The sequence below is a fragment of the Carcharodon carcharias genome, chromosome 23 (genome assembly GCF_017639515.1).
Source record: "Carcharodon carcharias isolate sCarCar2 chromosome 23, sCarCar2.pri, whole genome shotgun sequence".
Lineage (NCBI taxonomy): Eukaryota > Metazoa > Chordata > Chondrichthyes > Lamniformes > Lamnidae > Carcharodon > Carcharodon carcharias.
In genome coordinates this window covers 45,554,584-45,626,672 of record NC_054489.1, presented here as the reverse complement: position 1 = coordinate 45,626,672, position 72,089 = coordinate 45,554,584, and positions in this window count along the sequence as shown.

Sequence of the window (72,089 nt, the reverse complement as noted above, 5' to 3'; positions counted from 1 at the left end):
CTGCACCCTTTCAGCCAGTGCGCCCCACATTACTCTGTCCAAAAGCCCCTCAGCACCTCAGCTGTGACCCTCATGACACTCAACTTAGATAAATGTCACCATGTTACTCATCCCTGTGCCAAGGGGAAATGTTACCACATGCCCACCCGGTCTATGCCCCTCCTTATGGAATGAAGTTCAATAATGTGACCTCTCAATCTCCTGTGATCCACGGCAAATGTCACAACTGTTTGTGATGTTTCCTCAGCCCCACAACTATCCAGGCCACAATGCATCCAGGTCAGGTACCTCTGCACTCTCCCCACTCCTATGGTTCATAACAAGCCATGTGGCATTCCTGAGGCCATCTGACCAGCCTGTCTGCATGTGCAGTTAATGGTTGGGGCCCATCTTGACTCATTTTCACCTCACCAATGTTCACCTCCATATGAGGCTGGGGGGGAAAGGGATGAACGATTGAAGTGAATGAACGCTAACTGATGCACTGTCCTTGTTGTTAACTTCAGCATCACCACCAGAGCGACCCACACTAACACCGCAGCACCCCCCTCCCCACCTGAGGGGCAACATGTGCAACTTGTGACACATCATTTCAGCCAGCCAGGCACCAGCTCAGACACACACCTCGGTGGGGACTTTACCGTCAGCTAGAGTCCCGGGTCACAGTGGAGAGTGTACTTCACAATCACTGGAGGAGATGGTAGGGACAGAGAGTGCCGATGGTGCCAGCAGCCAGAGGGCTGCAGGGTATGAGGCACATGCTGAGTCCAGCACTGATGACGTGCCTCTGGAGTTGTCACTAATGCAGCAGCTGCAGGACAAGCGGCAGGAAGTGTGTTTGCATCTGGCAGGGTTGCATGAGGGAGTGGTTCAGTTGCTCTCTGCGACGGAGGAGTCCAGGCAGAGTGCATGTGAAGGTTTGACCCTCAGGGCAGAGCTTCAGGCTTCCTCCAATGAGAGACTGGTAACTCTTAGAGGGGGTTCAATCCAATGGAACATCTTCTGATTGGGTTACTCTCTGACCTGCAAGCCCTCACAGCGGTACTGGCCACGGGTATGCATTCCCAATGTGGGAGATGTTGTGGGCACCAAGCGCGGCGCTCGGTGCCTATACATCTGCGGTGAGCAAGGAGGTCAAAAGGGAACTCACGTCGGTACAGCAGCTGCGTGTTGTCGCTGTGAGCTCCTCTCAGGGCGCTCCAGATGAGGGTAGCAGCTCCTCCGCCCCTCTGCCAGTCAACGTTTCTTCCGTTGAGTCTGCGACAACTGGGGGAGGTGCCAGTTCTGGAACTGGCCACTCCCTCCCAGGTGGAGCCATCACAGGCTTCAAGGGCCAGAGGACGCCCACCAAGGTCAGAGGCCAACAGGACAGCAGAGTCAGCAGGCTGTCTCACAAACCACTCCAAGCGATGAGGCAGCACCTAGATGTAGCACCCGCAAACGTAAGCATAAGGCATCTTAGGAACTCCCTGGGTATGTCACTGGTGATTGTGTTGGCCCTAGAATAGGGACCCAAATTGTTGTTATTGCAATGGAGAATTGTTTGCTTTTCTTTTGGACATAATAATGTCCACTATTGTTACCATGGCTGAGGGTGTTTTGTTTGTGGTGCCTTTTTCTTTTTCACAGACATATCATGAGTGTTTGAGTGGACATTGATGATTCTGTACTAAGCCCTTAGTTACAGCTGAACAAGTGCCACATTTGGAAGCACCAGGCAATGCTATTCAGCTAGCTCTACACACATGGATCAACAGGAAGATTCTTTGGATTAAATTGTCCCAGGTGTCCCTGCCTCCCTGGTGTAGTAGCGGGTCAGTGTGCTGCCCCTCATCATCGCCCTGTGCTTCCTCATCCTCTGAGCCACTGCTGGATTCATCATGTGCAGCCTCATCCAGGGCGCCAAGGTTCTCATCATCAACTGCATCCCCCCTTTCCAGCGCAAGACTGTGCAGAGCACAGCATCAGACCACTATCACAGAAACGTGATCGGAGGGGTACTGGAGTGCGCCCCGAGCAGTCCAGGCAAAGGAAGTGCATCTTGATAAGATCGATGGTTCTTTCCACCACAGCCCTTGTGGAGCCATGGCTCCTACTGTACCGCAGCTCAGCTTCTGTTCTTGGATGGCGGAGAGGCGTCAAGAGCAGCTTTCTGAGGGGATAGCCCTTATCACCCACCAGCCAATCATCCAGCCGAGCCAGAGCACTGAAGAGGCCCGGCACCTGGGAGTGTCTGAGGATGTCGGCGTTGTGGTAGCTGCCTGGGTACCTTGCACAGACTTGTAGAATCTGCATCCTGTGATCACACACTATCTGCACATTCATGGAGTGGAAGCCCTTCCTGTTGATGAAGGCACTGGGCTCACCTGCTGGCGCCTTGATGGCCACATGTGTACAGTCTATAGCACCCTGGACACGGGGGAAGCCAGCAATGGCCACGAAGCCTCTGGCTCACTGTGCCTGACTTGACCGGTCACAGAAGTGGATGAAGGAGGATACCTGTCTGAACAGAGAGGCTGTGACCTACTTGACACAAGTGTGGACAGCTGATTGGGAGACACCACAAAGATCACCCACTGAGCCCTGGAAGGAGCTAGAGGCATAGAATTGAAGGGCAACTGACCTTCAGAGCTGCTGGCAATGGGATGTCCACCCACACAGGTGGGGGAGACCTCAGGACCAATTATCTGACAGATATAGTTGACTGTCTCCCTTGAGCATCGGAGGCTCCTTCGGCACTGTACCTCAGACATATTGAGGTAGCTGCTTTACTGCCTGTAAACCCTGGCAGCAGGATAGTGGCATCTTCTGCGGCCCCTTGCACAACCCCTTGGCCCTGCGCCTGGACACCCAAAGTTGGCTCCCCTAGAGGCTGATTGTCTACTCCTGGCCTCCTCCTTATTCTATCCCTCCCTTCCTCCTCAGAGGAGCTGCCTCCAGTGGAGGGGTCAGAACCCATACCCAGGCTAAATGGAGGCCTCTGGTAAGCTGCAGGCCCGAGAAAGATAACTGTCTGCAGATTGGTTTCAAAGTACACAAGAAGCTCTTGGAAATTGATGCGAACTGTTAACAATCACACAGGCAACTTTAAAACACTTTCTGCAATTTTAGCTTCATGTAAAGCATGAACAACTCCTCTGAGTCCGTATATCCCGACACTGCATGAGTTTTATTAAAAAAATCTCCTACCCGCCTGCCCGTTGGGCCCATGCGCTGACCCGAAGGTCACACGGGCCCCTCAAAATACAGGACAATTGGCAAGTTAAGGGCCTTAACGAGGCCTTTAATTAATGGCGGGCAAACGCCCTGCTATTGAACACGCTATTGAAATATCGCAACGCTGCGCGCTGACATCAGCACGCTCACTCGACATTTTAAGCGCTGATGTATAGGCTCTGCCACCTGCATGTCAGATGGAAAATTCTGGCCAATGTCCCAGACTCCACCATCCCTGGCTATGTCCTGTCCTACTGGCAGGACAGGCCCAGCAGGGGTGGCAGCACAGTATATACAGTCAGGAGGGAGTTGCCCCGAGAGTCAACTTCAACTCCGGACCCCATGAAGTCTCATGGCATCAGGTCAAACATGGGCAAGGAAACCTCCTGCTGGTTACCACGTTCTGCCCTACCACATACCACCCTCCCTCAGCTGGTGAATCAGTGCTCCTCCATGCTGAACACCACTTGGAAGAAGCTCTGAGGGTGGCAAGGGCACAGAATGTACTCTGGTTGGGGGACTTCAATGTCCATCCCAAGAGTGGTTTGGCAGCACCCACTGACTGAGCCCTAAATGACACAGCTGCTAGACTGAGTCTGCTGCAGGTGGTGAGGGAACCAAGGAGGGAAAAACAGTTGACCTCATCCTCACCAACCTGCCTGCTGCAGATGCTCCTCTCCATGACAGTATCAGTCGGAGTGACCACTGGAAGGGGTCATAAACAGTGCTATCAAGTGGCACTTGCTTAGCATAACCTGCTCACTGATGTCCAGTCTGGGTTCCACCAGGGCCGGGCTACTCAGCTCCTGACCTCAGTACAGCCTTGGTTCAAACATGGACAAAAGAGCTGAGCCGACTGTCACTGCCCTTGGCATCAAGGCCGCACTTGACCTAATGTGGTCAAGGAGCCTTAGCAAAACTGGAATCAATGGGAACCAGGGGGAAAACTGTCCACTGGCTGGAGTCAGACCTCGCACAATGGAAGATGGTTGTTGTTACTGGAGGTCAATCACCTTAGTTCCAGGACATCACTGCAGGAGTTCCTCAGGGTAGTGTCCTTAACCCAGCCATCTTCAGCTGCTTCATCAATGACCTTCCCTCCATCAAAACATCGGAAGTGGGGATGTTCGCTGATAATTGCACAATGTTTTGCATCATTCATGATTCCTCAGATACTGATACAGTCCATGTCCAAATGCAGCAATATCTGGACAATATCCAGGCTTGGGCTGACAAATGGCAAATAACATTCACACAACACGTCAGGCAACAACCATCTCCAACAAGAGAGAATCCATCGCCCATTGATGTTCAATGGTATTACCATCACCAAATCCTCCACTATCAACAACCTGGGGGTTTCCATTGAACAGAAATTGAACTCGACTAACCATATAAACACTGTGGCTACAAGTGCAGGTCAGAGACTGGGAAATCTGCGAGAGTAACTCGCCTCCTGTCTCCTCAAAGCCTGTCCACCATCTACAAGGCACAAGTCAGGAGTGTGATGGAATACTCTCCACTTGCCTGGATGAGTGCAGCTCCCACAACACTCAGGAAACTTTACATCATCCAGGACAATGCAGCCCACTTGATTGGCACAACATCCAAACATTCACTTCCTCCACCACCGATGCACAGTAGCAGTGTATACCACGTACAAGATGTACTGCAGGATTTCACCAAGGCTCCTTAGACAGCACTTTCCAAACCCACAACTACCACACCATCGAGAAGAAGGGCACCAGATAGATGGGAACACCACCACCTGGATGTACCCCTCCAGTCACTCATCATTCTGACTTGGAAATATATCGCCGTTCCTTCACTGTCACTGGGTCAAAATCCAGGAACTCCCTTCCCAATGGGACTGTGGACTGCAGCAGTTCACAGGGACAAACTGAATAGAGTTAATGTTTCAAGTCTGTATGATTTACGATCCGAGGTGCCCTCATCACACACCAACCTGAGCTGCAATTCCTGAGCTGGAGGACAGGAGAAAGGGACATGGTAATTGTAGCAAACATTAAGTACAAATGTACACTAAGTCTGACTTATGGAGGGAAGACCTCCAAGCAGTGCCATTTCTTTCTCCCCCCTCACCCTCACCAAAGCAATTGAGCCTAGGGTGCAAGATAAAATGCACTCAGTGTTATCACCATGTTCAGTCAGATTGGCACAGGACATGGGGAAATAAAGTGGGCATCAAGATATCTTTTATGAGCGTATGGGTGAAGACAGGCCGACAGTACTGGAGCAGGTAAAGCACAAGGCACCAACGTGATAGCTACGTACTTCCATAAGTGAGGGTGGCTGGTTTGGTTGGTGTCAAATTCACTAAGTGTTCCAATCTCACTGGTTACAAATTTGGGGAAACATTGGTGTCTTGCCCAAAATTAAAATATCACAGCCAGCAAGGATGGTGGGGTGGGGGGGGAGGCGGGGGGCGGGGGGTGGAAGAGGAGGTCACGTTTGCATAGGATTAAGGGAGCATCTCTGGTGGTTACAGAAGACAAAGCTAAAGGCAATGAATCCATGGACTGGGAAAGATTGGGAACTAACTCTTACAGGCAGAGTATGGGAACTAAGGAGGGAGTGAAATTATGTTGGGACAGGTGGAAGAAGGAGCAAGTAGCATGTGTGCGCCAGAATGTAAATGTCAGAAGAGGGGCGGCTATCACTGGATCCAGAGTTTAGACTCATGTGGTCCCAGATCCTCCAAATACACAGTCAAAGGTACCAAACTGGGAGCGCAAGAAAGGAAATCCCTACCAATTGCCCCAAAGACCCAGGATAAGGAGGTCAAGAGCTCCATAACAACACCAGGGCCTAGGAATGGGCTGGTGTTGATTCCAACTCAGGTGTCAGACCGTGATCTGCATTATGAGGTAGTATCAGTCACCCTCAGCTTAACAGAGGGACGGGAGCCCCGATGCTACCCAGCAGCAACAAGAAATTGTATAAGAAACTTCAAGGAAATGTTACCACAATTCCATGAGCTGAATTATGGGGATGAACGTCAGGAGGATTTCTCTCCACTCGCTGACGTCACACCGGTTTTGGGGAGCAGGTGGGGGTTGTGGAATATGGATAAAAAGGGGATTGATCAATGACGTGGCTATGGTGTTTAATACAGGGATGTCACTGATCTTGATGCCCAGCTGCAAATGTAGATCATTACCTTACAGAAACGCTGGAGAATATTGGGGAAGGGTAATGAGATTGAGGGACAAGAAGTACAGGAAGATCAAGTAATGACTATTCACCTAAAAAGAAATAGCTGAGCTGGAAACTCATGCCCAGACCATAGGCAATTTCATAGAGGACCAGGACCACTTCAGGCCAGGCCACCCATAATGGTGTGTGTGCTATGTACGGTGCCCAGAGTGTAGTAATTTAGAGAATTTGTTGCAAGGTTGCATACCATCATGGATTGACAACAGACACCTAAAGGCTAGAAGTATTTATGCCAATCTCATGGACCCATGCCAGCTGCAGTTGCCATGTAAAGCATACCCAGTCCCAAATAGTTTCTTATACTGACTACAGTCTATGATGGGAATAGTGCTCAGGATACCGGTGATGGATCAATCACAATGACCAGTGACAGTATACTGGGTGGAAGATATCAGTGTCATTCTAGATGGTTTGTGTGTGGCTATCATGGATTAGGGGAACTCCATGACCAGCATTGATCTGAAGGACTGTGTAAGGAGGGGATGCACATGTAGTGTTGTGCCCGTATCACCTGAACGTGTTCAATCGACATGTGGGATTGACTCAAAGCGCACAACATATCAACCATAACCTGGAGGTGATGGCTCAGAGTCATGTCCCGTCCCAAGTTGCATATACAAGGGCAATGGAACCACTAGCGTGAGCCAACATAGGGTACACAATGTCACCTGGGGCCCAGTTCATGATTTGACCTTCTGCTTTAGAAGCCAGATAAAGGTTCAAGTAGCACAGACAGACTCTAGGGGGCAGTGACCATTGTATCACAAGGTGCACATTAATCATGGAAAAGGACAGTGAACAATCCAGAACAGGAATAAATGGGGGAAAGCCAACTTCAACCGGATGAGGATGCATCCGAGTCGAGCAAGTTGAAATCAAATATTGGCAGAAAAGAGACAGTGGTTGAGCAATGGCCACCTTCAAAGGAAAAGTATTGCAGGAAATGTCAAGATATATTCTCTTGAAGGGGAAAAGGTAGGACAAATAAATCCAGAAAGCCCTGGATGTTGAGAGATAGGAGATAGAGATAAAAAGGGAGAAGTGTGTGTACGCCAGATGGCAGGTAGAAAAACACAATGGAAAACCAGGGTGAATTTAGAAGGACCAGAGGTGAAGTGAAGAAACTAAATCAGAAAAGCAAGGAGAGACCATGAAAAGAGGCTTGCAGCAAACATAAAAAGGGAATCCCAAGGTCTTCTGCAAACACATAAATAAGAATTGGTAAGTGAGAGTAGGGCCAATTAGAGACATAAAAGGGGACTTGCATGTGGAGGCTGGAGCAATTGCGGAGTTGTGGAATGAATACCTTGCATCTGTTTTGTAGAAAGGTACCTAGGCTGGGGTGAGAGGTGGTAACTGCTACATCAGAAGAACGTTCAATTGAGGAAGGTGGTGTTGGAAAGGCCATCTTTACTTAAAATAGATAAGGCACCAGGGCCTTAGACAAGTGCAGGATAATTAAGGAAGCCAGCATGGATTCTTTAAAGGAAACTCTTGTTTAAATAACTTGATGTTTTTGAGGTGATAACAGAAGGTTGATGAGGGAAACACATTGATGTGGTATGTATGGATTTGGCATTGATACAGTGCCACACAGACTTACGCAAAATTCTAGCTCATGCAATTAAAGGGAAAGTAGGAACTTGGATAGAAATTGGCTAAGGGACAGGCAACAGTAGTGGGTAAATGCATGTTTTTCAGATTGACCCCTGGGGAATTCCATTACAAACTTTCCTCCAGTGTTGGGAATTTTGCTCTTCCTGATTATATATATTAATGACTTAGACTGTGGTGTGCAGGGCATGATTTCAAAATTTGCAAATGATACAAGATTGGAAATGTTGTCAATTGTGATGAGACTAGTCTTGAACTTCAAAAGGAAATAAGACATGTTTGTGGATTGGGCAGGCAAATGAAGTTCAATGCAGAGAAGTGGGAGGTGATTCATTTTGGCAGGAAAAATATGGAGACACAGTATATTTTATAAAGGGACAGCTTCTAAAGGAGATGCAGGAACAGAGGGACCACTGTGTATATGTACATAGGTCACTGAAGATGGTAGAGCATGTTGAGAGAATAGTTAACAAAGCATATAGAATCTTAGCCTTTAATAATAGGAACTTGTGTAAGACACTTTGGCTGCATCTGGAGTAATGTGTCCAGTTCTGAGCGCCATGCTTCAGGAAGGATGTGAAGGCATTGTGAAATTACAGAGGATATTCACAAAAATGATTCCAGGATACACCACTACAACTAGGAGGGTAGGTTGGAGAGGTTGTGATTGTTTTCCTTGGAGAAAAGGCAGCTGAGAGGAGACTTGTTAGAGATATTCAAGATCCTGAGGATAATGAAACAGGGTTCATAGGTTAGAAAGAGTTCCCATACAAGAGATGAACTAGAGGGCACAGATTGAAAATAATTGGCAAAAGGAGTAAACGTGGTGTGAGGAAAATGTTTTTTAACTGAGGGTGGTTGGGGTCTGGAACCAGCTTCTTGAAAGCGTGGTGTAGGCAGGTTCAATCAAGGCATTCAAAAGAGAATTGATTTCTACCTAAGAAAGAGAATGTGCAAGGTTATGGGCAGAAGGCAGGGGAGTGGGACTAGGTGGAATGCTCTCAGTTGGTGGGAGTAACTATGACTGATGGTGCCGGCTTCGCTAGTGAGTCCGTCTGGTTAGTAGTTACGTGACCTGTGGTGGTTTGGTGTTCTCGCCATCCACAGCGTCGGTCTTGCCTCCTCGTGGCTCCTGCTGGTAACAACGTCACCATTATCAGGGTTGGCACAGATAGAAAAGGTTTCGTTGGCTAAAAGACATTTGAAAGAGCACAGAGTGGATTATGGTCTGAGGAGACAAGCATTATCGTATAAAAATAGTTGACTGTCGTTGGTCAGAGCGGCCTGGGTGGGAAGCGACCCAGAGAGAAAACGTCCCCACAATTGTGCCTTTTGTAACAGGCAATGGCACAAGTTGCAAATGCTACACAGGTGCTAGCTCTGAGCTCAACCGACTAGAGAAATAGTCCACCTCAACACAAACTGCTGAGGTGGATTCAAGACCATTTAGACGCTATTACCTTCCCTACAGGGAACCGGCGAAACAAGCCAGGCTGGAACATCCGGAACCCTTAATAGTGAAAGACAAATAACATGAGGAGATGTCAGAGTCAAGTCCTCTAAGCGAAATGGGTGACACGAGAGCCATCAACGTGCTGACCTTTGATAACAGGAAGTTCAGAGGAACAGGAATTTTGGACAATAGCGGGGTTGAGGAGCCCCAAGACCAGACAGATATTCCACCAACCTACATCGAGCCTGTGGAGCTGCCACCCAGGGACGACAGAACCATACAGAGTGAAGTGGAGATCCAATACCCCGTTGATGGGCTGCTCTGCCATCTGCTACTCCCCGGGGTGGGTGAGTTCTGCAAACACATGGCCGAGAAACATCAGATTAAACACGTTCACACAATTTGCTCCAAATGCAGAAAAACTGATGATTACGATTCGGTTGCTGGTCATTTTCGCAAAAATAAAGGGGTAAGGCCACCTCTCACCGGTACCATCTATGTATGTGAACACTGAAATGCAGTTCACATGGCAAATTGGACTCAGCCAGCACGAGCGTTATAGACACACCGAAGTACGTAACGTGAAAAGATTAGCAGCACACCTACCACAAGCAAAGCCTGGCCAGAGAGATTATAAATGGACTAAAGAGGAAACCGACCTCCTCAGAGAATTAATGAAGTGGTAGGAAGGCTGTACAGACATCAACAAACAGATAGCAGCCCATCTCACATCTAAAACCAGCAGGCAGATTGCTTCCAAGAGAAGATCGCTCCTGTGAGCAGAGCAGAGATCAACGAGCGTATCATCACCACAAAGCAGCCAGACAGAAGGTGCTTGGGAAACAAACTCCACAAGAGGGGGGATGACGCAGAGGTAGTGAGGGGAAAACAGTCCCCAAAGGGTGAGGAATGTGCGACCCCCGGCCAGTATCCCTAGACACATGGATCTGGATGATCAGCTGAACTCAGCTGAAGAACTAATGGTGGTACGGAACGACCCAGAAACAAGAGCCATGGCCATCGGCCTCATTGAAAGGATCACAGATGTTATATTAACTGAAGGAAAGGAAGAGGAAACTGGCAGGAGGTCCAGGAAGACACAAGCTCACCCCAAGGAGAGGCCGAAACACAAAAATCCAAGAATAAGTGGGCTGCTAAAAAAGCAAATTTCAAAGCAACTCAGTTGGCTTACAAAACAGACAGGAGAAAGATAGCACGGTAAATCCTGGATGCACTGTCCACCCTACAATGTCCACTCAGTGAAGCTGATCTCGAAGAGTGTTTTACCAAGAAACTCTCAAAACCTAATAAAGCAAACCCCCAAAAGTATATATTATATAACGGAAGGAGAGATTACGACTCTTTGAAAGAACCCATACAGAATGAAGAGGTTGAGCATGCAGCAATTAAAGACATGAAGTTGGAAGACATCATGGACGTCCAGGCAGAGTATGAAGACAGGCTTCCATGTCTCTTCTCCCTCTGGCTCAAGTCAACTTACATCCCAAGGGTCATGAAAATGAGCCACACAGTTCTCATTGCTAAGACAGATGACACTGAGAAACTAAAAAGCATAGACAACTAGTGACCAATAACAATCAGCCCAATTTTATTCCAAATCTTCGCTAAAATTATCACCAAACGCTTAAGTGACACGATCCAGATCAACCTCAGGCAGAAAGGATGAATGGGTCTTTTTCTGGATGACAAGCTGTAACAAAGGGGGCGCCACAGGTTTCAGTCCTGAGGCACCAACTATTTACTGTTTATATTAATGATTTGGATTCAGGGATAGAAGGTACTATAGCTAAATTTGCAGATGACGCCAAAATAGTTAGGAAAATAAGTTGCAAGGAAGAAATAAGAAATTTACAAATGGATAATGTACAGGTTAGGTGAATGGGCCAAAATTTGGCAGATGGAGTTTAACGTGGATAAGTGTGAGGTTATGCCTTTTGGTCGGAAGAATAAAAGGCGATTATTTAAATGGAGAGAAACTTCAGAATGCTTCAGTGCAGAGGGATCTGGGTGTCCTGGTGCATGAACTGCTGATAGCTAAAATGCAGGTACAACAGGTAATATAGAAGGCAAATGAATTTTGGCATTTATTGCTAAATGAATAGAATAAAAATAGGGAACTGTTGCTGCAGCTGTACAAGGCATTGTGAGACCAAACCTGGAGTACTGTGCAGATTTTTGGTCCCCTTACTTGAGGAAGGTTGTAGTTGCACTGGAGGCGGTTCAGAGAAGGTTCACTTGTCTTATGAGGGGTTGAGCAATTTAGGCCTATACTCCCTAGAGTTTAAGGATGAGAGGAGCTCTAATTGAGGTATAATATGCATTCCAGAATGATAGGCCATAGTTTTAGGCTAAGGGGTGGTAGATTTAAATCAGAGATGAGCAGGAATGACTTTTCTCAAAGGGTCATGAATCTGTGGAAGTCACTACCTCAGAGCTGCAGATGCTGGGATGCTGAATAAATTTGAGGAGAAAAATAAAGATTTGAGGCCAAAATGAGATCAGCCATGATCGTAATGAATGGTGGGGCAGGTTCAAGGGGCTGAATTGCCTTCTCCTGTTCCTAGTTATTATGTTCTTATGAAAAGAGTTTCTGGTGGCGACTCCTGGTTGTAATGAGAACATCACAGTTATAAGTAACATCATGAAAGGGGTCAAACGCAAAAGGAAAAAGTTGGCCGTTGTCTTTATGGAGTTGGCTAAGGCATTTGATTCCTTTAGGCATAAAATGCTCATCGTGGTGCTTCAAAGAGAGTGGGGCTGCCAAAAAGATTCATAACAACCATCACAGATCTGTCCTCACAAACTAACACATGTATTGACTGTAAAGACAGTCAAATCGAACCTATCAATATCATGAGGGGGGTCAAGGTGACCCGTTATCACCAATCCTGTTCAACATTGCGATGGACCCTCTAATCTGTTCCCTACAGGAGGCACAGCTGGGCATCCACTTGCCTTCCAGGGAACACAGGTTAGTTGCTCAGCTCTGGCATTCACTGATGACATTGCTTTACTCAGTGACTCCTATTCAGGCATGACCAAGAACTTAGCCATTGTACAGGAATTCTGCCAGAACACAGGGTTGGAGATGAATGCCAGGAAGACCAAGGGATTCCCCTTCATCAACAAGAGGAATACGTTTCAGTATAACAGTATGGCGAACTAGCAGTTATGAGGAGATCCAATCTCATACATAACTCCAGGAGACACAAGTATGTGGGAGCCAGATTCGAACCCTGGGCAGAGGTAAGTGAGGAGCAATGGGGATCCAAAATCGATGGATGGATAGCGAATTTGAAGGAGGCAGCACTTCAACCTATCCAAAGGATCGAAGCCCTTAAAACCCATTACTCTGAGGATCTATTTTCACTTAATCCTCAGAGGTATCACAAAACATGTTGGTGAAACTCGATCAATCCATTAAAAACACAAAAGAAATCCTCCACCTTCCACTGCACATAACAGATGGAATTCTCTACAGCAGTAACCGCAATGGTGGTCTAGCCATGCCGAGACTTGAAGTCTAAATTCCTTTGGCCATTATTCAGAAATTAGGGGCTTTGGGGAGCTCACCAGACATGGTGATTCAGGCCTTGTTTGAATTCCATGGTATCAAGAACAAAGACAATCAAATCTGAGGAATTTTAAAGTGATCATGGAAATAAAATATTCCCTCAAAGAGAAGGGTGGTCCAAGAGGGACACATGAAGGAAATGGCAATGATGAAATTATCAATTTATAATGGATGGATATCGCCCAAACGTCCAGACCAAAACCTGTCAGACATGCAGCTTGGAGGTAGGTTAAATATTTAAAGTGGACAGAACTCCAATGCCAAGGATCGGGCATCAAGTTCTCCGGCAACGACTATACTTCAAATTCCTGGCTCAGAACTTGCTTTAACCTCAAAGAATCCTGATTCAGGCTCATGAACAGTATTTGATTATAGGGTAATCTTTATCCAACGAGATCCACCACAAACAGGGGAAGACACCATGCAAACGAGTCCTGCAGACGATGAGGCCCTTTTCAAATCACTGGCTCACATCTCCGGTAACTATCCGTTCGTTAAAAACAGCCGGATCAAAAAACCCTGGACTACTTGCAACAGTTTATCTCGAAGTGCGGCAGGGCATCCGAATTGGAACCGAGGGTTTTGGAAAAGACGGGACCCTCTGGAAGCCAGACCTGATAGTATTCGTCAAGGATGGAGTAGTAGCGGTTGTCAATGTCAATGTGGTTTGAAGACAATAACAATTTGTTGGAGAAAGCTTGGGCAGAGAAAGAAGAGAAGTATGAACACCTAAAGGACGAAACACGGGAGCTGACCGGGGGCGTGTCAGTTACCTTCTACAGATTCGTCACGGGAGCAAGAGGAAAGTGGCTCGATTTGAACAAAAGCTTCATGCGATTCCTGAAGATCCAGAAATAGAGGTCCTTCACCCAACTTCGAGACTGATGATCTCTCTGACCTTGGAACTTCTGCAAATATTTGGAGTCCAGTAATCAGAGCCGTTTAACAGAGCTCATTTGGTTCGATATCACAAGCCCCAAGATGAAGGACGGGAAGGTGCGACAAGACAGGAATTGTAAATCGACAGTGAGAAGTCCAGATCCTGATCCCTGGTGGACGGGTAGAGTGAGTAAGTTGGTAATATATTTGCGGTGATCATGTTAGTCTAACAATCGTTTTGGCGGTTACCTTGGTCATGATTTGAGGTGGTGGGTGCATGATATTAATTATAAATGTTAACTAAAGCACCTTTCCTACGTTAATGTAGTTAAAGATAGCAACACAATCAGATGTGATTCAGGGTAGGTCTTCGGACCACCACCTATCTGATCGGCAACCTAATATCAGTACCTATGTGACGAATACTCATGCTTGTCCGACAGAGGATCATGGTCAGTTATTCCCGTGCTCCGCTTTCACCTGAGTCACTTCCCTTGGTTATGGTCACTCCTGGAGTTAAGTCACAACGTGGACGAGCCACGTAAATACTTGGAATGGGCGCTGCATTAATTTGTGCGTATTAAATGAGTCAGTACAGTCTCGATGGACAAGTAGCCTCCTCCTGCAATGTAAAGAGTCAGTGAAATGATAATCCTATCTTGGATCACTCCCCAATAAACCTGAGCAATAATTTCCAGGATTACGTCTCCCAATTTGGGTCTGATATTCCACCATTACCCAAACATTTGACAGAACTGGTAAAGGATGCAGAGCTTTCCCAAAAACATTAGGGGAAAAGCAGGGGCAGAATTTTACCCTCAGAGGGGGTGCTCGGCAGGGCTGGTCAGGGAACTGACTGCCACTGGTGATTGGCAGCTCACCGTGATTTTACGAAGATGGGCCAATTGAGGCCCCCTCAGTGTAAAACACAGCCAATGAGTGAGGGCGATGGGGCGGGGTCTTGTCCGTTGGGTCCAATGACATCCCAGCAGCCAATTCAAATGCAGCCTCGGCAGCCCCTAGAAGGCTTCCACTAAAGGATGTGAATCTCCTGTGAATGGAGACCATAGCGGGTGGACACAGCAGGCAGGAGGGCAGGTCAGCAGGGCAGTCAGCCCCACGTTTCTCAGATGAGAGCCTCACTGCCCTCCTGGAGGTGACAGCAAGGGGAGAAACACTTGTCGCCAGGGACTGGAAGCAGCCACCACCACCTCCACCTCATCAAAAGAGGCCTGGGAGGAGGTGGCATCCAGGGTCAGCAGCCACAACATGGTGAGGCGCACATGGGTGCAGTGCCGAAAGCACTTGAATGATCTCCTGCAATCGGGAAGGGTGAGTACCCTGTTGGCATGGGTCACTTTGCTGAACAGTTGAGCTGGACATCCCACTGGATCTCAAATGTTAGAGTGAGTGTAGCGGCGCCAGAGGGAGGTAAGATTGCAGTGCACTGAGGTGTGAATGTGGTTTTTGCAACCATTGCAGTGTAGACTGTATATTGCTGAGCACGCACCAGCATCACCCTCTGTTGAGCAGGCACCAGCGCAGATACCAGCACCTCAGTGGGCATAAGATCACCATCTATTATCTCAGTGCACGTTGGTGAGTCCATTTCACACTTGCTTGATGTGCAGGTGGAGGCAGAGTGGGGCTGCCAAAAAGATTCATAACAATGAGGTGGTATTGCAGTGCACCCCAAGTGGTCCAGGCATTGGAAGCACATTAAGACCGATTGTTCTCTCTACCACCGCCCTTGTGCAGGGGTGGCTCTTGTACCACTGCTCAACCCCTGTTCTTGGGTGGCAGAGACACATCATGAGACACCTTTTGAGCTGATTGCCCTCGTCACGCAGTCACCATCCATCCAATTGAGCTGGAGCACTGAAGAGCCCCGGTGCCTGGGTGTGAGTGTCTCAGGATATAAGCATCATGGGAGCTGCCAGGGTACCTTGCAGAGATGTGCAGAAGCTGCATCCTGTGGTCTCACCCGCGCACACACTGATATCAACTAGTTTTATTTCATGTTCGGGCATTGCCTGCGTGCCGAGGGTAAAATTCTGCCTAGGGAAACAAGAGATCAAGGAAATAAATACTCCAGCTTGATGGGATATAGCTCTAAATATTAGGATTCATCCTGGAATTCAACCTGCAGCCCATATAAATAAATTGTACAATTGATTACGCTATTATATCTGTTACCATGCAAGCAAAAACAAAAAACGGGAAAAACCTGGAAAATTTCAATGGGGATTTGGGACGATGGAACCAAATTAATTAACTGAATAAACAAGTGTACAATTTGGCTGAAACCAGCCATGTGCTCACCGTCACAAGAATCAACGGAGGAAATATCTCTACTGTAAAAGAAATATTAAAAGGTGGGGTGGAGTGGTGGAGAACTGAAGGACATGAGCCGAGCTGTGAGAATATAAAATAGCTAAACCACACTGTACAGACACTAAGGGTTAACTAACCCAAGAGCGGTGAGCGAAATCAAAATTCTGGCTCCAGAGACTGAGAGCCTTTATCATGGGCAAAGGTGCAGGGCAACTGCCATCACATAGCACAATTATTTCCTGCCAGGGATTAAAGAAACATTCACACATCAGTCAACAGATGGAAGGAAGTTCACAAACACATGGTTCGGGGTTTGGGAGAAAGAAGCCAAGCACTTGGAAAAGCATTTCAATATTGAGCATTCTGTAATCATTCAGCATCAGTTCCATCGACATGGGGGTTGAAGGGTTCTCAAAAATCCCACATTTTTCATATCAACAAGGATATGACTTTTGGACTTTTATGGCAGAGGACTCAACTGCTGAGTTAAGTGTAGAACCCTGCAGACAGGAGGCTAGGCCCATGAAGGCCTGGGACTGGACATCCCGGGCTTGTTGAGAGCAGTGTGGATTGTTGCTGGAAACCAGACAACGAGAGGAGGCAGAATACGCATTCTTCCTTTTAAAACAATCAACCCAGAGAAAGACTTCATCTTACACGAAAAGAAAGCCCATCAAAATCTTGCATAAATAATTGCAACCGACTACTAAGGCAGGAAGGTCACAATGAATGCAATTATGCAAACCTATCAATACTCCACAAATACAATGGCTTTCAGTTCGAGACTAGTTATGGAGGCAGGAAGACAAGGATAAACATCATGCAAGCCCATTAAAAATGAGACAACAATCACCTGAAGAAGCCCACCAAAATCAGACAAAGAACTAACCTTGATTTGAATTCAGATAAGAAATTCTAAAAAACAGTATAGCTGGGCCACCAGTGATGAAGGGGTGAGCAGTTTTGGAGTGGTTGAAGCAGAGTTTAAGCAGGGAGAGGTAGCTGAGCCAAGTGAGGAAGGAGATCTGGAGGTTTGCAGGCCCACAGGCAACATCACAGTGAGGGGCACGGGGTGGCAGGCTCAGAAGCTGACAACAAGGCTGCAACCACAGCCCTCCATGAAGATTGACCACCCACAACCATACCCTCCACCCAGCTGAAGAACCTTCACAGATTCCACAGACCAGGACCACGTGGGGATAGCAGGCCCCAGAGGACACAAAGAACATACCCCAGAACTGTAACCGGCTTACCTGGCTGGATTTCGAACTGTCAAGGATCCCTGGTTGGTGAGCATGATCCCTGACCTCTCCTAGTTCAAGTTAGTTAGGTTTTGGGGGTTGGACAAGGATAAGGGGATTAGTAGCATCATTTCCCCTCCTTATGCCTTGCGTTCCCCATTCATAACTAAGTACTTTGTAGGTCTGTATAATCTCAGTGTAATCCTAATGTTATACATTCATTTGTGACTTCAATAAACCCAGGTTTTTTTCCTTGCACCAAAACCAGTTGTCTGCTGCACTTTGTCACAACCCCAAATATGTCCAAGGTCTAGAACCCAGGGAGTGGGAGCAATTCAGACTGCTCAGAAGTGAAGCTGACACACTACCATCCCCTACAGGGGGGGTGGGTGGAAGACAGATAAAATGGGATTGATCAATGATATGTCTACAGTGTTTAATACAGGGATGTCACTGGTCTTGACCTGCATGTACTTCTAGGTATCAATAACTGACAAACACTCGAGAACATTGGGGAAGAGTAATGAGATTGAGGGACACGAGTTACAGGAAGACCAAGTAATGACTATTTACCTAAAAAGAACTATCTGAGCTGGAAACTCATGCCCAGACCATAGGCAATTTCATAAAGGACCAGGACACTTCAGGCCAGACCGCCCAAAATAATGTGCGTTTTATGTACAGTGCCCAGAGTAGTAATTTAGGGAATTTGTTACAAGGTTACATAGCATCATGGATTGACAACAGACATCTAAATGCTAGGAGTACTTATGCCAATCTCATGGACCCATGCCAGCTGCAGTTGCCATGCAAAGCATACCCATTCCCAAATATTACCCTGACTACAGTCTATGATGGGAATAGTTCTCAGGATACCGGTGATGGATCAGTAACAATGAGCAATGCCGGAAAACTGTGTGGAAGATATCAGTGTCATTCTAGATGGTGTACGTGTGGGCATCGTGGAGTAGGGGAATTCAATGACCAGACCTGATCTGAAGGGGTGTCAGGAGGGGATGCACATGTAGTGTTGTGCCCACATCACCTGAATGTGTTCAGCCAACATGTGGGTTTGACTCAAAACGCACAACATATCAACCATAACCTGGAGGTGATGGCTCAGAGTCATGTCCCGTCCCAAGTTGCATATACAAGGGCAATGGAACCAATAGCATGAGCCAATATAGGGTACACAATGTCACCTGGGGCCCAGTTCATGATTTGACCTTCTGCTTTAGAAGCCAGATAAAGGTTCAAGTAGCACAGACAGGCTCTAGGGGGCAGTGACTATTGTATCGCAAGGTGCACATTAATCATGGAAAAGGTCAGCGAGCAATCCAGAACAGGAACTGGGGGAAAGCCAACTTCAACGGGATGAGGATGCATCCGAGACGAGTGAGTTGAAATCAAATATTAGCAGAAAAGAGACAGTGGCTGAGCAATGGCCACCTTCAAAGGAAAAGTATTGCAGGAAATGTCAAGATATATTCCCTTGAAGGGGAAAAGGTAGGACAAATAAATCCAGAAAGCCCTGGATATTGAGAGATATGAGGTACAGATAAAAAAGGAGAAGTGTGTGTACGCCAGATGTCAGGTAGAAAAACACTATGGAGAACCAGGGTGAATTTAGAAGGACCAGAGGAGAAGTGAAGAAACTAATGAGAAAAGCAAAGAGAGAGCATGAAGAGGCTGGCAGCAAACATAAAAAGGGAATCCCAAGGTCTTCTGTAAACACATAAATAAGAATTGGTAAGTGAGAGTAGGGCCGATTAGAGACATAAAAGAGGACTTGCATGTGGAGGCTGGAGCAATTGTAGAGGTGTGGAATGAATACTTTGCATCAGTTTTGTAGAAAGGTACCTAGGCTGGGGTGAGAGGTGGTAACTGCTACATTAGAAGAACATTCAATTGAGGAAGGTGGTGTTGGAAAGGCCATCCTTACTTAAAATCATAAAGGTACCAAGAGCTTAGACAAGTGCAGGATAATTAAGGAAAACAGCATGGATTCATTAAAGGAAACTCACGTTTAAATAACTTGATGTTTTTTTTGAGGTGATAACAGAAGGTTGATGAGGGAAACACAATGACGTGGTATGTATGGATTTGGCATTGATACAGCCACACAGACCTGTGCAAAATTCTAGCTCATGCAATAAAAGAGAAAGTAGGAATTTGGATAGAAATTGACTGAGGGACAGGCAACAGTAGTGGGTAAATGGTTGTTTTTCAGATTGAAAGAAAGTTTGTAATGGAGTCCGCCAGGGGGTCAGTGTTGGGACACTTCCTGATTATATATATTAATGACTTAGACTGTGGTGTGCAGGGCATGATTTCAAAATTTGCAGATGATACAAATTGGAAATGTCAATTGTGATGAGACTAGCCTTGAATTTCAAAAGGACAGACAAATGGCAAAATAAGTTCAATGCAGAGAAGTGGGAGGTGATTCGTTTTGCCAGGAAAATGATGGTGAGGTGGTATATTTTACAAATTGACAGCATCTAAAAAGGAGATGCAGGAACTGAGGGAACTCTGTATATGTATGTAGGTCACTGAAGATGGTAGGGCATGTTGAGAGAATAGTTAAAGCATATATAGTATCTTTGGCTTTAATAATAGGAACTTGTATAAGACACTTAGGCCTCATCTGGAGTACTGCATCCAGTCCTGAGCGCCATACATCAAGGAGGATGTGAAGGCATTTAAGTACAGAGGATATTCACAAAAATGATTCCAGGGATAAACAGGATGTAGCTATGAGAATAGTTTGGAGAGGTTGGGATTGTTTCCTTGGAGAAAAAGCGGTTGAAAGGAGTCTTGATAGTGATATTCAAGATCCTGAGGGTAATGAAACAGGGTGCATAGGTTAGAAAGAGTTCCCATACATGAGATGAATTAGAGGTCACAGATTGAAAATAATTGGCGAAAGGAATAAACATGGTTGAGGAAAATTTTTGTCACCGAGGGTGGTTGGGGTCTGGAACCAGCTTCCCGAAAGGGTGGTGTAGGCAGGTTAAATCAAGGCATTCATAAGAGAATTGGTTTCTACCTAAGAAAGAGAATGTGCAAGGTTATGGGCAGAAGGCAGGGGAGTGGGACTAGGTGGAATGCTCTCAGTTGGTGGGAGTAACTATGACTGATGGTACCGGCTTCGCTAGTGAGTCTGTCTGGTTAGTAGTTACGTGACGTGTGGTGGTTTGGTGTTCTCGCCATCCACAGCATCGGTCGTGCCTCCTTGTGGCTCCTGCTGGTAACAATGTCACCATTATCAGGGTTGGCACAGATAGAAAAGGTTTCGTTGGCTAAAAGACATTCGAAAGAGCACAGTGTGGATTGTGGTCTGAGGAGACAAGCATTATTGTATAAAAATGATTGACTGTCGTTGGTCAGAGCGGCCTGGGTGGGAAGCGACCCAGAGAAAAAACGTCCCCACAATTGTGCCTTTTGTAACAGGCAATGGCACAAGTTGCAAATGCTACACAGGTGCTAGTTCTTAGCTCAACCGACTAGAGAAATAGTCCACCTCAACACAAACTGCTGAGGTGGATTCAAGACCATTTAGACGCTATTACCTACCCTACAGGGAACCGGCGAAACAAGCCAGGCTGGAACATCCGGAACCCTTAATAGCGAAAGACAAATAACATGAGATGTCAGAGTCAAGTCCTCTAAGCAAAATGGGTGACACGAGAGCCATCAACGTGACCTTTGATAACAAGAAGTTCAGGGAAACAGAAATTTTGGACAATAACAGGGTTGAGGAGCCCCAAGACCAGACAGATATTCCACCAACCTACATCGAGCCTGTGGAGCTGCCACCCAGGGACGACAGAACCATACAGAGTGAAGTGGAGATCCAATACCCCGTTGATGGGCTGCTCTGCCATCTGCTACTCCCCGGGGTGGGTGAGTTCTGCAAACACATGGCCGTGAGACATCAGATTAAACACCTTCACACAATTTGCTCCAAATGCAGAAAAACTGATGATTACGATTCGGTTGCTGGTCATTTTCGCAAAAATAAAGGGGTAAGGCCACCTCTCACCGGTACCATCTATGTATGTGAACACTGAAATGCAGTTCACATGGCAAATTGGGGTCAGCCAGCACGAGCGTTATAGACACACCGAAGTACGTAACGTGAAAAGATTAGCAGCTCACCTACCACAAGCAAAGCCTGGCCAGAGAGATTATAAATGGACCAAAGAGGAAACCAACTTCCTCAGAGAATTAATGAAGTGGTATGAAGGCTGTGCAGACATCAACAAACAGATAGCAGCCCATCTCACATCTAAAACCAGCAGGCAGATTGCTTCCAAGAGAAGATCGCTCCTGTGAGCAGAGTAGAGCACAACGAGCGTATCATCACCGCAAAGCAGCCAGACAGAAGGTACTTGGGAAACGGAAACACCACAAGAGGGGGGATGATGCAGAGGTGGTGAGGGGGAAACAGTCCCCAAAGGGTGAGGAATGTGTGATCCCCGGCCATTATCCCTAGACACATGGATCTGGATGATCAGCTGAACTCAGCTGAAGAACTAATGGTGGTACGGAACGACCCAGAAACAAGAGCTTGGCCCTCGGCCTCATTGAAAGCATCACAGATGTTATATTAACTGAAGGAAAGGAAGAGGAAACTGGCAGGAGGTCCAGGAAGACAGAAGCTCACCCCAAGGAGAGGCCGAAACACAAAATCCAAGAATAAGTGGCAGCTAAAGAAGCAAGTTCCAAAGCAACTCAGTTGGCTTACAAAACAGACAGGAGAAAGATAGCACGGCAAATACTGGATGCACTGTCCACGCTACAATGTCCACTCAGCAAAGCTGAACTCGAAGAGAGTTTTACTGAGAAACTCTCAAAACCAAATAAAGCAAACCCCCAAAAGTATACATTATATAACGGAAGGAGAGATTACGACTCTTTGAAAGAGCCCATACAGAAGGAAGAGGTCGAGGATGCAGCAATTAAAGACATTGATAAGAACACGGCAGCAGGAGCTGATGGGATGAAGTTGGAAGACATCATGGACGTCCAGGCAGAGTACGAAGACAGGCTTCCATGTCTCTTCTCCCTCTGGCTCAAGTCAACTTCCACCCCAAGGATCTTGAAAAAGAGCCACACAGTTCTCATTCCTAAGACAGACGACAACGAGAAACTAAAAAGCTTAGACAACTGGTGACCAATAACGATCGGCCCAATTTTATTCCGACTTATCGCTAAAATTATGACCAAACACTTAAGTGACAAAGTCCAGATCAACCTCAGGCAGAAAGGATTAATGGGACTTTTTCTGGATGACAAGCTGTAACAAGTGGGGCGCCACAGGGTTCAGTCCTGAGGCACCAACTATTTACTGTCTATATTAATGACTTGGATTCAGGGATAGAAGGTACTATAGATAAATTTGCAGATGACACCAATATAGGTGGGAAAGTAAGTTGCAAGGAAGAAATAAGAAATTTTTCAAAATGGATATGGACAGGTTAGGTGAATGGTCCAAAACTTTGGCAGATGGAGTTTAACGTGGATAAGTGAGGGATTATCCCTTTTGGTCGGAAGAATAAAAAGGCGACTTACGATTTAAATGGAGAAACTTCTGAATGTTTCAGTGCAGAGGGATCTAGGTGTCCTGGTGCATGAATTGCTGAAAGCTAGAATGCATGTACAACAGGTAATAAGGAAGACAATTGGAATTTTGGCATTTATTGCTAAAGGAATAGAATAAAAATAGGGAAGTGTTGCTGCAGCTGTACAAGACATTGGAAACCCCAAACCTGGAGTACTGTGCAGAGATTTGGTCCCCTTACTTAAGGATGTAACTCTTTCGAGTTCAAACACGTTTCCATCTGTTTCAGATGAAGTTACATTGTTTCATAGTTTGCCATTGTGAGATTTGAACTCTTGATCTTACAAACCCAGTACCATAACCACTTGGCTATTTAGGCCAAGCTTGCACTGGAGGTGGTTCAGAGGAGGTTCAATAGATTGATGCCAGAGATGCAGGGCTTATCTTATGGGGAGAGTGAGCGGTATAAGCCTATACTCACTAGAGTTTAAGGATGAGAGGAGCTCTAATTGATGCTAAAGATGTTAGACAAACTAGATGTGGAGTGGATGTTTCCCCTTGTGGGACATTCCAGAATGAGAGGCCATAGTTTTAGGGTAAGGGGTGGTAGATTTAAATCAGAGATGAGCAGGAATGACTTTTCTCAAAGTGTCATGAATCTGTGGAAGTCACTACCTCAGAGTGCTGCAGATGCTGGGACATGAATAAATTTGAGGAGGTAGACAGATTTCTAATTCGAGGCCAAAATGAGATCAGCTATGATCGTAATGAATGGCCGGGCAGGCTAGAGGGGCTGAATTGCCTTCTCCTGCTCCTAGTTCTTATGTCCTTATGAAAAGGGTTTCTGGTGGTGACTACTGGTTGTCACGAGAACATCACATTTCTAAGTTTCACGAAAGGGGCCAAACGCAACAGCAAAGAGCTGGCCGTTGTCTTTGTGGATCTGCCTAAGGTGTTTGATTCAGTTGGGCATAAAATGCACATCAAAGAGTGGGACAGCCAAAAAGATTCATAACAACGATCACAGATCTGTCCTCGGAAACTAGCACATGTATTAACTGTAAAGACAGTTAAACTGAACCTATCAACATCATGAGAGGGGTCAAGGTGACCCGTTATCACCAATCCCATTCAACATTGCGATGGACCCTCTAATCTGTTCCCTACAGGAGGCACAGCTGGGCATCCAATTGCCTTCCAGGGAACACAGGTTAGTTGCTCAGCTCTGGCGTTCACTGAAGACATTGCGTTACTTAGTGACTCCTATTCAGGCATGACCAAGAACTTAGCCTTTGTACAGGAATTCTGCCAGAACACAGGGTTGGAGACCAATGCCAGGAAGACCAAGGGATTCCACTTCATCCACAAGGGGAATACGTTTCAGTATAACAGTATGGCGAACTGGCTGTTGAGAGGAAGTCCAATCTCATACATAACTCCAGGAGACACAAATATGTGGGAGTCAGAATCAAACCCTGGGCAGGGGTAACTGAGGAGCAATGGGGATCCAAAAATCGATAGATGGATAGTGAATTTGAATGAGGCAGCAGTTCAACCTATCCATAGGATCGAAACCCTTAAAACCCACGATTCCGAGGATGTATTTTCATTTAGTCCTAGCAGAGGTATCACAAAACACGTTGGTGAAACTCGAGCAATCCATTGAAAACACAAAAAAAAATCCTCCACCTTCCACCGCACATAACGGATGGAATTCTCTACAGCAGTAACCGCAATAGTGGTCTAGCCATGCCGAGACTTGAAGTCCAAATTCTTTTGGCCATTATTCAGAAATTCGGGGTGTTGGAGAGCTCACCGGACCTGGTGATTCAGACCTTGTTTGAATTCCGTGGTATAAAGAACAAAGAGACAATCAAACCCAAGGAATTTTAAAGTGCTAGGCATTTCAAAAATCCATCGAAGAGAAGGGTGGTCCAAGTGGAACACATGAAGGAAATGGCACTAATGAAATCATCAATTTGGGATGGATGGATATTCACCAAACGTCGAGACCAAAACCTGTCAACAGATATGCATCTTGGAGGGAGGTTAAATATTTAAAGTGGACAGAACTCTAATGCCAAGGATCGGACATCAAGTTCTCCGGCTACGACTATACTTCAAATTCCTGGCTCAGAACTTGTTTTAACCGCAAACAATCCTGATTCAGGCTCATGAACAGTATTTGATTATAGTGTAATCTCTATCCAACGAGATCCACCACAAACAGGGGAAGACACCACGCAAACAAGTCCTGCAGACGGTGTGAGGCCCTTTTCGAATCACTGGCTCACATCTCCGGTAACTCTCCATTCATTAAAAACACCCGGATCAAAAAATCCTGGACTACTTGCAACAGTTTATCTCGAAGTTGGCTGGGCATCCAAATTGAAACCGAGGCTCTTTGGAAAAGATGTGGCTCTCTGGAAGTCAGGCCTGGTAGTATTCGTCAAGGATGGAGTAGTAGCGGTTGTCAATGTCAGTGCAGTTTGAAGACAATAACAATTGGTTGGAGAAAGCCTGGACAGAGAACGAATGGAAGTATCAACACCTAAAGGACGAAATACGAGAGCTGACCGGGGGCGTGTCAGTTACCTTCTTCAGATTCGTCATGGGAGCAAGAGGAAAGTGGCTCGATTTGAACAAAAGCTTCATGCAATTCCTGAAGATCCAGAATTAGAAGTCCTTCACCCAACTTCGAGACTGATGATCTCTCTGACCTTGGAACTTATGCAAATATTTGGAGGCCAGTAATCAGAGTCGTTTAACAGAGGTCACCTGGTTCGACATCGCAAGCCCCAAGGTGAAGGACGGGAAGGTGCTACAAGACAGGGATTGTATATCGACAGTGAGAAGTCCAGATCCTGATCCCTGGTGGGCAGGTAGAGTGGATAATTTGGTAATATACTTGCGATGATGACGTTAGTCTAACAATGGTTTTGGCGGTTACCTTGGTCATTATTTGGGGTGGTGCATCGATGCTATTAATTATAAATGATAACTAAAGCAGCTTTCCTATGTTAACAAAGTTAATTAGAAAAGATGGTAACACAATCAGATGATGTTATTCAGGATAGGTTTCCTGACCACTAACTATGTGATCGGCCACCAAGTATCATCAGTACCTATGTGATGAATATTCACGCTTGCCCGACAGAGGATCATGGTCAGTTATTCCTGTGCTCCGCCTTCACCTGAGTCACATCCCTTGATTGTGGTCACTCCTGGAGTTAAGTCACAACCTGGACGAGCCACGTAAATACTCGGATTGGGCGCTGCATTAATTTGTGCGTATTAAATGATTCAGTACAGTCTCGATGGACAAGTAGCCTCCTCCTGCAATGTAAATAGTCAGTGAAATGATAATCCTATCTTGGATCACTCCCCAATAAACCTGAGCAATAATTTCCAGGATTACATCTCCCATTTTGGGTCTGATATTCCACAATTACCCAAACATTTGACAGAACTGGTAAAGGATGCAGAGCTTTCCCAAAAACATTACAGGAAAAGCGGGGGCAGAATTTTACCCTCAGAGGCTGTGCTCGGCAGGGTTGGTCAGGGAACTGTCTGCCACCGGCGATTGGCAGCTCATCGTGATTTTATGAGGATGGGCCAATTGAGGCCCCCACAGTGTAAAACGCAGCCAATGAGTGAGGGCGATGGGGCGGGGTCTTGTCCATTGGGTCCAATGACATCCCAGCAGCCAATTCAAATGCAGCCTCGGCAGCCCCTGGAAGGCTGCCACTAAAGGACGCGGATCTCCTGTGAATGGAGACCATAGCGGGTGGACACGGCAGGCAGGAGGGCAGGTCAGCAGGGCAGGCAGCCCCACGTTTCTCAGATGAGAGCCTCACTGCCCTCCTGGAGGTGACAGCAAGGGGAGAAACACTTGTCCCCAGGGACTGGAAGCAGCCACCCCCCCACCTCACCAAAAGAGGCCGGGGTGGAGGTGGCATCCAGGGTCAGCAGCCACAACATGGTGAGGCGCACATGGGTGCAGTGCCGAAAGCACTTGAATGATCTCCTGCAATCGGGAAGGGTGAGTACCGTGTTGGCATGGGTCACTTTGCTGAACAGTTGAGCTGGACATCTCACTAGATCTCAAATGTTAGAGTGACAGTAGCAGCTGCAGTGAGATTGGGGTGCCAGAGGGAGGTAAGATTGCCGTGCACTGTGAGAATGTGGCTTTTTGCAACCATTGCAGTATAGTCTGTATATTGATGGGAACCTCAAACCTGGTATACCCATTGATAATGGGGAGATGAGGGCACCATGATGCAGATCTGTCTTATCAGGGTGCCAGGCATACACTTGGACAGTCTAATGACCAACTAATGACATGTGCTTCTTCTCCCTTTTAGGCTCACCAGCAAGCCCTTGTTCTGAGGAGCCTGAAGGCCCACCCCTGACCTGAGGACCACCATGCTGAGCACGCACCAGCATCACCCTCTGTCAAGCTGGCACCAGCGCAGCTACCAGCACATCGGTGGGCATAAGATCACCATCTATTATCTCAGTGCACATTGGTGAGCCCATTTCGCACTTGCTTGATGTTCAGGTGGAGGCAGAGTGTCCAGGGAATTGGCAGAGGGCTGCTGGGGACCAGGTCAATGCTCAATGGCTGATAGGCCTCTGAAGTCATCCATGAGGAAGCAGATGCTGGATGTCCAGCCGGGTGTGGAAGATCTGGCAGTGATACATGAGGGAATGCGTGCCATGGTGTCCGTTGTGGAGTCCTTGCAGAGAATAGCACTGCATTGACCCTCATGGCCGAGCACACTGCCTCCTCCATGGAGGGAGTGGCGACTCTCATGGACAGGCTCCTCCAGGGGCTCAGAGGTTCCCAGAGATGCAAGCCCTCACACCAGCAATGACCTCAGCTGCTCAGTGTCAGTGTGGGAGATGGATTGCTCATCTAGGTGCCCATCCATCAATGGTGAGCAGGGATGTCCAAAGCGGAATGAAATTGGTGCATAATCAGCCTGCCGTCTCTGCAGGCTCCTCATTGCGCTCCAGATACAGTAGCAGCTCCTCTGCCAGTGACCATGACATATGAGGCTGCAATGACAGGGGAGATGCCAGCCATGGCAATAATATTCCCTCTCAGGTTGGGCAAGCACAGCTCCACAGGCCAGACGACACCCACCAATGTCATTAAGGCCAAGTGGACTTCAGAGTCAGCAGGCTGTCTCCAATGCCAGTGAGGCTGGAGCACCTAGACATAGTACCTGCTAGCGAAACCGTAAAGCACCTCAATCACAACACAGCTTGATCACTTGTTTCCCCCATTTTAGTTCTTTTATTGAATGGTGTGATGTAAAACACCAGTCAATGTTAATTTCTACTATGTTTGTCAGCAGCAAATTATGTTTCTTTTTGCAACTGGCCTCTGGATACTTCATTTGCTGTGTAGGTGTGGGGTAAGCCATGGTGTTATGATGGAGTGTGACTCCTTAAATTTCATTGCAATGGCAGAGTGTATGTTGTTAACCAAGGAACGGGTCCTGTCAGGGATTAAGTGTGGAGCCTGCAGCCCTCGCATGTGGTGGTGGCTGTTCTTTGGTAGGGTTAGCTGCAGGAGCAATGGATCAAAGCATTCTGTGAGTCCCTGCCTCCCTGGAGTTTACCCAGGTCAGTATCTATGCCCTCAGTGATCTCACCCTGTTCATCCACAGACTCACTGCTGGACTCATCACCTGTTGCCTATGCAGCTGCATCAAGATCATCATCTTCCTGTGTCCCCCTTTCCAGTGCCAGATAGTGGTTGGTTGGTGCTGTGCTCTGCACAGTGAAACACAACCTGGCTTTTTTTTTGCTGGGGGGTGGCTGGGGTACGGAACGGTCCAGATGAACCTCAGGTAGAAAGGATTAATGGGTCTTTTTCTGGATGACAAGCTGTAACAAGTGGGGCGCCACAGGGTTCAGTCCTGAGGCACCAACTATTTACTGTCTATATTAATGACTTGGATTCAGGGATAGAAGGTACTATAGATAAATTTGCAGATGACACCAAAATAGGTGGGAAAGTAATTTGCAAGGAAGAAATAAGAACTTTACGAAATCAATAAAGGACTGGTTAGGTGAATGTACGAAAATTTGGCAGATGGAGTTTCACGTGGATAAGTGTGAGGTTATCCTTTTTGGTCGGAATAATAAAAAGGTGACTTACTATTTAAATGGAGAGAAACTTCAGAATGCTTCAGTGCAGAGGGATCTGGGTGTCCTGGTGCATGAATTGCTGACAGCAAGTATGCAGGAACAACAAGTAACAAGGAAGACAATTTTGGCACTTATTGCTAAAGGAATAGAATAAAAATAGGGAAGTGTTGTTGCAACTGTACAAGGCATTGGAGAGACCAAACCTGGAGTACTGTGCAGAGATTTGGTCCCCTTACTTAAGGATGTAGTTGCACTGGAGGCAGTTCAGAGGAGGTTCACTAGATTGTTTCCAGAGATGTGGGACATGACTTATGAGGAGAGATTGAGCAGTTTAGGCCTATATTCGCTACAGATTAAGGATGAGAGGAAATCTAATTGAGGTATATAAGATGCTAAAGGGGATAGACAAAGTAGACGTGGAGCAGATGATCCCTTGCTGGGGCATTCCAGAATGTGAGGCCATGGTTTTAGGCTAAGGGGAGGTAGACTTAAATTTATTTAGTGCCCTGGCATCCACTGCACTGTGAGGTGGTGACTTCCACAGATTCACAACCCTTTGAGAAAAGTAATTCCCAGTCATCTCTGATTTGAGATAGACAGATTTATAATTTGAGGCCAAAATGAGATCAGCCATGATCATAATGAATGGTGGGGCAGACTCGAGGGGCTGCACTGCCTTCTCCTGCTCCTAGTTCTTATGTTCTTATGAAAAGTGTTTCTGGTGGTGACTCCTGGTTGTAATGAGAACATCACAGTTCTAAGTAACATCATGAAAAGGGGCCAAACAACAGGAAAGAGCTGGCCTCTATCTTTGTCGATCTGGCTAAGGCGTTCAATTCCGTTGGGCATAAAATGCTCATCGAGCCGCTTCGAAGAGAGTGGGGCTGCTAAAAAGATTCATAACAAATGAGGTGGTATTGCAGTGCACCCCAAGTGGTCCAGGCATCGGAAGCACATTAAGACCAATTGTTCTCTCTACCAACGCCCTTGTGTAGGGCTGGCTCTTGTACCACTGCTCAACCCCTGTTCTTGGGTGGCGGAGAGGCATCATGAGACACCTTTGAGCTGATTGACCTCGTCACACAGTCACCATCCATCCAATTGGGCTGGAGCACTGAAGAGCCCCGGTGCCTGGGTGTGAGTGTCTCAGGATATAAGCATCATGGGAGCTGCCAGGGTACCTTGCAGAGATGTGCAGAAGCTGTATCCTGTGGTCACAGCCGCGCACACACTGATATCAACTAGTTTTATTTCATGTTCGGGTATATGCCTGCATGCCGAGGGTAAAATTCTGCCCAGGGAAACGAGAGATCAAGGAAATAAATACCCCAGCTTGATGGGATATAGCTCTAAATATTGAGGTTCCCCCTTGAATTCAATCTGCAGCCCATATAAGTAAATTGTAAAATTGATTATGGTATTATATCTGTTACCATGCAAGCAAAAACAAAAAAAAACTGGAAAAACCTGGAAAATTTCAAAGGGGATTTGGGCTGATGGAACCAAATTAATTAACTGAATAAACAAATGTACAATTTGGCTGAAACCAGCCATGCGCTCACCATCACAAGAATCAACGGAGGAAATATCTCTACTGTAAAAGAAATATTAAAAGGTGGGGTGAAGTGGTGGAGAACTGAAGGTCATGACCCGAGCTGTGAGAATATAAAATAGCTAAACCACACTATACAGACACTAAGGGTTAACTAACCCAAGAGGGGTGAGCGAAATCAAAATCCTGGCTCCAGAGATCGAGAGCCTTTATCATGGGCAATGGTGCAGGGCAACTGCCATCACATAGCACAATTATTTCCTGCCAGGGATTAAAGAAACATTCACATCTCAGTCAACAGATGGAAGGAAGTTCACAAACACATGTTTCAGGGTGTGGGAGAAAGAAGTCAGCCAAGCGCTTGGAAAAGCAATGCAATATTGAGCATTCTGCAATCATTCAGCATCAGTTCCATCAACATGGGGGCTGAAGGATTCTCAAACATCTCACATTTTTCATATCAACAAGGATATGATTTTTGGACGTTTATGGCAGAGGACCCAACTGCTGAGTTAAGTGTAGAACCCTGCAGACAGGAGGCTAGGCCCATGAAGGCCTGGGACTGGACATGCCCGGGCTTGTTGAGAGCAGTGTGGATTGTTGCTGGAAACCAGACAACGAGAGGAGGCAGAATACGCATTCTTCCCTTTAAAACAATCAACCCAGAGAAAGACTTCATATTACATGAAAAGAAAGCCCATCAAAATCTTGCATAATAAGCACTACTGACTACTAAGGCAGGAAGGCCGCAATCAATGCAATTATGCGAACCTATCAATACTCCACAAATACAATGGCTTTCAGTTCAAGACTAGTTATGGGGGCAGGAGGACAAGGATAAACATCATGCGAGCCCATTAAAAACGAGACAACAATCACCTGAAGAAGCCCACCAAAATCAGACAAAGAACTAACCTTGATGTGGATTCAGATAAGAAATTAAAAACAGTATAACTGGGCCACCAGTGATGAAGGGGAAGAGGGGTGAAGAGTTTTGGAGTGCTTGAAGCAGAGTTTAAGCAGGGAGAGGTAGCTGAGCCAAGTGAGGAAGGAGATCTGGAGGTTTGCAGGGCCACAGGCAACATCACAGTGAGGGGCACGGGGTGGCAGGCTCAGAAGAAGACAACAAGGCTGCAACAACAGCCCTCCATGAAGATTGACCACCCACAACCACACCCTCCACCCAACTGAAGAACCTTCACAGATTCCACAGACCAGGACCACGTGGGGATAGCAGGCCCCAGAGGACACAAAGAACATACCCCAGAACTGTAACCGGCTTACCTGGCTGGATTTCAAACTGTCAAGGAGCCCTGGTTGGTGAGAATGATCCCTGACCTCTCCTAGTTCAATTTAGTTAGGTTTTGGGGGTTGGACAACAATAAGGGGATTAGTAGCATCATTTCCCGTCCTTATGCCTTGTGCTCCCCATTCACAACTAAGTACTTTGTAGGTCTGTATAATCTCAGTATAGTCCTAATGTTATACATTCATTTGTGACTCAAATAAACGCAGTTTTTTTTCTTGCGCCAAAACCAGTTGTCTGCTGCACTTTGTCACATCCCCAAATAAGTCCAAGGTCTAGAACCCAGGGAGTGGGAGTGATTCAGACCACTCAGAAGTCAGAGGTGAAGCTGACACACACCACCACCCCCTGCAGGAGGGTGGGTGGAAGACAGATTAAAGGGGATTGATCAAAGATGTGGCTACAGTCTTTAATCCAGGGATGTCACTGGTCTTGATGCCCAGAAGCAAATGCAGGTCAATAACTGACAGAAATGCTAGAGAATATTGGGGAAGGGTAATGAGATTGAGGAACAAGAGTTACAGGAAGACCAAGTAATGACTATTTACCTAAAAAGAACTATCTGAGCTGGAAACTCATGCCCAGACCATAGGCAATTTCATAGAGGACCAGGACACTTCAGGCCAGGCTACTCAAAATAACGTGTGTGTTATGTACAGTGCCCGGAGTAGTAATTTAGGGAATTTGTTGCAAGGTTGCATACCATCATGGATTGACAACAGGCACCTAAAGGTTGGGAGTATTTATGCCAATCTCATGAACCCATGCCAGCTGCAGTTGCCTTACAAAGCATACCTAGTCCCAAATATTACCCTGACTGCAGTCTATGATGGGAATAGTTCTCAGGATACCGGTGATGGATCAGTAACAATGAACAAAGCCGGAAAACTGTGTGGAAGATATCAGTGTCATTCTAAATGATGTACGTGTGGGCATCATGGAGGAGTAGGGGAACTCCATGACCAGCCCTGATCTGAAGGGGTGTCAGGAGGGGATACACATGTAGTGTTGTGCCCATATCACCTGAATGTGTTCAGCGGACAGGTTGTGCGCTTTGACAAAAACCCACATATCAACCGTAACCTGGAGGTGATGGCTCAGAGCCATGTCCCGTCCCAAGTTGCATATACAAGGGCAATGGAACCACTAGCATGAGCCAATATAGGGTACACAATGACACCTGGGGCCCAATTCATGATTTGACCTTCTGCTTTAGAAGCCAGATAAAGGTTCAAGTAGCACAGACAGGCTCTAGGGAGCAGTGACTATTGTATCACAAGATGCACATTAATCATGGAAAAGGTCAGCGAGCAATCCAGAACAGGAATATGTGGGGGGAAGCCAACTTCAACGGGATGAGGATGCATCTGAGTCGAATGAGTTGAAGTCAAATATTGGCAGAAAAGAGACAGTGGCTGAGCAATGGCCACCTTCAAAGAAAAAGTATTGCAGGAAATGTCAAGATATATTCCCTTGAAGGGGAAAAGGTAGGACAACTAAATCCAGAAAGCCCTGAATGTTGAGAGTTAGGAGGTAAAGATAATAAGGGAGAAGTGTGTGTACACCAGATGTCAGGTAGAAAAACACAATGGTCCTTCTAAATTCACCCTGGTTCTCCAGAGGTGAAGTGAAGAAACTAATCAGAAAAGCAAGAGAGACCATGAAAAAAGGATGACAGCAAACATAAAAAGGGAATCCCAAGGTCTTCTGTAAACACGTAAATAAGAAGTGGTAAGCGAGAGTAGGGCCGATTAGAGACATAAAAGGTGACTTGCATGTGGAGGCTGGAGCAATTGCGGAGGTGTGGAATGAATACTTTGCATCAGTTTTGTGGAAAGGTACCTAGGCTGAGGTGAGAGGTGGTAACTGCTACATCAGAAGAACATTCAATTGAGGAAGGTGGTGTTGGAAAGGTCATCTTTACTTAAAATACAAAAGGTACCAGGGCCTTAGACAAGTGCAGGATAATTAAGGAAGCCAGCATGGATTCATTAAAGGAAACTCACATTTAAATAACTTGATGTTTTTGAGGTGATAACAGAAGGTTGATGAGGGAAACACAATGACGTGGTATGTATGGATTTGGCATTGATACAGTGCCACACAGACTTACGCAAAATTCTAGCTCATGCAATAAAAGGGAAAGTAGGAACTTGGCTAGAAATTGGCTAGGGGACAGGCAACAGTAGTGGGTAAATGGTTGTTTTTTAAGATTGGAAGAAAGTTTGTAATGGAGTTTGCCAGGGGTCAGTATTGGGACATTTCCTGATTACATATATTAATGACTTAGACTTTGGTGTGCAGGACATGATTTCAAAATTTGCTGATGATACAAGATTGAAAACGTAAATTATGAGACTAGCGTTGAATTTCAAAAGGACAGACAAATGGCAAATGAAGTTCAATGCAGAAAAGTGGGAGGTGATTCGTTTTGGCAGGAAAAATATGCTGAGACAGTATATTTTATAAATTGACAGCATCTAAAAGGAGATGCAGGAACTGAGGGACCTCTGCGTATATGTACATAGGTCACTGAAGATGGTAGGGCATGTTGAGAGAATAGTTAAAGCATATAGTATCTTGGGCTTTAGTAATAGGAACTTGGATAAGACAGTTAGGCCTCATCTGGAGTCCTGTGTCCAGTTCTGAGCACCATACATCAAGAAGGATATGAAGGCATTTGAGTAAGTAGAGGACATTCACAAAACTGATTCCAGGGATACACAGGATGTAGCTATGAGGGTAGGTTGGAGAGGTTTGGATCGTTTTCTTGGAGAAAAGGCGGCTGAGAGGAGATTTGATAGAGATATTCAAGATCCTGAGGATAATGAAACAGGGTTCATAGGTTAGAAAGAGTTCACATACAAGAGATGAAATAGAGGGCACAGATTGAAAATTGGCAAAAGGAGTAAACGTGGTGTGAAGAAAATGTTTTTTAACTGAGGGTGGTTGGGGTCTGGAACCAGCTTCCTGAAAGGGTGGTGTAGGCAGGTTAAATCAAGGCATTCAAAAGAGAATTGATTTCTACCTAAGAAAGAGAATGTGCAAGGTTATGGGCAGAAGGCAGGGGAGTGGGACTAGGTGGAATGCTCTCAGTTGGCAGGAGTAACTATGACTGATGATGGCGGCTTCGCTAGTGAGTCTGTCTGGTTAGTAGTTACGTGACCTATGGTGGTTTGGTGTTCTCGCCATCCACAGCGTCGGTCGTGCCTCCTCGTGGCTCCTGCTGGTAACAACGTCACCATTATTAGGGTTGGCACAGATAGAAAAGGGTTCATTGCCTAAAAGACATTCAGAAGAGCAGTGCTGATTGTGGTCTGCGGAGACCAGCATTATTGTTTAAATATGGTTGACCGTTGTTGGTCAGAGCGGCCTGGGTGGGAAGCGACCCAGAGAAAAAATGTCCCCGCATTTGTGCAGTGGCCTTCTACAAAAAGGCACAAGTTGCAAGTGCTAGTTCCGAGCTCAACGGGCTAGTGAAATAGTCCACCTGAACGGAAAACCACCGAGGTGGATCCGAGACCATTTAGACGCTATTATCTACCTTACAGGGAACCAGCGAAACAAGCCAGGCTGGAAGATCCGGAACTCTTAATATTGAAAGACGAACATGAGGAGGTGTCAGAGTCAAGGTCTCTAAGCGAAATGGGTGACACGAGAGCCATAAACATGCTGACCTTTTATAACAAACAGTTCAAGGGAATGGTAACTTTGGACAATAACGGGGTTGAGGTGCCTCAAGACCAGACAGATATTCCACCAACCTACATCGAGCCTGTGGAGCTGCCACCCAGTGACGACAGAACCGTACAGAGTGAAGTGGAGATCCAATACCCCGTTGATGGGCTGCTCTGCCATCTGCTACTCCCCGGGGTGGGTGAGTTCTGCAAACACATGGCCGTGAGACATCAGATTAAACACCTTCACACAATTTGCTCCAAATGCAGAAAAACTGACGATTACAATTCGGTTGCTTGTCATTATAGCAAATGTAAAGGGGTAAGGCCACCTCTCACCGGTACGATCTATGCATGTGAACACTGAAATGCAGGTCACATGGCAAATTGGGCTCAGCCAGCACGAGCGTCACAGACACACCGAAGTACGTAACGTGAAAAGATTAGCAGCTCACCTACCACAAGCAAAGCCTGGCCAGAGAGATTATAAATGGACTAAAGAGGAAACCGACCTCCTCAGAGAATTAATGAAGTGGTATGAAGTCTGTGCAGACATCAACAAACAAATAGCAGCCCATCTCACATCTAAAACCAGCAGGCAGATTGCTTCCAAGAATGGATTGCTCCTGAAAGCAGAGCAGATAAACAACGAGCGTATCATCACCACAAAGCAGCCAGACAGAAGGTGCTTGGGAAACGGAAACTCCACAAGAGGGGGGATGACACAAAGGTGGTGAGGGGGAAACAGTCCCCAAAGGGCGAGGAATGTGCAACCCCCGGCCAGTATCCCTAGACACATGGATCTGGATGATCAGCTGAACTCAGCTGAAGAACTAATGGTGGTACGGAACGATCCAGAAGCAAGAACCACAGCCATCGGCCTCATTGAAGCATCACAGATGTTATATTAACTGAAGGAAAGGAAGAGGAAACTGGCAGGAGGTCCAGGAAGACAGAAGCTCACCCCAAGGAGAGGCCAAAACACAAAATCCAAGAATAAGTGGGCAGCTAAAAAAACAAGTTTCAAAGCAACTCAGTTGGCTTCCAAAACAGACAGGAGAAAGATAGCACGGCAAATCATGGAAGCACTGTCCACCCTACAATGTCCACTCAGCGAAGCTCTGCACGAAGAGTGTTTTACCAAGAAACTCGCAAAACCAAATAAAGCAAACCCCCAAAAGTATACATTATATAACGGAAGGAGAGATTACGACTCTTTGAAAGAACCCATACAGAAGGAAGAGGTCGAGGATACAGCAATTAAAGACATTGATAAGAACACGGCAGCAGGAGCTGATGGGATGAAGTTGGAAGACATCATGGACGTCCAGGCAGAGTACGAAGACAGGATTCCACGTCCCTTCTCCCTCTGGCTCAAATCAACTTCCATCCCAAGGGTCATGAAAAAGAGCCACACAGTTCTCATTGATAAGACAGACGAGACCAAGAATCTAAAAATCATTGACAACTGGCGACCAATAACGATAAGCCCAATTTTCTTCCGACTCATCGTTAAAACTATCACCAAACGCTTAAGTGACACGATCGAGATCAACCTCAGGCAGAACGGATGAATGGGACTTTTTCTGGATGACAAGCTATAACAAGTGGGGTGCCACAGGGTTCAGTCCTGAGGCACCAACTATTTACTGTCTATATTAATGACTTGGATTCAGGGATAGAAGGTACTATAGATAAATTTGCAGATGACACCAATATAGGTGGGAAAGTAAGTTGCAAGGAAGAAATAAGAAATTTTTCAAAATGGATAATGGACAGGTTAGGTGAATGGTCCAAAACTTTGGCAGATGGAGTTTAACATGGGTAAGTGAGGGATTAACCCTTTTGGTGGAAGAATAAAAAGGTGACTTACTATTTAAATGGAGAAACTTCTGAATGTTTCAGTGCAGAGGGATTTGGGTGTCCTGGTGCATGAATTGCTGAAAGCTAGAATGCAAGTACAACAGGTAATAAGGAAGACAATTGGAATTTTGCCATTTATTGCTAAAGGAATAGAATAAGAATAGGGTAGTGTTGCTGCAGCTGTACAAGGCATTGGTGAGATCAAACTTGGAGTACTGTGCAGAGTTTTGGTCCCCTTACTTAAGGATGTAGTTGCACTGGAAGCGGTTCAGAGGTGGTTCAAATGATTGATACGGGGCTTATCTTATGGGGAGAGTTTGAGCAGTATAAGCCTATACTCACTAGAGTTTAAGGATGAGAGGAGCTCTAACTGATGCTAAAGATGTTAGACAAACTAAATGTGGAGTGGATGTTTCCCCTTGTGGGACATTCCAGAATGAGAGGCCATAGTTTTAGGCTAAGGGGTGGTAGCTTTAAATCAGATGAGCAGGAATAACTTTTCTCAAAAGGGTCGTGAATCTGTGGAAGTCACTACCTCACATTGCAGTGGATGCTGGGGCGCTGACTAAATTTGAGGAAATAGACAGATTTCTAATTTGAGGCCAAAATATCAGCTATGATCATAATGAATGGCAGGACAGGCTTGAGGGGCTGAATTGCCTTTTCCTGCTCCTAGTTCTTATGTTCTTATGAAAAGGGTTTCCTGGTTGTAATGAGAACATCACAGTTCTAAGTAACATCATGAAAAGGGGCCAAATACAACAGGAAAGAGCTGGCCGTTGTCTTTGTGTATCTGGCTAAGGCGTTCGATTCCATTGGGCATAAAATGCTCATCGAGGCACTTCAAAGAGAGTGGGGCTGCCAAAAAAATCATAACAATGATCACAGATCTGTCCTCGGGAACTAGCACATGTATTGAATCTGAAGATGGTCAAACCGAACCTATAAGTGTCATACAGGGTCAAACCCATTCAACATTGTGATGGACCCTCTAATCTGTTCCCTACAGGAGGCACAGCTGGGCATCAACTTGCCTTCCAGGGAACACAGGTTAGTTGCTCAGCTCTGGCGTTCACTGATGACATTGCTTTACTCAGTGACTGCTATTCAGGCATGACCAAGAACTTAGCCATTGTACAGGAATTCTGCCAGAACACAGGGTTGGAGATGAATGCCAGGAAGACCAAGGGATTCCTCTTCATCCACAAGAGGAATATGTTTCAGTATAACAGTATGGCAAACTGGCTGTTGAGAGGAGGTCCAATCTCATACATAACTCCAGGAGACAAATATGTGGCAGCCAGAATCGACCCCTCAGCAGGGGTATTTGGGAAACCAAAATCGATGGATGGATAGTGAATTTGAAGGAGGCAGCACTTCAACCTAAAAGATCGAAAACCTTAAAACCTACGATTTCAAGGATGTATTTTCATTTAATCCTAGCAGAGGTATCACAAAACACGTTGGTGAAACTCGATTAATCCATTAAAAACACAACAAAATAAATCCTCCACCTTCCACTGCACATAATGGATGGAATTCTCTACAGCAGTAACCGCAATCGTGGTCTAGCCATGCCGAGAGTTGAAGTCCAAATTCTTTTGGCCGTTATCTGGAGATTAGGGACGTTGGAGAGCTCACCGGACAAGGTGATTCAGGCCTTGTTTGAATTCTGTGGTATCAAGAACAAAGAGACAATCATATCCCTGAGGGAATTCGAAAAATGCCTCAAAGAGAAGTGTGGTCGAAGGGGGACACAAAGGAAATGACACTGATGAAATCATCAATTTAGAATGAATGAATATTCCCCAAACATCCAGACCAAAACCTGTCAACAGATATGCAGCTTGGATGGAGGTTAAATATTTAAAATGGACAGAACTCCAATGCCAAGGATCAGGCATCAAGTTCTCCAGCAACGGCTATTCTTCAAATTCCTGGCTCAATTTTTTTTTTTTCTTATGCCAAACAATCCTGATTCAGGCTCATGAATATCATTTGATTATTAGTGTAATCTCTATCCAATGAGATCCACCACAAACAGGGGAAGTCACCACGCAAACAAGTCCTGAAGACGACGTGAGGCCCTTTTCGAATCACTGGCTCACACCTCCGGTAACTGTCCGTTCATTAAAAACACCGGGATCAAAAAATCCTGGACTACTTGCAGCAGTTTCTCTCGAAGTGCGGCTGGGAATCCAACTTGGAAACGAGGCTCTTTGGAAAAGACGGGACCCTCTGGAAGCCAGACCTGGTAGTACTTGTCAAGGATAGAGTAGTAGCGGTTGTCAATGTCAGTGCAGTTTGAAGAAAATAATTTGCTGGAGAAAGCTTGGGCAGAGAAAGAACGGAAGTGTCAACACCTAAAGGATGAAATACGAGAGCTGACCGGTGGCGTGTCAGTTACCTTCTTCAGATTCGTCAAGGGAGCAAGAGGAAAGTGGTTCAATTTGAACAAAATCTTCATGCGATTCCTGAAGATCCAGAAATAGAACTCCTTCACCCAACTTCAAGACTGATGATCTCTGACCTTGGAACTTCTGCAAATATTTGAAGGCCAGTAATCAGTCGTTTAACAGAGCTCACTTGGTTCAATATCGCAAGCCCAAGATGAAGGACGGGAAGGTGCTACAAGACAGGTATTGTATACCGACAGTGAGAAGTCCAGATCCCTGGTGGGTGGGTAGAGTGGGTAATTTGGTAATATATTTGCTGTGATCATGTTAGTCTAACAATGGTTTTGGCAGTTACCTTGGTCATTATTTGGGTGGTGGGTGCATGCTATTAATTATAAGTGTTAACTAAAGCAGCTTTCCTATGTTAATATGCTTAATTAAGATAGCAACACAATCAGATGATGTTATTCAGGATAGGTTTTCTGACCACTAACTATTTGATCGGCCACCTAGTATCATCAGTATCTATGTGATGAATATTCACGCTTGTCCAACAGAGGATCATGGTCAGTTATTCCCGTGCTCCACTTCCACCTGAGTCACCTGCCTTGGTCACTCCTGGAGTTAAGTCACAACCTGGACGAGCCACGTAGATACCCGGATTGGGAGCTGCATTAATTTGTGCGTATTAAATGATTCAGTAGTCCCGATGGACAAATAGCCTCCTCCTGCATTGTAAAGAGTCAGTGAAATGATAATCCTATCTTGGATCACTCCCCAATAAACCTGAGCAATAATTTCCAGGATTACATCTCCCATTTTGGGTCTGATATTCCACCATTACCCAAACATTTGACAGAACTGGTAAAGGATGCAGAGCTTTCCCAAAAACATTAGGGGAAAAGCGGGGGCAGAATTTTACCCTCAGAGGGGGTGCTCGGCAGAGGTGGTCAGGGACCTGTGCCACCGGCGATTGGCAGCTCACTGTGATTTTACGAGGATGGACCAATTAAGGCCCCCTCAGTGTAAAACGCAGCCAATGAGGGAGGGTGATAGGGCGGGGTCTTGTCCGTTGGGTCCAATGACATCCCAGCAGCCAATTCAAATGCAGCCTGGGCAGCCCCTGGAAGGCTGCCACTAAAGGACGCGGATCTCCTGTGAATGGAGACCATAGCGGGTGGACACGGCAGGCAGGAGGGCAGGTCAGCCCCACGTTTCTCAGATGAGAGCCTCGCTGCCCTCCTGGAGGTGACAGCAAGGGGAGAAACACTTGTCGCCAGGGACTGGAAGCAGCCACCACCACATTACCAAAAGACCCCTGGGTGGAGGTGGCATCCAGGGTCAGCAGCCACAATGTGGTGAGGCGCACGTGGGTGCAGTGCCGAAAGTACTTGAATGATCTCCTGCAATCGGGAAGGGTGAGTACCGTGTTGGCATGGGTCACTTTGCTGAACAGTTGAGCTGGACATCCCACTGGATCTCAAATATTAGAGTGTAGCGGCGCCAGTGGGAGGTAAGATTGCAGTGCACTGAGGTGCGAATGTGGTTTTTGCAACCATTGTAGTGTAGTCTGTATAGTGATGGGAGCCTCAAACCTGGTATCCCCATTGATAATGGGGAGATGAGGGCACCATGATGCAGATCTGTCTCATCAGGGTGGCAGGCATACACATGGACAGTCTAATGACAAACTAATGACATGTGCTTCTTCTCCCTTTTACGCTCACCAGCAGCCCCTCGTTCAGAGGAGCCTGAAGGCCCACCCCTGACCCCTGAGGACCACCATGCTGAGCACGCACCAGCATCACCCTCTGTCAAGCTGGCACCAGCGCAGATACCAGCACCTCAGACAGCTTAAGATCACCATCTAGTATCTCACTGCACGTTGGTGAGTCCATTTCACACTTGCTTGATGTTCAGGTGGAGGCAGAGTGTCCAGGGAATTGGCAGAGGGCTGCTGGGGGACCAGGTCAATGCTCAGTCAATGGCTGATAGGCCTCTGAAGTCATCCATGAGGAAGCAGATGCTGGATGTCCATCCGGGTGTGGAAGATCTGGCAGTGATACATGAGGGAATGCGTGCCATGGTGTCCGTTGTGGAGGAGTCCCTGCAGAGAAGAGCACTGCATTGACCCTCATGGCCAAGCACACTGCCTCCTCCATGGAGGGAGTGGTGACTCTCATGGAGAGGCTCCTCCTGGAGCTCAGAGGATCCCAGAGATGCAAGCCCTCACACCAGCAATGAGCCCAGCTGCTCAGTGGCAGTGTGGGAGATGGATTGCTCAGCTAGGTGCCCATCCATCAATGGTGAGCAGAGATGTCCAATGCGAACTGAAATTGGTGCATAATCAGCCTGCCGTCTCTGCAGGCTCCTCAGGACGCTCCAGATACAGTAACAGCTCCTCTGCCAGTGACCATGACATATGAGGCTGCACTGACAGGAGAGATGCCAGCCATGGGAATCCTGTCCCCTCTCAGGCAGGGACAGTACAGGCTCCATGGGCCAGTGGACACCCGCCAAGGTCATTAAGGCCAACAGGACTTCAGAGTCAGCAGGCTGTCTCCAATGCTAGTGAGGCTGGAGCACCTAGACGTAGTACCTGCTAGCGAAACCGTAAAACACCTCAAATCACAACAGCTTGATCACTTGATTCCCCCCATTTTTGTTCTTTTATTGAATGGTGTGATGTAAAACACCAGTCAATGTTAATGTCTGCTCTTTGTCAGCAGCAAATTATGTTTCTTCTTGCAACTGGCCTCTGGATACTACATTTGCTGTGTAGGTGTGGGGTATGCCATGGTGTTATGATGGAGTGTGACTCCATAAATTTCATTGCAATGGCAGAGTGTATGTTGTTAACCAAGGAACGGGTCCTGTCAGGGATTAAGTGTGGAGCCTGCAGCCCTCATGTGGTGGTGGCTGTTCGTCGGTCAGGTTAGCTGCAGTAGCAATGGATCAAAGCGTTCTAGGAGTCCCTGACTCCCTGGGGTTTACCCAGGTCAGTGCCTATGCCCTCAGTGATCTCACCATGTTCATCCACAGACTCACTGCTGGACTCATCACCTGTTGCCTGTCTGCATCAAGATCATCTTCCTCCTCTGTGTCCCCCTTTCCAGTGCCAGATAGTGGTTGGTTGCTTGCTGCACTCTGCACAGTGAAGCAATCTGGCTTTGGAGGCGGTGGGGGGGTGGGGGGGGTTGGCGAATGGTCCAGATCAACCTCAGGCAGAAAGGATTAATGGGTCTTTTTCTGGATGACAAACTGTAACAAGTGGGGTGCCACAGGGTTCAGTCCAGAGGCACCAGCTATTTACTGTCTATATTAATGACTTGGATTCAGGGATAGAAGGTACTATAGATAAATTTGCAGATGACACCAAAATAGGTGGGAAAGTAAGTTGCAAGGAACAAATAAGAAATTTACAAAATGCATATGGACAGGTTAGGTAAGTGGGCCAAATTCTGGCAGATGGAGTTTAACATGGATAAGTGAGGTTATCCCTTTTGGTCAGAAGAATAAAAAGGTGACTTATTATTTAAATGGAGAGAAACTTCAGAATGCTTCAGTGCAGAGGGATCTGGGTGTCCTGGTGCGTGAATCACTGAAAGCTAGTATGCAGGTACAACAGGTAATAAGGAAGACAATTGGAATTTTGGCATTTATTGCTAAAGGAATAGAATAAAAATAGGGAAGTGTTGCTGCAGCTGTACAAGGCATTGGAGACCCCAAACCTGGAGTACTGTGCAGAGATTTGATCCCCTCACTTAAGGATGTAATGGCACTGGAGGCGGTTCAGAGTATGTTCACTAGATTGATTCCAGAGATGTGGGGCTTGTCTTATGAGGAGAGATTGAGCTTTTTAGGCCGAGACTCGCTAGAGATTAAGGATGAGAGGAAATCTAATTGAGCTATGTAAGATGCTAAAGGGGTTAGACATAGTAGATGTGGAACGGATGTTTCCCCTACTGGGTGATTCCAGAATGAAAGGCAATAGTTTTAGGCTAAGGGACGGTAGATTTAAATCAGATGAGCAGGAATGACTTTTCTCAAAGGGTCATGAATCTGTGAAAGTCACTACCTCAGAGTTCTGCGGATGCTGGGACATGAATAAATTTGAGGAGAGACAGATATCTAATTCGAGGGCAAAATGAATCAGCCATGATTGTCCTGCCATTCATTACAGGCTCGAGGTGCTGAATTGCCTGCTCCTGCTCCTAGTTCTTATGTTCTTATGAAAAGTATTTCTGGTGGCGAAAACCTGGTTGTAATGAGAACATCACAGTTCTAAGTAACATCATGAAAGGGGCCAAACACAACAGGAAAGAGCTGGCCGTTGTCTTTGAGGATCTGGCTAAGCCGTTCGATTCCGTTCAGCATAAAATGCTCATCGAGGCGCTTAACAGAGAGTGGCTGCCAAAAAGATTCATAACAATGAGGTGGTATAGCAGTGCACCCCATGTGGTCCAGGCATCGGAAGCACATTAAGACCGATTGTTCTCTCTACCACCGCCCTTGTGTAGGGGTGGCTTTTGTACCACTGCTCAACCCCTGATCTTGGGTGGCAGAGAGGCATCATGAGACACCTTTTGAGCTGATTGCCCTCGTCACAGTCACCATCTATCCAATTGGGCTGGAGCACTGAAGACCCCCAGTGCCTGGGTGAGTGTCTCAGGATATAAGCATCATGGGAGCTGCCAGGGTACCTTGCAGAGATGTGCAGAAGCTGCATCCTGTGGTCTCACCTGCGCACACTGATATCAACTAGTTTTATTTCATGTTCGGGTATATGCCTGCATGCCGAGGGTAAAATGCTGCCCATGGAAACGAGAGATCAAGGAAATAAATACCCCAGCTTGATGGGATATAGCTCTAAATATTGAGGTTCCCCCTTGAATTCAATCTGCACCCATAAAAGTAAATTGTAAAATTGATTATGGTATTATATCTGTTACCATGCAAGCAAAAACAAAAAAAACAGGAAAAACCTGGAAAATTTCACAGGGGACTTGGGCTGATGGAACCAAATTAATTAACTGAATAAACAAGTGTACAATTTAGCTGAAACCAACCATGTGCTCACCATCACAAGAATCAATGGAGGATATATCTCTACTGTAAAAGAAATATTAAAAGGTGGGGTGGAGTGGTGGAGAACTGAAGGACATGAGCCAAGCTGTGAGAATATAAAATAGCTAAACCACACTGTACAGACACTAAGGGTCAACTAACCCAAGAGGGGTGAGCTAAATCGAAATTCTGGCTCCAGAGACAGAGCCATTATCATGGGCAATGGTGCAGGGCAACTGCCATCACATAGCACAATTATTTCCTGCCAGGAATTAAAGAAACATCCTTCCATCTGTTGACTGAGATATGAAAGTTCACAAACACATGGTTCAGGGTGTGGGAGAAAGAAGTCAGCCAAGCACTTGGAAAAGCAATTCAATATTGAGCATTCTGCAATCATTCAGCATCAGTTCCATTGACATGGGGGCTGAAAGGTTCTCAAAAATCCCACATTTTTCATATCAACAAGGATATGACTTTTGGACTTTTATGGCAGAGGATCCAACTGCTGAGTTAAGTGTAGAACACTGCAGACAGGAGGCTAGGCCCATGAAGGCCTGGGACTGGACATGCCCGGGCTGGTTGAAAGCAGTGTGGATTGTTGCTGGAAACCAGACAACGAGAGGAGGCAGAATACGCATTCTTCCCATTAAAATAATCAACCCAGAGAAAGATTTCATATTACACGAAAAGAAAGCCCATCAAAATCTTGCATAAATAATCACTACTGACTACTAAGGCAGGAAGGCCGCAGTCAATGCAATTATGTGAACCTATCAATACTCCACAAATACAATGGCTTTCAGTTCAAGACTAGTTATGGGGGCAGGAAGACAAGGATAAACATCATGCGAGCCCATTAAAAACAAGACAACAATCCCCTGAAGAAGCCCACCTTAATCTGACAAAGAACTAACCTTGATTTGGATTCAGATAAGAAATTCTAAAAAACAGTATAGCTGGGCCACCAGTGATGGAGGGGTGGAGGGGTGAGGAGTTTTGGAGTGGTTGAAGCAGAGTTTAAGCAGGGAGAGGTAGCTGAGCCAAGTGAGGAAGGAGATCTGGAGGTTTGCAGGCCCACAGGCAACATCACAGTGAGGGGCATGGGGTGGCAGGCTCAGAAGAGGACAACAAGGCTGCAACCACAGCCCTCCATGAAGATTGACCACCCACAACCACTCCCTCCACCCAACTGAAGAACCTTCACAGATTCCACAGACCAGGATCACGTGGGGATAGCAGGCCCCAGAGGACAAAGAGCATACCCCTGAACTGTAACCAGCTTACCTGGCTGGATTTCGAACTGTCAAGGAGCCCTGGTTGGTGAGCATGATCCCTGACCTCTCCTAGTTCAATTTAGTTAGGTTCTGGGGGTTGGACAAGGGTAAGGGGATTAGTAGCATCATTTCCCCTCCTTGTGCCTTGTGTTCCCCATTCACAACTAAGTACTTTGTAGGTGTGTATAATCTCAGTGTAATCCTAATGTTATACATTCATTTGTGACTTCAATAAACCCAGGTTTTTTTCCTTGCACCAAAACCAGTTGTCTGCTGCACTTTGTCACAACTCCCAAATAAGTCCAAGGTCTAGAACCCAGGGAGTTGGAGTGATTCGGACCCCTCAGAAGTCAGAGGTGAAGCTGACACACCACCACCCCCCGCAGGGGAGAGCGTGGAAGACATAAAAGGGGTTTGAGCAATGATGTGGCTCCAGTGTTTAATACAGGGATGTCACTGGTCTTGATGCCCAGAAGCAAATGCAGGTCAATACCTGACAAACGCTAGAGAATATTGGGGAAGAGTAATGAGATTGACGGGCAAGAGTTACATGATGTCTGAGTAATGACTATTCACCTAAAAAGAAATAGCTGAGCTGGAAACTCATGCCCAGACCATAGGCAATTTGATACAGGACCAGGAAGGACACTTCAGGTTTTATGTACGGTGCCCAGAGTGTCGTAATTTAGAGAATTTGTAGTAATGTTACATACCATCATGGATTGACAATAGATGCCTAAAGGCTAGGAGTACTTATGCCAATCTCATGGACCCATGCCAGCCCCAAATTTTATCCTGACTACAGGCTATGATGGGAACTGTTCTCAGGATACCAGTAATGGATCAGTAACAATGAGCAATGCCAGAAAACTGGGAGGGAGGTATCAGTGTCATTCTAGATGGTGTATGTGTAGGCATCATGGAGGAGTAGGGGAACTCCATGACCAGCCCTGATCACGTAGTGTTGTGCCCATATCACCTGAATGTGTTCATCCGACAAGTGGTTTTGACTCAAAGCACACATTTCAACTGTAACCTGGAGGTGATGGCTCAGAGAAATGTGTATTTACAACTTGGGACAGGACAAGGGCAATGGAACCACTAGCGTGAGCCAATATAGGGTACACAATGACACCTGGGGCCCAGTTCATGATTTGACCTTCTGCTTTAGAAGCCAGATAAAGGTTCAAGTAGCACAGACAGGCTCTAGGGAGCAGTGACTATTGTAGGACAAGGTGTAAATTAATCATGGAAATGGTCAGCGAGCAATCCAGAACAGGAATATTTGGAGGAAAGCCAACTTAAACAGGATGAGGATGCATCCAAGACGAGTGAGTTGAAATCAAATATTGGCAGAAAAGAGACAGTGGCTGAGCAATGGCCACCTTCAAAGGAAAAGTATTGCAGGAAATGTCAAGATATATTCCCTTGAAGGGGAAAAGGTAGGACAACTAAATCCAGAAAACCCTGGATGTTGAGAGATAGGAGATAAAGATAAAAAGGGAGAAGTGTGTGTACGCCAGATGGCAGGTAGAAAAACACAATGGAGAACCAGGGTGAATGTAGAAGGACCAGAGGTGAAATGAAGAAACTAATCAGAAAAGCAAGGAGAGAGCATGAAAAGAGGCTGGCAGCAAACATAAAAAAGGGAATCCCAAGGTCTTCTGCAAACACAAATAAGTGGTAAGCGAGAGTAGGGCCAATTAGAGACATAAAAGGGGACTTGCATGTGGAGGCTGGAGCAATTGCGGAGGTGTGGAATGAATACTTTGCATCAGTTTTTTTTAGAAACGTACCTAGGCTGGGGTGAGAGGTGGTAACTGCTACATCAGAAGAACGTTCAATTGAGGAAGGTGGTGTTGGAAAGGCCATCTTTACTTAAAATAGATAGGGTACCAGGACCTTAAACAAGTGCAGGATAATTAAGGAAGACAGCATGGATTCATTAAAGGAAACTCACGTTTAAATAACTTGATGTTTTTGAGGTGATAACAGAAGGTTGATGAGGGAAACACAATGACGTGGTGTTTATGGATTTGGCACTGATACAGTGCCATAGACTTAGGCAAAATTCTAGCTCATGGAATAAAGGGTAAAGTAAGAACTTGGATAGAAATTGGCTGAGGGTCAGGCAACAGTAATGGGTTGATGGTTGTTTTTCAGATTGGAGGAGAGTTTGTAATGGAGTTCCCCAGGGGTCAGTGTTGGGAAACTTGCTCTTCCTTAGACTGTGGTGTGCAGGGCATGATTTCAAAATTTGCAGATGATGCAAGATTGGAAATGTTGTCAATTGTGATGAGACTAGTCTTGAACTCAAAAAAAATGGAAGACATGTTTGTGGATTGGGCAGACAAATGGCAAATGAAGTTCATTGCTACAAAGTGGGAGGTGATTAGTTTAGGCAGGAAGAATATGGAGAGACAGTATATTTGATAGAGGGACAGCCTCTGAAGGAGACGCAGGAACTGAGGGACCTCTGTGTATATGTATATAGGTAATGAAGATGTCAGGGCATATTGAGAGAATAGTTAACAAAGCATAAAGCCTGAGATAGTATAATAATAACTTGTTTAAGACAGTTAGGCCTCACCTGGAGTACTGCATACAGTTCTGAGCACCACACTTCAGGAATGATGAGAAGGCATTGGAGACAGTAGAGGATATTCACAAGAATGATTCCAGGGATACACAACTGTAGCTATGAGGGTAGGTTGGATAGGTTGGGATTGTGTTCCTTGGAGAAAAGAAGGCTGATGGGAGACTTGATAGAGATATTCAACATCATAAGGGTAATGAAACAGGTACATTGTGAGAAACAGTTCCCATACAAGAGATGAACTAGAGGGCACAGATTCAAAATAATTGGCAAAAGGAGTAAATGTGGAGTGAGGAAAATTTTTCTTCACCGAGGGTGGTTGGTGTCTGGAACAATCTTCCTGAAATGGGTGGTGTAGGCAGGTTCAATCAAGGCATTCAAAAGCGAACTGGATTACTACATAAGCGAGAGAATATGCAAGGTTACGGGGATAAGGCCGAGCAGTGGGACTAGGGGAATGCTCTTTCAGTTAGCAGGAGTAATATGACTGATGGTGGTGGCCTCACTAGTGAGTCTGTCTGGATAAAAGTTACGTGACCTGTGCTAGTTTGGTGTTCTCACCATCTGCAGCGTCAGACGTGCCTCCTACTGGTAACAATGTCACCATTATCCAAGGTTCCACAGATATGAAAGGTTTTGTTGGCTAAGCGACCTTTGAAAAAAAAAGTGTTGGTTGTGGTCTGTGGAGACCAGCATTATTGTATAAAATGGTCGACCGTTGTTGGTCACAGCGGCCTGGGTGGGAAGCGACCTGGAGAAAAAAAACATCCCCACAGTTGTGCCTTTTGTAGCAGGCCACTGCGTTAAGTTGCAAGTGCTAGTTCCGAGCTCAATGTACTACAGAAAAAGCCAATCTCAACACAAACTGCCGAGGTGGAATCGAGACCATTTAGAAACTACTACCTACCCTACAGGGAACTGGTGAAACAAACCAGGCTGGAAGATCCGGAAATCTCAAAAGTGAATGACGAACAACACGAGAAGGAGTTGGAGTCAAGCCCTCAAAGCTAAAGGAATGACACGTCATAAAAAGGCTCACCATCTATAGCAAAAAGTTCAAGGGAATGGTAACTTTGGACAATAATGGAGTTGAGAAAATTGATTTCTACCTAAGAAAGAATGTGCAAGGTTATGGGCAGAAGGCAGGGGAGTGGGACTAGGTGGAATGCTCTCAGTTGGCGGGAGTAACTATGACTGATGGTGCCGGCTTCGCTAGTGAGTCCGTCTGGTTAGTAGTTACATGACCTGTGGTGGTTTGGTGTTCTCGCCATCCACAGCATCGGTCGTGCCTCCTCGTGGCTCCTGCTGGTAACAACGTCACCGTTATCAGGGTTGGCACAGATAGAAAAGGTTTTGTTGGCTAAAAGATATTTGAAAGAGCACAGTGTGGATTGTGGTCTGAGGAGACCAGCATTATTGTATAAAAATGATTGACTGTCGTTGTTCAGAGCGGCCTGGGTGGGAAGCGACCCAGAGAAAAAACGTTCCCACAATTGTGCCTTTTGTAACAAGCACTGGCACAAGTTACAAATGCTACGCAGGTGCTAGTTCTGAGCTCAACTGACTAGAGAAATAGTCCACCTCAACACAAACTGCTGAGGTGGATTCAAGACCATTTAGACGCTATTACCTTCCCTACAGGGAACCGGCGAAACAAGCCAGGCTGGAAGATCCGGAACCCTTAATAGTGAAAGACCAATAACATGAGTAGATGCAGAGTCAAGTCCTCTAAGCGAAATGGGTGACACAAGAGCCATCAACGTGCTGACCTTTGATAACGAAGTTCAGGGGAACAGGAATTTTGGACAATAACGGGGTTGAGGAGCCCCAAGACCAGACAGATATTCCACCAACCTACATCAAGCCTGTGGAGCTGCCACCCAGTGACGACAGAACCGTACAGAGTGAAGTGGAGATCCAATACCCCGTTGATGGGCTGCTCTGCCATCTGCTACTCCCCGGGGTGGGTGAGTTCTGCAAACACGTGAGACATCAGATTAAACACCTTCACACAATTTGCTCCAAACCTAGTGATTACGATTCGGTTGCTGGTCATTACAGCAAATGTAAAGGGGTAAGGCCACCTCTCACTGGTACGATCTATGCATGTGAACACTGAAATGCAGTTCACATGGCAAATTGGACTCAGCCAGCACGAGTGTCATAGACACACCGAAGTACATAATGTGAAAAGATTAGCAGCTCACCTACCACAAGCAAAGCCTGGCCAGAGAGATTATAAATGGACTAAAGAGGAAACCGACCTCCTCAGAGAATTAATGAAGTGGTATGAAGGCTGTGCAGACATCAACAAACAGATAGCAGCCCATCTCATCTAAAACCAGCAGGCAGGTTGCTTCCAAGAGAAGATCGCTCCTGAAAGCAGAGCAGACCACAACGAGCCTATCACCGCAAAGCAGCCAGACAGAAGGTGCTTGGGGAATGGAAAATCCACAAGAGGGGGATGATGCAGACAGGGTGAGGGGGAAAACAGTCCCCAAATGGTGAGGAATGTGCAACCCCCGGTCAGTATCTCCAGACACATGGATCTGGATGATCAGCTGAACTCAGCTGAAGAACTAATGGTGGTACGGAACAATCCAGAAACAAAAGCCATGGCCATCAGCCTCATTGAAAGCATCACAAATGTTATATTAACTGAAGAAAAGGAAGAGGAAACTGGCAGGAGGTCCAGGAAGACAGGAGCTCACCCCAAGGAGAGGGCGAAACACAAAATCCAAGAAAAAGTGGCAGCTAAAAAAGCAAATTTCAAAGCAACTCAGTTGGCTTACAAAACAGACAGGAGAAAGATAGCACGGCAAATCCTGGATGCACCGTCCACCCTACAACATCCACTCAGCAAAGCTGAACTCTAAGAGTTTGAGAAACTCAAAACCAAATAAAGCAAACCCCCAAAAGTTTACATTATATAACAGAAGGAGAGATTACAACTCTTTGAAAGAACCCAAACAGAAGGAAGAGGTTGAGGATGCAGCATTTAAAGGCATTGATAAGAACACGGCAGTAGGAGTTGATGGGATGAAGTTGGAAGACATCATGGACGTCCAGGCAGAGTACGAAGACAGGCTTCCATGTCTCTTCTCCCTCTGGCTCAAGTCAACTTCCATCCCAAGCGTCATGAAAAAGAGCCACACAGTTCTCATTGCAAAGACAGACACTGAGAAACTAAAAAGCATAGACAACTGGCGACCAATAACAATCAGCCCAATTTTTTTTATGACTCATTAAAATTATCACCAAACGCTTAAGTGACATGATCCAGATCAACCTCAGGCAGAAAGGATGAATGGGTCTTCTTCTGGATGACAAGATGTAACAAGTGTGATGCCACAGGGTTCAGTCCTGAGGCACCAACTATTTACTGTCTATATTAATGACTTGGATTCAGGGATAGAAGGTATTCTAGCTAAATTTGCAGATGACACCAAAATAGGTGGGAAAGTAATTTGCAAGGAAGAAATAAGAAATTTACGAAATGGATAATGGACAAGTTAGGTGAATGGGCCAAATTTTGGCAGATGGAGTTTCACGTGGACAAGTGAGGGGTTATCCCTTTTAGTCAGAAGAATAAAAAAGGTGACTTTTTATTTAAAATGGAGAGAAACTTCACAATGCTTCAGTGCAGAGGGATCTGGGTGTCCTGGTGCATGAATTGCTGAAAGCTAGAATGCAGGTACAACAGGTAATATAGAAGGCAAATGGAATTTTGGCATTTATTGCTAAATGAATAGAATAAAAATAAGGAAGTGTTGCTGCAGCTGTACAAGACGTTGGTGAGACCAAACCTGGAGTACTATGCAGAGTTTTGGTCCCCTTACTTGAGGAAGGTTGTAGTTGCACTGGAGGTGGTTGAGTAGATGTTCAATAGATTAATGATAGAGATACAGGGCTTGTCTTATGAGGAAAGATTGAGCTGCATGGACCTATACTCGCTAGTGTTTTATGATTTGTGGAGATCTAATTGAGGCATATAAGATGCTAAAGGAGATAGACAAAGTAGACGTGGAGTGGATGTTTCCCCTTGTGGGGCACTTGAGAATAAAGGGCCATAGTTTAAGGCTAAGGGGTGGTAGATTTAAATCAGAGATGATTAGGAATTACTTTTCTCAAACGGTCATGAATCTGTGGAAGTCACTACCTCAAAGTATAGCAGATGCCAGGGCACTAAATAAATGAGACAGACAGATTTCTAATTTGAGGCCAAAATGATATCAGCCATGATCGTAATGAATGGCCAGGCAGGCTCGAGGTGCTGAATTGCCTTCTCCTGCTCCTAATTCTTATGTTCTTATGAAAAGGGTTTCTGGTGGCGACTCCTGGTTGTCACGAGAACATCACAATTCTAAGTATCATGAAAAGGGGCCCAACACAACAGGAAAGAGCTGGCCGTTGTCCTGGAGGATCTGGCTAAGCCGTTCTATTCCGTTGGGCATAAAATGCTCATTGAGGTACTTCAAAGAGAGACTGAGGCTGCCAGAAAGATTCATAATGATCACAGATCTGTCCTTGGAAATTAGCACATGTATTGAATCTGAAGATGGTCAAACTGAACCTATAAATATCATACAGGGTCAAGGTGACCCGTTATCACCAAACTCGTTCAACATTGCGATGGACCCTCTAATCTGTTCCCTACAGGAGGCACAGCTGGGCATCCACTTGCCTTCTAGGGAACACAGGTTAGTTGCTCAGCTTTGGTGTTCACTGATGACATTGCGTTACTCTGACTCCTATTCAGGCATGACCAAGAACTTAGCCATTGTACAGGAATTCTGCCAGAACACAGGGTTAGAGATGAATGCCAGGAAGACCAAGGGATTCCTCTTCATCCACAAGAAGAATATGTTTCAGTATAACAGTATGGCAAACTGCCAGTTGAGATGAGGTCCAATCTCATACGTAACTCCAGGAGACAAATATGTGGGAGTCAGAATCAAACCCTGGCCAGGGGTAACTGGGGAGCAATAGGGATCCAAAAATCGATAGATGGATAGCGAATTTGAAGGAGGCAGCACTTCAACCTATCCAAACCCTTAAAACCCACAATTCCGAGGATCTATTTCCATTTAGTCCTCAGAGGTATCGCAAAACACGTTGGTGAAACTCGATCAATCCATTAAAAATGCAACTAAAGAAATCCTCCACCTTCCACCGCACATAACGGATGGAATTCTCTACAGCCGAAACCTTAATAGTTGTCTAGCTATGCCGAGACTTGAAGTCTAAATTCTTTTGACCATTATTCAGAAATTAGGGGCTTTGGTGAGCTCACCGGACATGGTGATTCAGGCCTTGTTTGAATTCTGTGGTATCAAGAACAAAGACAATCAAATCCCTGAGGAATTTTAAAGTGCTCAGGGAAATTGAAAAATCCCTCAAAGAGAAGGGTGGTCCAAGAGGGACGCATGAAGGAAATGACACTGATGGAATCATCAATTTAGGATGGATGGATATTCCCCAAATGTCCAGACCAAAACCTGTCAGATATGCAGCTTGGAGGGAGGTTAAATATTTAAAGTGGACAGAACTCCACTGCCAAGGATCGGGCATCAAGTTCTCCAGCTGCGACTATACTTCAAATTCCTGGCTCAGAACTGGTTTTAACCGCAAACAATCCAGATTCAGGCTCATGAACAGTATTTGATTATAGTGTAATCTCTATCCAACGAGATCCACCACAAACAGGGGAAGACACCACGCAAACAAGTCCTGCAGACGGTGTGAGGCCCTTTTCAAATCACTAATGCATGGGCAGTTACCGGAGATGGTGAGTCAAAAACGCCCAGATCAAAAACTGTTGCAAGTGGTCCAGGATTTTATCTCGAAGAGCAGCTGGGCATCCGACTTGGAACAGAGACTCCTCGGAAAAGACAGGATGTCACCTTAGGGATGCTACAAACACTTTAGTCTGAACAAAGGGCCAGCTAGAGAAAAGGAGAAAGGCAGGTCCAATTACCCCCAGTAGTAACTACACCTTCATCTGTTGCCAAAGAGAACCTGGTCAGATTGGTTGCAGGACCAATGGTGGCAGTCAGACCTATGACCCATAAACTCTTCACCCATGAACAAACACCAAGGGCAGAATTTTCCATTTGTCGGTCAGGTGAGCCCGACCAATTCTGTAGAAGGCAGGCGGCCGATTGCTGCTGGAGAAACTATCTGCACTGCCATTTTCCACAGGCCAGACCAATCAAGGCCAGGCCCACCCAGTGGGTGGGCGACTCCTGTGGAGAACAGGAAATAGTCACGTGGACAGGTGGCCTCAGACTGCTGGTTCCAATGGGGAATCGACAGTCTGTATAAAGAGTGGCCAGGCAGCCTGCTTGAGGCAGTGCATCATGGTCACTCAGGGAGAGAGGGAGGGAGGACTGAGTGGACAGCAGCATGAGCAGGAGGGGGGCAGGCTGCAGGAGAGAGCTAGACACATACACAGAACTCCAACATGTCTTTTGATGGTAGTGAGATGGTGGAAGGGGAGCCTTAAGGTGTTTTGGGCAAGTGCCATCTGCTGGCCTTGGCACCACACCTAGTTGTGCCTCCTTGCCATGGGCGCTAAGACCCATGTGCTATTCAAAGTGATAGACGCCAAATGTGTCTAAGTGTCCGTTGGGGGGAGGGGGGGGGAAAGGGGGTTGGGAGCAGCCATACCATCTTCTGGGAACTGATCACCAGTAGTGTGGACAGGAGCCGCTGGAGGCCTCAGATGGGCCACTGTGGTTGGGGTGCAGTGTGCACGTGCAGAGTACATGAGCGACCAGCCCCAATAAATCTTCTGTTTTGCAGGCAAAAAGTCACCACAATGCCTGGGAGTGCCTGAGGACTGGAGGTGGGTGCACCCTCCTCCAGAGCCTCACACCCTTCGAGGAGCAGGCCATGGAGCTGGGCAGGAGGCCAGGGCAGGTGTAGGTGAAGCTGGGGTCTGCCCACCATCCTATCCACTGATGGTTGCTGCAATTGTTAATGCTGCAACACTGCTCATTCACAGACTGAGACACTGACACGTGGGTCATACAGGAGGGTCCCTCGTCCCCCTTGAGGATTCACATCTCCACCGCCTTCCAAAGTCACCTTATCCCATTTGTGACCACTATCACCATGGTCTAACATGCCATTGGATCACTGCTGCACAGCCAAGAGTTATTGCATCTGAGGGGGTTTGGGACCTCCTGCACCCTTTCAGCCAGTGCGCCCCACATTACTCTGTCCAAAAGCCCCTCAGCACCTCAGCTGTGACCCTCATGGCACTCAACTTAGATAAATGTCACCATGTTACTCATCCCTGTGCCAAGGGGAAATGTTACCTTCTGCCCACCCGGTCTATACCCCTCCTTACGGAATGAAGGTCAATAATGTGACCTCTCAATCTCCTGTGATCCACGGCAAATGTCACAACTGTTTGTGATGTTTCCTCAGCCCCACAACTATCCAGGCCACAATGCATCCAGGTCAGGTACCTCTGCACTCTCCCCACTCCTATGGTTCATAACAAGCCATGTGGCATTCCTGAGGCCATCTGACCAGCCTGTCTGCATGTGCGTTTAATGGTTGGGGCTCCTCTTGACTCTTTCCCACCTCAACAATGTTCTTCTCCTTAGGATCTTGAAGGATGAGTGACTTGAGGGTGGGGGGGGATGAAAGATTGAAGTGAATGAACGCTAACTGATGCACTGTCCTTGTTATTAATTTCAGCATCACCAGAGCGACCCACACCAACACTGCAGCCCCCCCCCCTCCACACCTGAGGGGCAACATGTGCAACTTGCATCATTTCAGCTAGCCAGGCACCAGCGCCCTCGGTGGGGACTTTACCACCAGCTAGTGTCCCGGGTCACAGTGGAGAGGGCACTTCAATCACTGGAGGCGATGGTAGGGGCAGTGAGTGCCGATGGTGCCAGCAGCCAGAGGTCTGCAGGGGATGAGGTACATGCTGAGTCCAGCACTGATGACGTGCCTCTGGAGTTGTCGCCAATGCAGCAGTTGCAGGACAAGCGGCAGGAAGGGCGTTTACATCTGGCAGGGTTGCATGAGTGAATGCCTAAGTAGCTCTCTGCAATGGAGGAGTCCAGGCAGAGTGCACGTGATGGTTTGACCCTCAGGGCAGAGCTCCAGGCTTCTTCCAGTGAGAGATTGGCAACTCTCAGAGCGACTTCAATCGAATGGAACAATTTATGATTAGGATATGCTCTGACCTGCAAGCCCTCAGTGGTACTGGCCATGGGTGGTCATTCCCAATGTGGGAGATGTTGTGGACACCAAGCGTCAGCGCTCAGTGCCCATGCATCTGTGGTGAGCAGCAAGGTCGAAAGGGACCTCATGTCAGTGCAGTGCGAGCTCCTCTCAGGGCACTCCGGATGAGGGCAGCAGCTCCTCTTCCCGTCAACATTGCTTCCATTGAGGCTGTGACAACTGGGGGAGGTGCCAGTTCTGGAACTGGCCACTCTCTCCCAGGCAGGGACATCATAGGCTCCAGGGGGCCAGAGGACACCCGCCAAGGTCATTGAGGCCAACAAGACAGCAGAGTCAGCAGGCTAGCTCACAAACTACTCAGTGATGGGGCGGTACCTAGACATAGCACCCGCAAACCTAAGCATAAGGCACATTAGGCACTCAATGGGTATGTCACTGGTGATTGTGCGTTGGCCTTAGAATAGGGATCCATATTTTTCTTATCGCAAAAAAAGTGCTGTGCGCTTTTCTTTTTGGACACAATATAGTCCACCTTTGTTACCGTGGCTGAGGGTCTTTTGTTTGTGGTGCTTCTTCCTTTTTCACATTTATGTGTGAGTGGAGATTGATGTTTCTGTACTAAGGCCTTATCTGCAGCTGAACAGGTGGAAGTTGTGGGACCCAAGTGCCCCGTGTGGAAGTTCCAGTCAATGCTGCTCCTGCTGGTCCATGTGTGTGGAGCTAGCTGAAGGTTCTTTGGATTAAATTGTCCCGGGTGTCCCTGCCTCCTTGATGTTAATATGGGTTGTCGTTCTGCCCCTCATCATCGCCCTGTGCTTCCTCATCCTCTGAGGCACTGCTGGATTCATCATGTGCAGCCTCATCCAGGAAGACCTTGATGCCATCAACTGCATCCCCCCTTTCCAGTGCAAGATAGTGGTAGTCTGCTATGCTCTGCAGAGATGCAATCTGTAGGGTACAGGAGTGTGCCCCAAGCAGTCCAGTCAACAGAAGCACATCTTGAGAAGACTGATGGTTCTCTCTACCACAGCCCTTGTGGAGCCGTGGCTCCTATTGTACTGCTGCTCAGCTTCTGTTCTTGGATTGCGGAGAGGCGTCATGAGCCACCTTCTGAAGGGATAGCCCTTGTCACCCAGCAGCCAACCATCCAGCTCAGCCAGAGAACTGAAGAGCCCCAGTACTCAGGAGTGTCTGAGAGCTGCCTGGGACACACACAGTTCATGGAGTGGAAGCCCTTCCTGTTGGAGGCACCAGGCTCACCTGCTGGTGCATTGATGGCCACATGTGTACAGTCTATAGCATCCTGGACATGAGGGAAGCAAGCAATGGCTGCGAAGCCTCTGGCTCACTGTGCCTGACTTGCCTGGTTGCAGCAGAAGTAGATAAATGTCAATGCCTGTCTGTAACCTGCTTGACAAGTGTGGACAGCTGATTGGGAGACACCGCAAAGATCACCCACTAAGCCCTGGAAGGAGCCAGAGGCATAGAAGTTGAGGGCAACTGCGACCTTCAGAGCTGCTGGCATGAGATGTCCACTCAGTTCACAGAGATCTCAGGGCCAATCATCTGACAGATATAGCTGACCGTCTCCCTTAAGTCAGAGCCTCCTTCGGCACTGCACCTCAGTCATATTGAGATAGCTGCTTTGCCACCTGTATACACTGGCAGCAGGATAGCAGCCTATTCTGCAGCCCCTTCCACCTTAGACAACATCTTGGCCCTGCACCCCTTGTGCCTGCACCTGGCCTCCCAAAGGTGGCTCCCCTGGAGGCTGATTATTCAGTCCTGGCCTCCTTATTCTATCCCTCCCTCAGGGGAGCTGCCTCCAGTGGAGATGTCAGAACCCATACCCAGGCTAAATGGAGGCCTCTGGAAAGCTGCAGGCTTGAGAAAGATAACTGTCTGCAGACTGGTTTCAAAGTAAACAAAAAGCTCTTGGAAATCAATGAGAACTGTTAACAATCACACAGGCAACTTTAAAATACTTTCTGCAATTAAAACTTTGTGGAATACATGAACAACCCCTCTCAGTCCACATATCCCAATATTGCATGAGTTTTCTTAATAAATCTCCTACCCGCCTGCCCGTTGGGTCCGTGCACTGACCCGAAGTTCACACGGGCCCCTCATAATCCTGGACAATTGGCAAGTTAAGGGCCTTAACAAGGCCTTTAATTAATGGTGGGTGAGCACCCCACTGATGCTGCTGGCCGAAATATCGTGATGCCGTGCACTGATGCCAACATCAGTCTGCGACATTTTAAGAACCGATGTGCGGCTCCGCCAGCCGGAAAATTCTGGCCATGGACTAAAGAGCTGAACTCCTGAGGTGAGGAGTGACTTCCCACCCTGAACATCAAGGCAGCATTTGACCGAGTGTGGCATCAAGGAGCCCTAGAAAAACTGGAATCAATGGAACCAGGGGGAAAACTCTGCTGGTTGGAGTCATATCTAGCACAAAAAAAAAGTTGTGGTTGTTGAAGGTCAATCATTTCAGCACCAGGACATCACTGCAAGAGTTCCTCAGGGTAGTGTCCCAGGCCCAACCATCTTCAGCTGCTTCAATCAATGACCTCCCTTCCATCATAAAGTCAGAAGTGAGGATGTTCACTGATGATTGCACAATATTCAGCACCATTTGTGACTCCTCATACAGAAACAGCTCATGTCCAAATGCAGCAAGACTTGGACAATATCTAGGTTTGGTGACAAGTGGCAAATAACATTCACACCACTCAAGTGCCAAGCACTAACCTATCCAACAAGAGAATCTAACCATCACCCTTTGACATTCAATGACATTACCATCACCAAATCCCCCACTGACATCTTCAGGGTTACCATTGACCAGAAATTGAACTAGCCACGTAAATACTGCAGCTACAAGGAGGTTACAGGCAAGGAATCCTGTGGCGAGTAACTCACCTCCCGACTCCCTGAAGCCTGTCCATGTACATGGCACAAGTCAGGAGTGTGATGGAATACTCCCCACTTACCAAGATAAATGCAGCTCCAACACTCAGGAAGCTCCATACCACCCAGGGCAAAGCAGCCCACTTGATTGGCACCACACCCACAAACATTCACTCCCTCCACTGACTGTGGCATGCACTGCAGGAATTCACCAAGACTCCTTAAATAATACTTTCCAAACCCAAGACTGCTACCATCTAGAAGATAGGGCAGCAGACGCATGGGAACACCACCACCTGGAAGTTCCTCTCCAAGCCACACACCATTCCGACTTGGAATGGCAATATATTTCCTTCACTGTTACTGCGTCAAAATCCTGGAACTCCCTCCCTAACAGCATTGGGGATGGACTCATATTTCAAGGGCAATTAGGGATGGGCAAATGCTGGTCTAGCCAGTAACAGCTGGATCGTGTGAATGAATAGGAACATCCACCCAGCAGCTGAGGGTTGGCTCATTAAAAAAGTATTTGATGTTGTTAGCCCCAATTTTTGAACTCTAATGAAATTGTACTAATGACAATGCCAGCACCTCAGCTGAGGCTACACAGCAGGATGTCATTATCCATTGAAATTGATATCCTGTCAGCTGTATAGCAAAAGGGACAAGCAGCATGGAAGATTGCTTATTGTGCAGAGAGATCTGCCATTGAAGATTCATCACTGACATGGGCGCTATACAAAGTGTTTCAGGCAGCTTTGAGACAGCATGAGCTGGCCTACCAATCAATTGAAGGCTACACCCACTTATCCAGGTGGATCCGCAAAAGGAGTAGCAGAGTGAGCAACCAATCCCAGCCACAGACAGGAAAGCAGTAGGGGCATTGACTGGTGGGTAGAGGCAGCAACCCTCAAAAAAAGGGTATATCAGCAAACACTTCCCTTTCTGGACTTTTCAGAGCACAAGGCTACACCTCATGCAGGTGGTCAGGGAGACATGCAGCTTTTTGGATCAGGCCTCAAAAGCAGGGAGATATCCAGTACCTGAAGCAATGGAGGTCACAGTTGCCCCGAATATTGTGGGCCAGGCCTCTGATATATGCATGTGCACAATTTCACTATTGTCTGCTCATAACTAGAACGCAGGTGACAGATGCTCTGGATCAAGAGGACATTTGGCTAGTGTTTTTCATGGCTGCAGCCAGAGGGCTGTAGATTTGCCTACATGGCAGGATTTCCTCAGGTACAGCATACTTACAACCATTAAACAAAGGTGTTGAATCAGTCAAGGGCATTAGCAAATAGGGAGGTTTCCACTCCCTCAACCTACAGCTCTTATGATCAAGAGATGCATTGAAGTTTGTGCAGGATTCTAGGCAGTCCTTCTGCAAGAATTTATTTAACTTGAGTTTAGTATTAGAGTGAAGCAGATACAAAAGGTGGTTTGTAAAACTAAATTCAGAAATGGGCCAAGTTTCTATTCTCAGGAACCAATGTAAATTTTAACTGAACTTTTCAAACAAGCTGGGAGTCAAAATGAAATAATTCATGAGGCACAGAAGATGTCTTGACTTCATGAATACTTTGACCAAGAAATACTAGAGCAAATCAGGACACAATGTTCAAACTTAAGTCACTGAACTCATGTGGACAAGCTGTTAACAAGAGACAAAATGCTGGAAAAACTCAGGTCCGACAGTGGCTTTGAAAGGTCATACAGATGCAAGACGCCATTTCCCTCTCCACAAATGCTGTCGGACCTGTGGTTTTCCAGTAGTTTCTTTTGCAGATTCCCAGCATTGAAATATTTTGCTTTTAATGTTAAAAAGACTTAAGGTTCCATTGTACTTGGATCAGCCTCATCCTTATGTCAGCCTCAAAACTGAATTTGTTAAACTCATTGAGCTGATAATGCTGACAAGCCCAGAAATCTTCCCTTTCAAAACACCTCTATGTTCATAGGCTATTCACAAACCCAGGATGTGGAATTGAGACATGTTACAAATAAAATGAGAGGGTGGTGGCAACAGTCATCACAGGTGATCTTGTTCCATGAAAATGGAACATTCATTCAAGGACAGGCTGAGCAACTTGCAATGGAGAACCACAAGCAGGATTGATCACCTGTAGAGATGGGGACATACCTGAGGTGATTACTGTTGAAATTAAAGAATAAAAAGGGAACAGCGTATCTGGATAGTCAGGTTATTAAATTCATGTTTACTTCAAAAATATTAGAAGATGCCACAATCCAGTGTGGGAAAAAATAACAGGGTATGGAATAATTTAACAGGGTTAATAGAAGCAGTCATCATTCTAAATATGGGATTGGATAGTCAGGCTGATAATTTCTCAATAACCAGATGTAACATGTAACTGGATTCTAGCAGTTTTTATTGACTATCCAGAAACCTCATTCCTAATGAGGAAAATGTCATCTTTTAATCAAGAGGCAGATGCATTCTGGGCTACAGGGGCTTCTGATTTCAGTGAGGGGAGGTGCACAGCATAACTTGTGTTGTGGATGAGTTAAGGCAATTGGATCTTGCAAATTGAAATTGTTTAAACTTGGATCCACGAGTGCAAGCATAGAGCTAGATTCCTGCAAATATTACAAATCCGACCCTAGGGGGTTTTAATCATAAGTTGTATATTTAACATTCTTCAGGGAATTGACTGGTGATGGTCTGATTACTGGTGATTGATTAATGCACAATTTGAAGTTAAACACCATTCCAGTTTAATGTGGAATTGAGCATTCCAGCTGAATCGTTACAACTCTTCTGAGAGACACCCAGCATTGACTCGTTCAATTTCCATGTGTGTCCATGCTGAATTAAATAGTTTCATTGTAACTTCTGCTATTTCAGATGGTCAGTCAACCCCATTACATCAAAACAGAAAAAATATATACTGTTAACATTTACTGATGTTGGAAAATGAGTGGCACATTTCAGTTACTAGAAAACAACTAGTTTAAATGAAGTATGAAAAGGACAGAGACAGTTAACAGTAACTTGACCCTGGTGGCTGTTGAAATCAGAGGGAGACTCTGGGGAATGGTATACATAGAATGTACAACACAGGAAGAAGCACCTGAAACCAACTTGCCTATGGTGGTGGTATCTATGCTCCACAAAGTTGGGTGGGGGAAGGTTCCAGTATATTTCTTCCTTCATATCCTTATCTAGCTTCCCTTGACTGCATCTATCAATCCATCTCACCTAGTGCTTGTGTATAATTAATCACATTGGATAGTTGCATCAATTCATCTCACCTACTGTTTGTGTATAATTAATCACATTAGATAGTTGCTGTTGTGGGTTCATGGAGTAGCAGGCTGGAATTTAATTGGTTCCACATAGAAATAAAAATCAATTAATGTAACATGTTTTCAAGTCTGGTAGTTCAGGGAGAACACTATGCAAACTTTATTTTTCAGATGAAAGATTTTAATCTTTTACATCCCCTATACTAGCAGGGAAGCGCTCAGTTTAATGTCTCAGCCACAGGGGTGAATGTAACACTTGATTAGCAGAGAAGTGGGACTTTTGAACTGAAATTCTGTAAGGAGGTTTGAACTCAATGAGGTGAGTGGAACCAGCTGAGCTAAGTTGGCTCCAATCTTTACAATAGATCATGGAGTGAGTCTGAGCAACCCAACAATCCCAGCTCCTGTCCCAGTTATTACAGTTCAGTCACATTTAACCCTCCATTGCAATTTAAGAAACCTTTACTTCTTTCTGGATACTTGGAAGACAGGCTCGTCTCGATTCTCCATCACCAGTATCTCTGCTAGTGCTCAGGCCAGATACCAGTTTAGTTCCCTATAGCCAACTGTTATAGTCCACAAATCAGTGACAATGTCATTTCTCCAACATAAATCTTTCCCATCAGTCACTGCTTCATCCAGCAGCTCAAAGTTCTGCTTTCATACAGGAATTCCTTTTCCTCAGGATGCTGACTGATTTTTTCATCTGGGAATTGGGGATTTGTAGAATTCCCAGCGCAGAGAAAGAGGGGTACAGAACAAGGATAATCTATTTGGTTCATCAACTCAACTCCAGCTGTTGGCCAGGAACAATTTGCTCCAACACCTTCAACTGGTTTCACAGACTGAGGAAGAAATCTGGAAGTTCTTTCTTTAACACCCAAACCTAAGTTGGGCAAAACTTCCCAATAACAATCTAGACTTATAACTGTTATCAATCCCCTTCCCTGTGACAGTCCACCTTGACCCTCACAGTTCAGAAAACACCCTGTCCACACCACAACCCAATCTATTTCCCCAACTGAAAATCCAACTACCAAATCACAGCCCTTTTAAAAAGCTCCCAATCAGCTCATTAGCTGCTTCAGCTGGACAATCAATTAGGTAGAGATTGAAAGCAAGCTTGATTTATCCTCATTTTGTTGATTTGGTTTAATTAGTTTAACCTGAAAGATTCCTAAGTGGATGGAACAGACACAAGAAACAATTCAAAGAGACAAACATTAAAAGGTAAATTGGAGAATTTCGAAGGAAACTGGGAAAGAGGAGGAGGCTAAGTAATGTTTCATCAATGGTTTTAAATGTATTATATTAATATTACAGGAACTTGGCAACTCCCAATACACCTGTAGCATTAATATTGAGTATTTCTTAAAATTTACAGTGAGTGAGATGAGCAAGCACCAGGCAAAGACCATCTCTAACAAGAGAGAATCTAACCACTGCCCCTTGACTTTCAATGGCTTTACCATTGCTCAACCCCACACCATCAACATCCTGGGGGTTACTGTTGATCAGAAACTGAACTGGACCAGCCATATAAACACTGTGGCTACACAAGCAGGACAGAGGCTAGGAATCCTGTGAGAAGCAACTCACCTCCTGACTCCCCAAAGCCTGGACACCATCTACAAGGCACAAGTCAGGAGTGTGATGGAATACTCTCCACTTGCCTGGATGAGTGCAGCTCCCACAACACTCAAGAAGCTTGACACAAAGCAGTCTTGCTTAATTGGCATCACATTCACAAACTCCCACACCCACTCCACAACTGACTCACAGAGGCAACAATGTGTGCCATCTACAAGATGCATTGCAGAGACTCACCAAGGTTCCTTAGGCAGTACCTTCCTCAACCCAGGACCACCACCATCTAGAAGGACAAGAGCAGCAAACACATGGGAACACCACTACCTGGAAGTTCCCCTCCAAGTCACTCACCATCCTGATTTGGAAATATATTGCCGTTCCTTCACTGTCACTGGATCAAAATCCTGGAACTCCATCCCTAACAGCACTGTGGGTTTATCTACACCACATGGACTGCAGTGGTTCAAGAAGACAGCTCATCACCACCTTCTCAAGGGCAATTGGGGACAGGCAATAAATGCTGGCCCAGCCAGCGATGTCCACATCCCATAAATGGGGAAAAAAATTGAAGAGCAGAGATTAGAGTTCTTAGGGGCGCTGTTATTGAGAGGGTTAAAGACATCTTTATATGAGGATGTGAGTCAAAATTCAATCTCTAGCGTGTTGCTGCAGTGTATATCTGCTGAGCCTGTCTTCGAATCGTGGTTAGGTGCTCTGGTAATAGGGGAATTTCATTGGAGAACTGGTTCAAATACTGTGTCAGGTTATCCTTAAGGCTTTCCTTGACCTGAATAGTAGTCGTTTCTCTCTTGTATATTTCAACCAGTTCCACTTTCCCTACCCTTGCTGGTGCCTGTGGGTGTAGGCACACTGAATGATTATGAATGGGGCATATCCGGTTGTTCCCATACTGGATTCTTTCCTGCCACGTGGTGATACAATATCTCCCATTCCCTGCATATACAACATGGGTTGGTTCTTTTGCAGCCCATATAGCTTCCATTGTACAATTTGCTGCTGCTTTAAATCCACACTTCACTTCATCTGTCTCATATATCGGATGTGCGCATACTTCTGCAGTGGCCTCTATCCTACATTCTTCTAATGTGGTACTAACTATATTCCCTTCTATGTCTACTGCATGTGGTGGAATGTCATGATACCTAATATAGTAATTCTCCTGTGTAACCCCAATATTTTCTACTCTATATAATGTCTTGCCGGGTGTTGACATAGGTATACCAGATATTAATAATACAATGCCTATTAGCATGTTACTATTCGCTATGCATTCAATATTAATTCTACATACCCATGTTAAACCTCTGAGCTGGCAACCGGTCAAGTCATGATCCATGTGTCGTGAAAAATTAAATAAGTGCTCATTAGTTACCCATAAAGGAACTACCCCTTTATTAATCTGTCTTAAATTCTCTCGGGCTTGTTCCAGTGCCCAAGATCCATAGGTGCTGCAAATATCATTACTGTTCGCTTCATCTGAAATATTTTTCCCTATTTCAATCAATTTGTCGATAGTCCCCACATGACTTTTGAGCACGGTAGCCAGGCTTTGGATTAACCGTGTCATGTCCTGGTCTGTGTTTAATTGGGTTTTATGAATTTCCTGTCCCCGCTCTAGAATCTCCTTAAGATTAAAGATCAGGATACGGACCTTCTGATCAACAGTTGCTAGGTCGATGGAATTAACTATTGATGTCCCTGTATCGACTATCATGGCAGCGTCATTCATCAGGCTGCACTTAACGCAGTTCCCTCCCAAGGCTGGTCACATCTTGCTGTAGAACTGAGATGCTTCAGTCACCAGCTGGCCCATTCGAGTTGTAGATAGTGCTCAATATGGGTTGAGCACCAATGGGCGGGGCAATTCTGGATATGTTCAAGACTACGGGTACCAGCTCGTGGTGTACATTGTCATACAAAACTTCTGATTAACCAAACCATTCCCCGGTCCTGGATGCATATTCGGATAAGGTGGGTCAGTCGGTGCAGTTTGAGGGGCTTCAATTATCTCTGCTCGGACTGTGGAAGTAGATGTGGAAGGTGGCTGGGTAGTGGCGGACATCCCAAGCAACCCCTTACTACAATTCGAAAGCACTTGTTCTCCTACTGTTATATTTATCATTCCCCGTTGCGTGTCGCAGTCGGCACTGTCCGTGCTGTATCAAAGTTCCGGTGCGGGATGAGCAGTGATGATCCTCGGCTTTGTTGCCAGTACTGACACGCCCACGACCAGGATCGTAGATCTGTGGAGACATTAACATTGGCTCCCATTCTCCGGGTTACCACTTGGTCAATTGTCATGTATCTTTAACTGTGTGTAATGCCTCCATTTACTTCCCGTTCTCATATCTACAAGTGTACACATATCACCTGTCATAATTACCTTGTATGGTCCATGCCTGTTTGCTCTGGCCTCACCTTGACCATCACCTTTTTCCCCACTTGGTCCATTGTTGCTCTTTGGATTTGCCTATTTCCATATCCTTAATCACCTGTCGGTCTCTGACTTCCTTCCTTAACTCCTGCAATTGCTGACTTATTTCCCTCACATAGTCTCGCATCCTTCCTTTTAGTGGTTCTACATCTCCCACTCCTACTATGATTCCCTCGGGTCACTGCATTTCAAATGAGGTGAATCTGGTGGTCCTGCTTGGGGTAGTCCTAAGGCGCATTAGAATACTGGGCAGTTCCCTGTCTCTTGAATTGCTTTTGTTACTGATGTTTTTTTTTTTAAGTTCAGTTCATACTTTCCACCATCCCCGAGCTCTGTAGCTGGTAGGGAATGTGGAATTTCTGTTTAAATTTAAATTTATACATTTCTTTAATGAATCTTCTTGTGAAATGTGTTCCCTGAACTGAATCCATCTGGATAGGCACCCTCCACTCCTTTCAGTCTGCTGTCTCCTGCTGCTGCCCCACATCGGACCTCAATTCCTTAAACTGCCAACACAACTCTACAATACACCTTCTTATCCTATCTTTCAATGGCTCAGTATCTTCACTTCCAGTGACAGTTCTCTCTGGGAGCCGCTTAACTCTGTCATCATAGTGTTAATTCTGTGGTCTTACTTTTTGTAGCTCGCAGGCACATTAGTACAAGCAGTAATACATCTATTTAGCCTTTTTCCAGCTTTCCCTTTACGTGTATCCATCTTGTGGTAAATTGTTGTTAAGTATTATTTCTCCTTACATTTCAATTCCTGAACTGCAGATTCCACATAGTTTTACCTCTAAGCTTTTTTTCCCTCACCACGATCATCCTATGATTCTCTTGATGTCAATTTCTCTATTGTCTTGATCGTTTATAATGTTTCCTTGCTCTTTCAGCCGCATTAACTATTCTGTGTCAGTGAGGATCTCTGTCTCTAGATTTTTGCTTACCTCCCCCTGTGCATTTCCAATGTCTCAGTTGATGGCCAGATTATCAAATTCACTTCCCTTAAAAAAGTTTGTATATTGTGTCCTCTTTCCCTAACTCTTTCTCCTACTTGCCTCATACCATTTTACACATGTAACAGCTACCATCTTATCTTGTTCAGATTGCCTGGAGAGACTTTAAAATAAATAAAATATTCTCATAACATTTTTAAAAACAAATCAGGCATTGACATGTTTTGCTTCCTTATCTTCTTCTCAAACAACATTTTATTGTCTCAAAAGTAACCCACTAAATTGTGTCTGACCCATTACTTTTAGTATTATCCCAGATTCATTAACTCGGCCGAAAATTGGATTTCTGCCAAATTTTGCCAAGGTTGTGAGCTTAGCTTCATATTTTGGGAACAGACCTTTCAAATACAAAGCTGGCAGCATTTGAGTTAGTGCCAATTGTTGTCAAACCTTTTAAAATGAAAATTCCCTTTTGAGAAATTATCAGGAGCCAAACCTCAAATTTTAAACTTTTTTAAAATTGTAATTTACGCTATCAAAATTAAAACTACCTCTTTCTTGTGTGTATTGATTTGTATCCAAGTTATAATTCCCATATGTTTATCGACACATTCTCTATCTTAGATAGCATCCTAGTGATTCAAAAGTAACCTGTTAAATTACACTGCACTTTACATCTCAACATTGTCCCAAATTCAAATTACAGTGGATGCAGAATTCCTTTCATATTTAATTCATCTCTTCAAAAGAAACCCCTTTTTATCTATTGGAACCACTTAGACCGTGTGTTTATTCCTTTTGGTTTTCCTAGAATCCCTTGAACTTCAGGTAATTTTTCCCCTCAGAATGTTAGAATACTAACTCGTATGAGTTAATGCAACTCGTATGTCTTTTCTTCTCCGCCGATGCTGCCAGACCTGCTGAGTTTTTCCAGGTAATTCTGTTTTTGTTTTGTATATATCAATCCCAATCAGCTTGGAAGCCAGTGATACTAGTCTGCAAGGGGGTGATACAAAGGTTGGTTCATCTAACCTGTTTAACGACTCAAAACTCTCATATTCTAAATGAAACTTCAAATAGCAGTAGGGGAATAAAGGGATCTTGAAGGCTCCACCTATAGGGACAATCAAACTGACGAAAGCTCACATTTCTCCAGCTCCTGCCTGTTAGTGCTTATTAACCCCCTAGGGGTACGCCCCCTTTTCTCTCTTTCTCTCTCTCTCTCTCTCTCTCCCTCTTCAGCACAAGCAGTTCTTGTAACTTAGATCAATTCATTTTTTTAAGTTACAGAAAATTCGGGTCCCAGTCATCCTTCCACATTTTTAGGAAAATCTCATCATCCCGCACAGGACATTATACACACCCAATTCATCTCTCCCTCCCCCAAGGCTTCCTTAACTGCTTCCTCAAAGTCCACCTTCTCCCGATCTAGGAGTCCCCAGGCTTCACCCAGTCTCCACTTCTAGAGTGCAGGGGTAATCTTCCCCGGATATCCCCTGGGCATTTAGCCTTCACCAGTATATGGGTATCAAGGGGATGCACTACATGGAAATCTTGCATTTCCTACAGTTTGGTCCAAAAATCTGGGAAAGCTATGCCGAGTTTTAAGTCTCAGCAGTTCTTTAAGCAAAACCTGCTTGTCCCCCGGGCTGAATGGTACGTGATTAACTTTCTCCGTAACACTCTCAATCTCCTCATCCTCCCCCTATTCCTCAGTCCCCCTTTCTCCCTTCGGGTTTCAATTCGCCTTTCCTGACATTACTTTTCCTAACAGTTACTGCCATAGGGGTCATGGGGGTACAGTGGGCACAGTGGGGCGGCTGGTTCGTATGAGGGCGGTTTTGTCCCAACTCCATCATAGGTTTCTCCTTCGGAGCTCTCCTCCTCTTGATCAGTGTCACTACAGGCCGCTGCCGCCACTGTTCTGATCTGTCCTGGATCTGACTTTGTCTCTCTCTCTCTCTCTCTAATCGACTGGAATTTAGTATTAACCCATCTGCACAAGATAATAATAACCATCACCCCTTTCTTTTCCTTATCCTTTTTCTGCTCTGTCCATCACTGTTTTTGTTCTCTGGGCGTTCCCTGTGGACCCCTCCTTCTGCATTTTTGTGATTAGTCTTGACTGCTGTTCCACTATGAACCTCTTAATAGAGACCGCGGTTCCCCAGTTGAGTTCCATAGTGCTATTCTGTTTCCCTGACGACACTCTGTTCCTATTTTCCATCTATCTCTGCGTGGTACATTTGCACAGTCCTAACAACTTAATTATCTGAGATATGATAGGAAGGAGTAACAAGCCCAGAGAACCATGGATAACCAGAGATATTCAGGTTACGATGAGAAGAAAAAGAGAGGCTTTTAGCAGGTACAAGGGAATCAAATCAACAGAGGCATTAGTGGAGAACAGATAGTTAAGGGCGGAGCTTAAGAAAGCAATTAGGAGAGAAAAGAGGGGATATGAGAAAGCTCTGGCTGGTAAAAGTAGGGAAATCCCAAGATATTCTATAAGTATATCAATGGGAAGGGGATAATCAGGGAAAGAGTAGGGCCCATAAGGGATCAAGGGAGTAACCTATGGGTGGAGCCAGAGGACATCGCTAGAGTGTTGAATGAATACTTCAGGTCCATCTTCACCCAAGAGAATGAGGATGAAGGTATTGAACTATGGGAGAGAGACTGCGAGGTTCTTAAGCAAATTGATATAGGGAGTGACAAGGTATTGGAGGTGTTGGCAGGCTTAAAAGTGGACAAATATCCAGGTCCGGATGATTTGTGTCCCAGACTGCTGAGGGAGGCAAGGGAGGAGATCGCAGGGGCTCTGACCCAAACTTTTAATTCCTCTCTGGCCACGGGGGAGGTGCCAGAGGACTGAGAACAGCTAATGTGGTTCCGCTATTTATTATTTGTCATTTATATAAATGACATAGCTGACTATGTGGGGGGTAGGATTACTAAGTTTGCGGATGACACAAAGATTGACCGGGTGGTTAACAGTGAGGTTGAGTGTCTTGGGCTACAGGAAGATATAGACGGGATGGTCACATGGGCAGATAAGTGGCAGATGGAATTTAACCTTGAAAAGTGTGAGGTGATACACAATAGGACATATGGGACACTTGCCTTTAGCAATTGAGGCATAGATTACAAAAGTAGGGAGGTCATGTCGGAGTTGTATAGAACCTTAGTGAGGCCACAGCTGGAGTACTGTGTGCAGTTCTGGTCACCACATTATAGGAAGGATGTGATTGCACTGGAGGGGTTGCAGAGGAGATTCACCAGGATGTTGCCTGGGATGAAACATTTAAGTTATGAAGAGAGGTTGGATAGACCTGGGTTGTTTTCGTTGGAGCAGAGAAGACTGAGGGACGACCTGATCAAGGTGTACAAGATTATGAGGGGCATGGACAGGGTGGATAGGGAGCAGCTGTTCCCCTTAGTTGAAGGGTCAGTCTCAAGGGGGCATAAGTTCAAGGTGAGGGGCAGGAGGTTTGGGGGGCATGCGAGGGTGGTGACGGTCTGGAATGCGCTGCCTGGGAGGGTGGTGGAGGCAGGTTGCCTCACATCCTTTAAAAAGTACCTGGATGAGTATTTGGCACATCATAACATTCAAGGCTATGGGCCAAGTGCTGGTAAATGGGTTTAGGTAGGTAGTTCAGATGTTTC